We start from the raw sequence: 51,251 nt of genomic DNA on the forward strand, positions 1-51,251 counted from the left end.
ATCAGCTCCACTTCCTCCCTATAAAGGACATTTATATCACCTTATCATCGATATTTAGTTAAATATTCAATAAGACGTGATTGAAGTAAGTGAAAAATGACTGATGATTTAGTGACGTACCGTATCCTGCAGCCTTCAAACATGCCCGTGTCCACAATGTAGGGACAGACGAGAGTCGTCTTCACACCTTGAACCTCTTCAGTCAGCAGCTCATGGGCTAGAGACTCGTGAAATCCCACTGCAGCAAACTTACTGGCGCAGTAATCCTGTCCCAATCCAACAAAACACACCAGACCTTTTATTTTTAATTTTTTTTTCTCATGCAGGATCCATATTTAATAATAAACTTTTAATCATTATCTTGTCTTGACCCCCCTGTCACCCCCCCGCATACTGGTTCACCTCGACACCAGCTGTGCTGAAGAGACCGAGGACACTGGCGATGGTCACGATGTGGCCGTGATTCTGGGCCTTCATCTGGGGAAGGAAGGCCTTCACTGTCTGAGGTACACAAACACACACACACACATGCACAACATCCTGTAAAGTGTTCACATGACCTGCCGTGACTTAAATATTGCTCAATGTGTGAGGGGAGATTATGTTGCACAAGCAGCTACGCATTAAGAGGATTTCCATCAGAGTCCTATAGCACATAGTGTGAAGGGGATAAAGTTATTAACGCAGTACATTTCGCGTTTGTCACGCTTGTTACAAATAATCGACACTGTTCCACTGATGACGAAGCGTCCCAGCCACAGCAAATGCTGAGTCACTGTATGTGGAATGTTTCTATCATTATTCACAGAACTGAATCAAATTACAGTCGAACACGCGCAATTTGAGTCCTTTCTGTTTCTGTGACAGTCACAGTTTTGACAATCTATATATATATATATATATATATATGTATATGTATGTATATATGTGTATATATATATATATATATATATATACTGTATATATAATAATAATAATAATAAAGGTTAATCTCCAGACAGAGTATCAGATGCTGCCAACAGTTTTTACAGAACACACTGAACAGAACACTCTCCAGTTGCACTGTTTTATCTCATAACTGGCACAAAAACTGAAATAATTCCATTATTTTGCTATGCATTGCATACAGATCATTGAATCACATGATCCATTTATCAATTAGGCCAGTTAATCCAATATTTAAGGCCAGTATTTGACATTTTATAATAATCAGCATTTGCCAGTTACTTCAAACTTTGCATTTTTTACTCAGAAACTTGTCGCCTCACTTTATTTTTTCATAATCTTTTTATGTTTATGTCTTATTATTGAAAATACTGTATATAATCTCACTGCAGTGGAGACATAAAATGTAGATTGTAGAGACGGACGATTAGTGTTGTTCAGGAACTGCTTACCGACTTTATGCAGCATTTTTGCATTGCTCGTTATCATTAAACTGAAAAAAAAGTATTTGGGCCAAGAATTCGCTGGCTGCACTGATTTCTAAAGATCAGCATCAGTCCACATCGGTCCACATCGGTCGACCTCTACCTCCACATGTAATAAACAGATTTGAGACTTCTCACCCAGAAGTGGGCGTGACTGTTGACCTTCATGGTCCTCTCTATCAGTTCATCCGGACAGTCCAACATGCGCTCCCCCGCCACCACGCCGGCGTTGTTCACCAGTATGGTGACGTCTCGGCCCAGGTCCTTCCTCACGAGCTCAGCGTTGCGATACACGTCCTCCCGCTTGGTGACGTCCACCGTGTACGTGTGCGCCTTACCCCCCATCTCGTGCACCAGCTTGGCTGTCTGCTCGTTGCAGGTGCTGCTGATGTCCCACAGCACCACGTCTGCCCCGTGTTTGGTGAATTCCTGAGCAAACAGACGACCCAGGCCTCCTCCTGATCCGGTGATCAGCACCAGCTCGCCCTCGATTTGCTTGGTACGCGGGCGCATGATGACCCGCAAGGAGTTGCGCAGGATGAAGTAAATTACATCCAGCAGCATCATCTGGAGGTCCATTAGAAAAATCATGTTCGATAAAGTGCTGCTGATGGTCTGCACACAGCCAAGCTGGTGTTTTCCCTCCTTCGTTGACGCTCGGCCTCCATCCTCGGTTTATTTAAACTCTCACTCTCCTACAGGATTAGAGGAAATACTTTGAGCTCCTAAATACAACCACGTTTGTTGTAATCTGTGAATGAATGTGTTTTCACCATTAATGTGGGGGGATAACGTGCCGGGGTGGTGTTACAGCGAGTCAGAGAGTCTTGCAGCCCAAAGGACTTTGTTCAAGCTACCTTCAGTGTTCTCTACACATGAAACGAGTGAATAAAAGATTGATTTCATACAGATCGTACAGGCCGACCTGTCCAGGGTGTTCCCTGCCTTTCGCCTTATGTCAGCTGAGATTGGCACCAGTGACCTTCGCGTGGAGGATAAAGTGGTAGAAGATGAGTGAGTAAGTGTGTGAGATGGTACAGACAGTACAAATGAAACTGCTGGTGATGAGAGGTGAGGCTTTGGAGGGATGAAGAATCTTGGTTTTGGGGACAAAATGTCCCGAAGCACATATTTAAAAAGATGGCTGATGGCAAGATGGCAGGTTAACACAGATGATTTTATTGCTGTGGTTGTTAGAGGATAACTTTTTCAATTGACACCCCCCCAGAAAATGTATGGCCAGAAAGTTATCTTGTCTTGATGCCAATCCAAAGTGATGTGCACCACAGTTTTTGCCATTCATCCATTCAGATTCAGTACTATTCCCATCACACGCTGCTTCCTCAGCTGCCAGGAAGACGAGCACTGTACCACTGATGAGACAGTCTGTTCAATTTATATATAAAATACCTAAATCAGGCTTCATATACTCATATCTACTATAATAAGTGTAGAATCATAAGGTTTTTGCAGAGGTCTCACCGTGGTGCTGTTTACAAGCAGTCAGATTTTTCATAATTTGTATTATCCATGAAGTAAACAGTGTCCAACTTAATCAAATAAATCATTAATAGAATCACAGAAGTAGATTTGATAGGTTGTGTTGAAAAGCCTCCTGTAAGATAAAACAAATCAACCCCCATTAACTTTCAAAAAGACATGCTGGACAGAAGTCGTCACAGGCTCGTATGAAACGAGATTATGAGGAGATTATGCATATGAACTGTAAACCTCTACATTAAGTCCAAAGACGGCTGCTTGCTGCGTGTCACGTTTTGTCGTGTGTGTTTGAGGTGAACACAGTCTGCATTGTTTACGTCCAGTGGAGATAAATTAGCCCTATATTCACAGCATTCCCCTCCTTTCCCACTCTTGTTTTCCCACTTGTTTTGTAGGAATACTGTATATTTACAAACGGAATAACAGTAACGTAAAGCTTATCTATGTGTGCGTGCAGCACAACGGGGAGCAAAGCCATTGTGTAAAGGCAAATGACACTGACTGTGTATATTTGTTGGGTTGTCAACACATTGCTGTGACTTCACGGTTGAAAGAGACGGTTTTATTCCTGGCCTCTGGTGTCTGGTAAACTTTGGACACATTATACATATACGCTGCTCTGTTTTTACTTGACCCACATTACCTGTTACGTGTGCTCTGAGAGTGTGTGTGTGTGTGAGTGGGTGTGTGTCCTCTGCAGTGGAGTACAGAGTATGTAGGTTAGTTGTGATGGGTCACATTTACAAGATTAGTGTGTTTGTTCCCATTTGGACTACACCCTGTGTGACAGATCGAGTGGGAAACGGTGAAAACAACCACTAGATGGCAACATTGGCTTTTTTTTAGCTCTTTTTATCCCTCCCTCCCTCCCTCCCTCCCTCCCTCCTGCAGTGATTGGCCTCTTCAATAGCAGGTGGTGGGGAATCCTGGATGCAGGGGTGTGTGGAGGCCTGTATCTGTCCAACAGCCCATAGCTTCCTCTTCATCTGACCACCTCCCTCCTGCTGGGTGTTGCTTAAACCAGGGTCTCTCAATCCGGGTCCTGGGGACTCACTGCCCTGCATGTTTCACATGTTTCCCCTGCTTTAACACACCTGATTCAAATGGTCAGCGATTCAGCAAGCACTGCAGACGCCTGATAATGACCTATTTATGTGAATCAGGTGTGTTGGAGCAGGGGAAACATGTGAAACATGCAGGGCAGTGAGAAACCCATGTACAGAACAGCCTTCCTATTAAGACGACTTTTTAAGACTGGTCTGTAAAGCTATTTTTGGTAAGACTGATGCCTTTTTTTTGACTTAAAATGACCAAATGTAATCTGTCACCACATTAAAGTGCAACTACATGTACATCTTATAACGAAGGTGACTGGAGATTCTCATTCTCGGTGACAGTACGACTACATTTCTACACTTTGTTCCACAAAACCTTTAAAAATACACGCTCCTGTCTATTTTAATACCTCAAATTTATAATAAAATGAAAGTGGACAATTCACGGATCTGTGAATCTATTTTAGTAAAGCCTTTTAGTCGCACTGACCACATGTAATCTGTCACTTCATATAAAATTAGTCAAATGTCTGTATTTCTGCACTTTATTCCACAAAACCTTTAAAAATACACGCTTCTGTCAACTTTTATATAATAAAATGAAAGTGGACAAATACACACTGATCTGTAAATCTATTTTAGTAAAGCCTTTTAGTTGCACTGACCACATGTAATCTGTCACTTCATATAAAATTGGTCAAATGTCCGTATTTCTGCACTTTATTCCACAAAACCTTTAAAAATACACGCTCCTGTCAACTTTTATATAATAAAATGAAAGTGGACAAATACACACTGATCCGTAAATCTATTTTAGTAAAGCCTTTTAGTCATACTGACCATATGTAATCTGTAAATTCATTTAAAAATGCAACTACATTTACATTTGAAGTTGGTCAAACATCCTCATTTTTGCACTTTATTCCACAAAACCTTTATAAATACACGCTCCTGTCTACTTGAATACATCAAATTTATAATAAAATGAAAGTCAACAAACAAACACTGATGTGTAAATCTATTTTAGTCAAGCCTTTTAGTCATACTGACCAGGTGTAATTTGTCACTTCATATAAAAAATGGTCAAACATCCTCATTTCCGCACTTTATTCCACAAAAGCTTTAGAAATACACACTCCTGTCTACTTTAATACCTGGAATTTATAATAAAATGAAAGTGGACAAACAAACACTGATGTGTAAATCTATTTTAGTCAAGCCTTTTAGTCGTACTGACCACGTGTAATCTGTCACTTCATATAAAAAATGGTCAAACATCCTCATTTCCGCACTTTATTCCACAAAAGCTTTAGAAACACACATCCGTGTGAAATGAAAGTCAAACAATTCCTCGTCAAAATGTAAAGTGATCTGATTTATTTCATCTTCAGTCATCAAAGGGAAACGTTGCTTTTCTTAAGAAATAGAAATATCTTAGGACAATGAGACACTTTTCTTTTTTTTTCTCGTTTTTTTTTGTTTACATGACAAGGCTCTGGCTCTGTGTGAATCACAACCAGTCACGACGCCAAAGTTACAACATGCACAGAACAATAGAACATTGATACAGAAACGACAGCATAGAAAGTCAACAAGTAAAAATTATTATTATTTGTTTTGTTTTTTTTTTCGTTTGCTTGTTTTTACAAAACAGACAGCTTAGGACCTACAAACAACATTTTATAAGAGCTGGCTGAATTTCATTCAGTTATCTTTTATTTTTTTCTTCAGTTCCCTGGAAACAGTGTACTTTACAAAGACTGATGGCTTAGGCAAGGTTGGGGTCAATTCCACAGAGAGCTCAAAATGTAGAAAAAATAGAGTCTATGTTTTTTTAATTTGAACTAATTTGTCTCATGCTCTAATACTGTTTCCTTTCATAGTGTTTTGTGTGTTTTTTTGTTTTTTTTTTGTACATAATCAAGGCATCTTGAATCGACCCCAACCCTGTAATACAGTGTAAGATTGTGTGGAATTAGGCTACGTGCTAAAGCAGTGGTTCTCACTGGGTTTTTGGAAACTACCACATGTCCCTGTAAGGGTTCTAACAAAAACAAACAAAAACAAACAAAAAATAAAAATAAAAAGACTCTTAACAGTTAAAGCAGCTAACGCAACAACCAAATTTTGTTTTAGACTTCAGCTAAATTACTTTACTATACAGGCGGGAGTCTGGAAATGAGGAAATGTTGGAAAGTATGCGCTCTTCGTCTTAATTTGTATCAACAAATGAGTACGGAGTAAAAAGCCACTTCATCACGTGCGATGGTTTCATTGTCAAAATTTTACTACAAGGATCTGAGTGAAATTAAAAGCTCTTTTATGCTATTAACTTCCGTGGATTTGAGTGGTTCCCTTGGAAATAGAATGGTGTAAAGTGCCCTACTAAAAATGAAAATAAAGATAACTTGTAAAAAATAATTGCTTTTTTTTTTTGTAATAATGGTGGCATCATGTCACAGTTTTACAGTCCAGGTATCGAATTCAAACATCACGCCTGATGTTTCTTCACGCTACCTTGTCGAGAAGCGTAGGTGTATCAATACTCGTGACAGGATTTCAATACTTTAGCGTATACACATGGATGCACATTAGCCCACAGTGAATCTGAGTTTGTGAGCGATTGATTGTCTTCATTTTTGAGAGCTACTTCGCTGAAAAATGGTCCCTCGCTACCATGATGTAGAAATCCTAAATTATGAGACAGAAGCTCACGTGATGCGTCTGGATGATGGGTTTTTTTTTTTGTCTCACATCTCCATATTTATTTTTGCAATATCTCTTTACAGAAGATAATCTTTACGTTTAAAAATCCCTTTTACGGCTTTAGATAAGCAGCAAAATGCAGTTTAACGTGAATAAAAGAAAATATATTGGCACCATGATGCTACGTAAAAAAAGTTTTTTTTTACCAAGAGAAACCAACCACCTTCACCTAATTATTTAGAACCTGTTTAGTTTAGTTGCCACGTAATAAATAATAATAATAAATTAAATGATCTTCCCTTTCCCTCGCATTTCATCTGTAAATAAGAAACACAATAAATGTGCGCAAACGTACTCCTAGTTTCTTTTACTGTGCGTTTCAAAGCTTGCGTTATATTAAAACATTCCTCTCACTGCTGCGTGTGAAAGAGACGATGAAGAAAAGAAAGGCAGGATTACCCTGACATCCACAGATTTGTATCAGAAACACTTTATTCTTTCCCATTAAGTGGCAACCATACTACTCTAATGCCCCGGCTTTACAGCAGCGACTCACACACACACACGATCACGTTTTTCTCTCATTGTTATTCCCTCCACAGCTCAGCTCCTCGTGCTATGGGAAAGCAATATGAATTGGTTCAAGTCTGATTAAAACAGTCGATGAAATCAGGGTCTGTGATTGTGTCTTAACCACAGCAAAACAGAAATATGTCAACCGCCCTCTGTTGACACCCACGTTTATAATAGTGCAACGACTCCTTGAACAGCATCCTTCACTGTTTTGTCAGGAAATGGCTCAGGTGTGTTTGTGAATGTGTCTTGCTGGCAGTGAGGTTTTCCTCCGTTTGCTAACATTACAGGAAACTGTGATTACAGAATGCTTCTCTGAAGAATATAATATGCTCTTCTAAACACTATCGTCTCTTCTAATACCAATGTGAAAAGTTTGCCTCTTGGCGAGGGACATTTACATGTGACATATGTCTCACTCTTCACTAATATAACAATACAGACAGGAAAAAACGAACAAACAAACAAACAAGAATCCATTGTGCAATTCTGTCAACAAGCTCGAGTTAATTTATATTGTGTGGAATCAAAATGATTTATGGAACACGGCAACAAAGACATCAGACAATAACAATGTATTAGGTCCTCACGTCATAATGTTGCATTGCACAGTAGTCATGGATGTGCACAGTGTGTACAGAGGCTCTGCAAACATGTTTACAAGTACTTGTGAGGAAATTTTTTTTGTCCTTGAGAGGACGTTTTGGCTGGTCCTCACAACTTTTAAAGGGTTTTTTGAGGGTTAAGACTTGATTTTAGACATTTGGTTGCGATGGTTAAAGTGTAACTAAACCCCCCTCTTGTGCAGACAACTCCGCCGAATGCTTGATTTAGAAAAAAATGCCAAAGAAGTGGGCTGAGACCTGAGTGAGGCAGCATTGAGGGGGCGTGGCCTAGTAGTGAGTGAAATCTGACACACGGAGTTGCAACTGTGCAACGTGGTGCTCCGTGTGCTTCACGTGGCGGCGGGAGAAGTGGAACAGAGTAGAACAGCAGAACAGCTCCTGTGTTTAACCCTCTTATGACCATCGAGATAATGACGCCGCCTGGATTTATTTTGATTTTATGGCTGTAGTATTGTCAAAAAATGTTCAATGAGTGAGCGCTTCTGCCCCTTTTTCCTTTCACTTTAGATATCTGGCAGTTATTTAACCGTTTAGGAATAAGCTGACGTCACAAACGTGTGACGCGCTGGTGAATCTCGTCTGTGATTGGACGGTCTTTCCGTAGATGTCCCGACGGCTACCGTAATGACAAGTATATGGGCGCAAAGCTCTATTTCTCTGCTTTCTGCTAGATATCACAAACGTCTATGAGGTAATGAGAGGTACGCATGCCAAATCCTGTCGGCGAGAGTTAAAAAGAGGGGGAGGAGTCCGGTACAACGAGCCTCACTATAATGAGACAAGTGAGTGACGAAAGAGTGAACCAGTGATGTGAGCGTGGACTAAAATAGGCAGTGGCCAGTGTTAGACCAGAGAGAGGCAGAAGATAAGCTGATTTTTATCATAACATTCATTCACTGTCTACCATTTTTATGTACAATTTTAAATACTTTACACTAAACTGTGGAGATTTGCACCTGGATCAACAAATAACATCACGAGATATCCATATACACTAGTTTTCACCTGGCAAAAAAAGTGGTTTAGGGGTTTAGTTACTCTTTAAAGTTAAGGAATGCATTATGTCTATGAATGTCCTCACTAAGAATGCTATACAAGAATGTGTGTGTGTGTGTGTGTGTGTGTGCATGCACGCAAGCATGCAATCAGACCATATAACTCCAATTAACAAAATGTTGGTGAGCTGCTGCCAGCCATTGAGAACAGCTGCTGTCACCATGGAAACTAAGTGTGTACATATATATATATGTATGTTTGTATCCTGAAGGCTGTCTTCAATAACGGCGTGTGTCTCTTGTGACTTGTGCTCATGCATGAGTTTCATCAGTTCTGGCGTTACAACTGACCTTACACTGAAGTTAACCTGCTTGTGTATATTTAGTGCTATTAGAGTTTATTTTTCTGTCTGTGATACGCTCCCTCGTCCAGAAACCATGTGATCTCTTTGGCTGCATTCATGTCGCTGATTGCTGAAATCTAAACATGGATTTCCATTATTGTTATTATTATTATTACATACATACATACATATACATATATATATATATATATATATATATATATATATATGTATATATATATATATATATATATATATATATATATACATATACATACATATGTATATATATAAAAATAATAATTTCTTTAGATATGAAGAACAAGCCACTTGTGTTTTTCTGTATGTTGATTGGTTGGATGCAAGCATGCTTCATAAATGTGTGCTTTCAAGATTACCAACTGTTGTAATGATACCGGGATGCTAAGCACAACAATAACCACTGGTAGAGATTAGAAAGTATCATCCAAACTCACAGTGACATGACAACATAATGGGAAAGTAAAGCACGTTAATGACGGCAGATGACGTGCACTGACGCCTCTGATAACTGCAGACACTGATTGCTCTTCATGATTATGACACAGCAGACGAGCAAACCACATATCTCTATTGGACCATTCTCTTATCTACTATATAGATATATATATATATATAAAAATAAATCAGGTAGCACAATCTCGAGGGTGTGTATACATTACATCACCCATCGGCATTCGCACTCTCATACATGCGTACGCACAAACAGACACACCTCTGAAAATGTCAATGACTAAGGCTAGGTTTGGGAATGGAGGGCATAAGTGAGTAGCTTATAGGCCTCTAGGTCCTCTCCTGTGTCTCCAAGACTACAAAATGAACTGGGACTCTGTAATGGGACAGTGAGCAGCTGGGATTTTTTTTTTCCATAGAGAATATAGAGGCACACCCTATGTTGCTAAGACCACATCATTCAATTGGGTTAAACCGACGTCAACCACAAAACTATCTCTCTCTGATGACTCTGTTTCCACTGGGATCTCCGAACAAACCTGTCAGCAACATGGGAGTGCTCCTTTTGTTTTGTGGTTGTGGAATACTGCTAATAGGAATGAGCTGAAGGAGGGGCAGTGACATTCTCCCATTTGGAAATGTTTTTCTTTTTTCTCCCAGAGTATTCACCACAAGTGTTTGCTTGGAGCTTATTGCCCAACGGCATGCTCAGGTCATTTGTGAAATGTCATGGTGAGACCCTTGTTTCTCCTTCTTCCATTGTCCCGGGCCTATGAAGTGTTTTTAGTCCGTCCAATGTCCTTACCACAAACACTCTCCCCGTTAGTCTCTGCTCCTCGTACCTCAGAGGCCTTTATCCAAAGTGTTTTGTCTCCCTCTCTCAACCTTTGGTCTGTGTGTCATTTCATGACTTATGTGATTCTCATGCGCTAACCCACGAATCCCTTCAAGGGGGAACAAGCAATTCTGGCCCAGCATTTTCTGAGCTGCTTCTAAATGGTTGGCGCCCCTTTGGTAATTGATGTTGATGCTGTGTTTTGGGCTCGATCCTGCCAACAGACGATCCGAGGGACTTGCATCGGAGATGTCGCGGAGGTGCTCGTCGTCGTCTGTGTCGGCATCGATGTATTTGTTGATGGAGGAGTCGTGGAAGGTGAAGACACTGGGAGCCAGGGTGGTGCTCTCTGGTGACTTTGGTGGGGTCCTGCTGCTGGCAGTGGTGTAGATAGAAACTTCAGGACTAAGCAGAGAGTGGTCTGACAGGACCGAGCTGTCTGACAGTGGGGACCGGCCTGAGTCCCCATCACTGCGGCAGCCTACTTTAGGGATAAGGCTTTTTGAGGAGTTTCCAGAGAAGAAGAATTTCCTTGCATTCTCTGAGCACGAGGGCTTTGTGACAGACATGGGAGTCAGCATGGGCTCAAGCTCCCGAGTGGTTTGCTGGCCTGTTTTCGCACTGGCATGCTGAGACAAAGCTGTAACTGGATAGTGGGAAAGTCGTTTACTCTCCTGAAGGCTGAGGTCCATTGCTGGACTGTGAGGGAAACGTGTATTCTCCTGGAAGTCTGTAGCACAACTGATGTAGCTGTCAATGCTGGACAAGCTTTTCATATCCCCTACGCCCTCTCTGGTCCCTAGCACCGGTGGCCCACGATCCTGAATGGCGCCTAGCTCTATCTCATCCCTGTGTTTGATGACTCTGGAGCCTCTGTCTTTAGAATTAAGGTTAGGTTGTGACTGTGTCTTTGCCATCTGGTTGTACATCTCCTCTAGCTTCTGCACATTGAGCCTCTGGGGACTTGTAGCACAGGCTTTGCTGGGAGAACCTAACTCGTGGCCATTGAAGGAATGATTTGAGCTCGTCTCGGACGCAGCTCTCTTCGGCGTCCATTTCCAACGACTTGGAGATAGGTGGTTGTCATGAGGCCGCTCACTTTTTTCGATCACCACGTCCATCAGCTCTGCACTCCGAGCAAAAGCCTCTTTCAAGTTCATTGAGACAATGCTGCCGTTTCGTTTCGCTCTCTCGAGGGCCTCTCTTCTTTTAAGTGCTTTTTCCTGCCTCTTCTGCTCCTTATAGAATTCAGAGAAGTTATTTACAATAATGGGAATAGGCAGAGCAATCACCAGCACTCCCGCTATACAACATAACCCTCCAACAATCTTGCCTAATAGAGTTTTTGGGTAAATATCTCCATAGCCTACAGTGGTCATTGTAATAGTAGCCCACCAGAAGGAAGCTGGAATGCTTTTAAACTTTGTATCCTCCTCGTCCTTTTCAGCGAAAAACACCAGGCTGGAGAAAATCATGATTCCCATAGCCAGAAAGAGGATAAGCAAACCCAGCTCATTGTAACTCCTCCTCAAGGTGAAGCCCAGAGACTGAAGACCCGTGGAGTGACGTGCCAGCTTCAGAATACGCAGGATCCGCATGATGCGGAAAATCTGAACGACGCGGCGGACGTTCTGAAACTGCAGCACACTCTTGTTGGATTCTGTCAGGAATATGGTGATATAGTATGGCAGGATGGCCAGCAGATCGATGACGTTCAGTGGGCCCTTAAAGAACTTCCACTTGTTGGGGGAGGAGAGAAAGCGGAGCAGGTACTCCATGGTAAACCAGGCAATGCACACAGCCTCCACGTGGGCCAGTTGCGGGTTGTCTGTGGACTGTCCGAACTCATCTGTGCCCTGCAGCTCTGGGAGGGTGTTCAGAGACAAAGCAATCGTTGACAGCACGATAAAGAGGATGGAGATGATGGCCAGGATCTGAAAGACACATTTAGGGTAATATTAGTAATGATTTCAGAACCAGGTTAAAATCAGACATGCTTTGCATATATTCTCATTGTAATTAGACGGCTAACATTTACAAGGAGATTTGAATACACCAAGTAAGTACGGACAATCTGTGAATTCCAATAACCTTACACTGTGAGGGAGCCTTCAGTAAATGCCAGGTGACGTGTGGGATTGGCTGAGAACAAAATAGATTGGATTGACTTGAACTGCTTATTTATTCATGACTCGGTTCCATGTGAGTGACTGTGCGCTAATGGAGATTAATGTTTAGGAACCAATAATGAAAAGCAAAAACACAAAATGTACAGTATCCGTGGCTTGATTTTTCTGTATCTCAAATGGCCAAATAAGGAAAATTGGACGGATGATAGAGGGTTTTTAAAATAAATATGAATATAATTTACCAAACTGCAGTCAGGACATTATTAAATTGGCATTTTACTCTTGCTTTATAAAGATACAACCCAACAACAACATTTCACTGGAAATGATGGTGCTAGAAAAATCAAAGTTACTGCAGTGTGTCCTGCAGGGAACATGAAGTACATCCAAACCTCATGGTGGCGCTAGACAAGAAGTCAGGCGATCACCAAAGTCACTGGGGTATTTAATAAGAATACAGTATTTGTTTTTCCTCAAATCTGTTCTCACAAAACAACTGAAAGACGTTCTCAACACTTCCCTCAGCACTCCAATTAGCATTAAGTGGCTCAGATAATTAGCAATAATAATAATAAACAAGCCCTCCATTATCAGGCGGAGATGACCTTGCAATCAGGGTCACGATGAACATTATTAGTTGTCAGAGACTCTGGGGCTGTGATCATAAAAATGATGAATTATGGGATTATGAAGAAGGTTTTCCTTGTGTTGTTTCACTCAGATTTGGGGAGTGGAGGCGGTCGCTGTGTATTTCGTGCAATCCTCTATCGTTACAGCAAGTGACAGAAAAACATGCAACAGTCAGAGGAGCAGAACGTCCCTGTATCCACTTCACGACATGGTGCTTGAGAACTGGGAAGTCTGACACACACACACATTTATACACATACTGCCACACCCACAATCCACCAATCTTTCCCAATATGCAAGAGCGTAGTGTTAGACTACACCTCTTTAAAATTTTATGATATCTCCCCTCCCAAGCAGGGGAAAACAAATCCCCGCCTTTGCTTTGAAGTGTATTATTCAGGAGCTTGTTTGATCCGAACAAGCGACTCCTGCTGTAAACCACGACAAGAGATAACGGAGGGAAAGTCGCACTCTTCTCCGCTGTCCCATCAGCATGCACAGCTCAGATGAAAGACTCTTAATAATATCCAGAATTCATTTTTTTTTTCACTCCAGGTGCCAAACAGCCCCGAGCGTGGTGTAAAACGTATTTGCTGGTTTTCAGATGAACGCAGATGTAATTTTCTCATCCAGTGCCCACGTTGCTCACAATTTCACTCATAAATAAAAACACACCTTGATGGGGGAACAGTATGTGACACAGCACAGTTAACATTTGCATATCACTGGCTGTGTGTTTACTTTTTCCTCACAGGTGAAAGCCAAATGTTGGAGAACGGCTTCTGTGGTGACTGGTTTTGTTATTTGTGGCCTAATGGCCAGTAGCTAAGACTGTGGTCAAGACATGATTATTCTAGTCCTATTGTGCTATTATTATTATTATATATTATTGGCTATTTTCTTGAAATGACCTTACGTTATCTGGTCAGAAAGTGGCCTCACACTGACTTTGCAATAGGAAGCAGGCAGGGAAGAGTCCTTTTAATATCTAGTTCATCTTTAGCAATCTCAGTCAATAGTATTTTTGATGATTCTGATCTGATTTTGAACAAGTCTAGAGAAAAGTTCAAGGTTGTGTGCATGTATGAAAACAGCTTTCTTGTTTCTCTTTCACAGCCTCCCTCTGGGTAAAATAGTGTGGTTCCAGTAATAGAAACTTCGGTTTAGAGCGTAACAGCCAAAAGAGAGTGCTGCAGAGATGAAACATTTCGCCAATGACAACTTTTTCCACGGGCCACTGATGAATGTAAAACAACCTTTGAGCAAACCAAAGTTTGTGACAATAGTCTATGAACAAACAAGACCAAGGCTGCAAAACTTCATTGTCACCACCAAGTTTCCTTCCTGTAGTTTAAGGGGCAGAAAAACTTTTCTCTTTACAAAAAATAGTACAAGTTTGGACGAGTGTGAGGAGAAAAACACTCGAGCGAAGGTAGCGTAGTCTGACTAAGACGGACAATCGGACAACTTTCTGAGTCCAAATATACATGCGGAGGAGAACATCAATTTATTGGCGTGTCTGACTCCGCCTCCGTAAGTGGCGCTGTATGGCGAATGGCGAGATGGATTGTGCTGTATCATTTAGATGGAGCATGGATGGCTCTTGTGAGTCGCATTATCCTGGTATGTTAGTCCGACTAAGACTAGCTCTATTTTAGTCAGACTAACTTGTTAACATACAAGAAAAACTGAATTTTTCTCTTAGTCCGACTAAAATCGGACTTTTAACATACATGTAAACACACTGACTGAGGTTGTTTATCAGTTTTCATGTGCAGGTGTTTACTCTGCAATCTCATTTACTGACTTAAAAGGGCATTTATCTTTTACAAGACAACTTAAAGCAGAAAAACACACACAAGTGGGTTATTTACTGATGATGTATTTAAAAAACTACAAGTTTTAGGGCGAAGACTGAATGTATCAGTTCATTTTCCAGTTGTTTAGCATATGTCACGGACATTCGATGATATTTGAAAGTTACAGACTACAGCTTTAAGGCCTCATACTGTACACAAATACTTCATTTATATGTTACTTGTTTATGTTCTCCCTGAACGATTCCTGAAAAAAAAAAATCCACTTTGAGGATGAGTAGGAGGCTGTAGCTGCAACACAGCCTGTTTTGGCAATAGCCCACACAGATGAGGTTTTGCTATATGATAAAAGATATCACGTACTCGTCGAAATACTTTCCTCTCAAACTGAGTGCAGCTGAGCCTTAAGCTGCATCCTGAAAAGGCATGAGGCTTTCATAAGACACCCATGTGACAGGAGAAATGGGAAAGAAATTAATTATTTCAGTGAGATTTGGTCATCCATGAACTGGATCTACGTGGTTAAACACAGGCATCTGTGTAAACAAGCAGAGCAGAGCAGAGCAGAGCACACGATGCAGGGTTTGCAGGGTTCCCCCCTATAAGACTCCCAGAGGAAAATAAGGCGCAGAAGGAGAACAGGACAACAGGAGGTGACTGACAGCGTGGGCCTTGACAACAGCCTAATAATTTGAAATCCACTCCCAAGAGTAAAAGTGATGGCTAAAGAGGCAACCTTATCTACAACCAATCAGAGCAGGAGGACACTGTTTCCATAGCGTCAAGGCAGACATGAATAATGACCCTTTCTTTTTCTTTTTTTTTTTCCTCCCTCTGTGCTCCTCTCCTCCTGCTCTGGAGGAAATCTATTTGAATCAAACACTTCAGGAGCAAAGTGTCGGAGCAGGGGAGGGAGGGAGGGAGGGAGGGAGGGAGGGTGTTGCTGAGAACACAAAAGTGATGAAGGGAGAGGAAGGAGGAGCAGCACTGTCGAGAATGGAAAATTGTGACCAACTGTACAAAGTAAATCGCTGTATATTTATTTATTTATTTATTTATATATATATATATATATATACTGTATATATATATATATATATATATATATATATATATACATATAAAAAACCAGCCATTGTACAAGACACAATGAGTTGCTGACAAATTGCAAACTTATACAACACTGCCACAGGACTGAGGTGCTATAAAAAGATGACAAATGGAGACTGTTATTTCTGACAATGGTTATGAGGTCAGGTTCCAACATGTACATTTCCCACTGGCCTACTGTACGTCCTGGTGGCCTCTGCCGTCACTTCAACTTGCCGTGCTTGGCTTGACCCCCTTTTTTTTTCTGTTTTTCTGTTTAATGTCAATCAGCATTAATTTAATCAAACTGTTGCACTGACAGACACTGAGATTGCACATAAAGGAAGAGACAGAGACAGAGACAGAGACAAAATCATGTACAGAAGAAGGTGGGGCAGGGTAACAGACATGACAGACCGTAATGTCATGAACACATTTACAGGCTATTTATGGGATCTCTGTGGATGCAGTCGCACAGATAAAGAAACGGATGTTGATAGTGGCCACACAGACGTCGTTTTACACAAGCTTCTCTTTGACAATAATGAAATGTCAAATTTCTTTTTGCAATTAGGGGAAAAAAAAATACCTTAGTAGTAAATAACACACACTTTTTTTTTTTTTTTTACACGTGCACACACGTGTACGTTATTTACGACTGACCCTAAACAATAAAGGCTATACAGTAAACGTCTGTTGAAACCACACATTTAAGGAAGCACAGAAGGAGAGATATTTATATCGAGATGACCAATGTGTAAGAAATGGACAGAGGGAGTAAATGAGACAGGAAATGACTGTGGACACAATCAGATCACATCGGTTGTGGAGCATCATTGTGTAGCTCAGCAGACATAATCGTCACCACCATTAAATTAAACTAAAAAAAAATTAAATTAAAAAAACAAATTTTGTCTGAACTGTACTATACTAGTATAGTACTACACAGTACTAATACTGTATGAAAGACGGCAAACTTAAAAGTATTTCATATGTGGAGGAGAAATGAAGCTGTCAGACGTGACATTCATGGCACACATAGACACTTTTCTCATTCACTGTATATACAGCCAAACATCCAGCTCTCCAGAGGCGCCCGCACTTGGGATTTGGCAAGGTGGAAAGCTTGTTCCTGGGCATCTCACTGTAGTTGTACTTGGAGTTTGCAGCAGCAGCAGCCGCAGAAGCAGCAGCAGAAGCAGCAGCAGAAGCAGCAGCAGCAGCAGCAGCAGCAGCAGCAGTAGCTCTTGCTCATTTACGGTGACCTGATTTTATGTTGGCTGTGTTCCAACAGCTTTGATTAATTTTCTTTGTGGTTCATCACGGTCACGGCGATTAATCTGTTTACCCAGTGCTCGTGTCACGAGGACGAAACCTTGAACTTTGCACTAGACGGTTTTAAAAATAGATTTTCTTTTTAAAATGCGGCCGATATTTATAAATCAGACATTTGTCACCAAAAATGCGATTTTGAACATGGACCAACATGAAATTGGAGGTCACTGATCATTAGCAAACAAAGAATAAAGTAGACTTAAAGTAAACTCCATTAACCTTAGCCTTAGAAGCAACGTTAATGGATTTTCTTCGCCACTCCTCTTCAGCTCATCGGGGGAAATATTCCACTTTTTGTCTTCTAATTGAATGAATTATGTTCACCAGCCACTGGTGAACATAGTGGATTATACTGGACACAGCTAATTGCTGTGATACTGAACTGAACGGCTACAAGGACAAAATAATGAGCTGAAAGACACTAAAAAAAAGAGAAGAATAGAATAATGTGTCATTTGAGTCATTTACAAAATTCTAAATGTAATTCTCTCAAATCAGCCACTATTGCATGTGACAACTGTGGAGTTAAAATGTTGGTTTTATCGAGGCCTGTCAAAGATAACGAAAATGTTCCTTCCCCTCCCGTGTTGGTGACTAAGAGTTGAGTTGAGGCTGCAGGCCTCACGATGTGCTGGACTTAGTTAGGTGCAGATATTGACTCTCACACTGGCGGCATCCCAAGTGACTAAAGTGGAACTCCCCGACTCCCCGTGCTCCGCCTGGCACCTTCCTCATTAGCAGCGACAGGGACAGGAGCGTCGGGCAGTGGACGTTCCGGTTCCTGCGAGTCCTAACACCATTGTCCGCCGAGTCTTCCGGCTCTCGCCCGGGGAAACACGTTATATCTGCGTCACAATGTTACTTAAGTCTTCAATAAGCACGCGTTGACAAGGTTTTTTTTTTAGCAAAAATGTGCGTCGTGTGAATAAATCCTGGTCCTTTTTTTAGTCACAAGAATCCATTGACTTGCTGACTTTTTTTTTTTTTTTTTCCCCATCATCCCCTGAGCCACATCCGAGGCCACAGGGATACCATGCAACACTTTCCCAACCTCGATTGCCAGCCACTGTCACCATGACAACCCCCTTGAAGCTCGACAGGAGGTGGCTACGTGGACCTGCTTGTGAAAAGCAAGTCTGACAGTCTCCTTCTCTCCATCTTTCACACCCCCTTCTCTCTGTCTTTCCGTCTATCCCTCGTTTGAAGCTTGGAATCATCCGCACTGTTCTTGTCCTGTCTGTCTGCACGTGTCTCGCTCATTTACGTCAGAGCTTCAGTTGCATTTTGGGAACAACTTCTTTAAAGTGCCATCCTTTCGGTGCAGATGTTAACACACGTGACCACACAATAATTGATTTCCGCCTTTATCACAACGTAACGGTCGGTGGTTTGGTTGGCATGCGAGTCACGCTGTGAGCGTTAAAAAAAAATGTGCGAAAATTCACACCTCAGATGCTAATTGTAAAAGGGCTCTGCCTCTCTGCCTGAGAAAAGAGATGGGGTTTCCATGGAGACGGGAGGAGACTGTGTCTTCCAAATGATAGCTTGAAACACACACATTTGCTGGAGTGGCTCAGCTGTAATCTCCCCGCATCGCCTCCGCCTCTAACTTTGAATCGCAGATCCTCGTGTCACTCAGTCTCCTACTTCTCGGCCCTGAGATTGAAAGTGGTCACCTATGATTGTGACCTATGACCAATGTTGCTGTCTCCACATTAAACAAATCACTTCCTGTCGCAATGTCGCGATCTAAACACCACAATACAGAGAGAGTCGTGTGGAGATGACAGACGATCGGCTTAATCGTTTGTTTTCATTGAACGGTGAAGCGCCACGGCTTTAAGATGACAGATTCTTCGCCTCGGCTCTAAGTGTAATGCGCTCGTACGCCAGTATAATAATGTTGGTAATCTATCTATTTCTTAATTCAGGAACAGAGAATCTCTGTGTGGTCCATCCGTCTCTTGAATGAATCCCACCTCATCTCCTCTCCCGCTCAATTATTCATGCATTTCAGATGAAGAAGAGAATCCAGACTCAGCATCTATATTTAAACTCTGGCTGGTCTATGATGGCTGTATAAATAGAAACAGTATAGGATCTGGTTTTGGAGCACCAGAGGACGGCCTTTTGCATTTGGAGGACACCGCGTTTGTGACGTTTAGAAAGGAAATGGAACACCTTTGTCTGTGTAGAGAGGGGGGGAAAAAAGAAATATAAATCCTTATAATAACCATTTCTTTCTCCTGTTTATTCATGGCCACACACACACACACACACACACACACCCTCGCCACCCCCACAGCACAAAATAACAGTCTTGGCAAAAACAGAGGCAAGTCTGCCACATTATTACGGAGTTTAGCTTCCATATTGGTAAATAATAAATGTATGATGCGATTCACACAACAGTCTTGCAGTACGTGATAGTTTATTTATCAGAGAAAACTGGAGAATGTCAAAGTGTAACTGATACTGAAGAACACCACCCGGGCCCTGATTCCTGTGTCGTTACTGTGTGAACGGGACGTGTGAGCGATGATCATAGAGCGTCACGACATACTAAACACGCTTAATGCGCTTTGTAGTGTCAAGCGTTTCCCGAGCGCTCGTCATTTATCATTTAAAATGTACACACTGCAGACAACGGCAGCACAGAGGAGGAAAAACGAGGGGAAAAGATGGAGAAAAAGAAGCGCACACTCACAAATGTGTGCGGCTTTCCTTCCTAAACATACAGTTTATACAGAGGCTATAAGAATGTGCAACATGGAGTGTCTTATATCCTTTTTTTTTCAGCACAACCTAGAAAATGTCATTTTCACCAATGATATAAACACACCCTGAGCAAAAAGTACTCAAAATATTTAAAATTGGATTGAATTTTTCACAGTTCAACGTTCACTTGGCTCATTTTTTATGAACAAAAAGCAAAGAAAAACACTTCTATTTTGTGACCTTTGCACAATTATTGCTACTTTATATCACTATTTGCTACTATATCACCCATTAAGACTTACTCTAACCTTAACCATAATTACTACAGGCCTAATCCTAATCCTAACCCTGACCCTAACCTCAGCCTAACTTTAAAACACCCAAAAAGAAGACAAGTCCCCATAATGTGACTGTGTAAACAGGTTTAGGTCCCCACAACATTAGTAACACCTGGACACACACACACACACAGTCTCTGGCCTTGACACTTTTCACACCGTCATACGTTTACCTTTCCACACGTCTCGCTAAGTGGAGTGAAATCCCCCTTAATGAGGAAAGCTGCATCAGCTTGTTCCATGTTGTGCTCTGTACACACACATACAGGGACAGAAGTGTGCACTGTATTTACTGTAATCGTGACCTGGTCGCTCTGCTGCGTGGTAATGCCCTCGGGGTCAACGCCGCTGTGGTTGTCTATAGACTCACCTTTCAACCTAATCACGTGTTTTGTGTCCGGTAAATGACTGTGTGTGTGTGTCAGTAATGTATTAGACTGTATTTCAGGAAGATGAATGGGTTTGTGTCACGCGTGGCAAAGGTAACATTTAACTTGCAAATGATCTAATCTCATGGCTTCTGTTGTGATACCGTAACACACAAAGCCCTTAAAGCCTTTAATGGATTTATAAAAAAACCTTGGTTTTACAGTGTCATTGCATTCTATGGGATAACATTAAGGCTGGTGCAAATGGTGACTGTTTTCATTAATATATTGATCACTTTCTCCAGAATAGAATACATGTCCTCTCTCTCTGTGCACCACAAAGCCATTACAAGTGCACAAATACACTATTTTCTTTCTTTTTAATGGATTAGTGGTGTTGTCCTTGGTGCATAGATAGTGATGTGAAGAGAGACCACATCACGTCTGTGTTGCACTCTCTTCATCTTAGGATTGATTTTAAAATGTTATTGTTGTTGTTTTTTAAATCTCTTAATGCTTTGGCATCATCTTATCTCTCGGAACTTCTTTGTCTTTACGCTCCATCCCCAGCTCTGAGGTCTGATAGCGGGCTGCTTTTAGATGTTGCCAGATTCCCTGACTAAAAACTCAGGGCCTTTTCTGTAGCGGCCCCTAAACTTTGGAACGAGTTATCCATGGAAATGAAATCTGCGCCCCACCAATGAACATTTTAAATCACTTTTATAGACCAGCTCTTCTCCTTGGCCTTCAATTCAGGATAAAAATAGCCAACCTGGACACTTCTGTGTAGTTTTATACCATTTTATACCATTTTATTATTCTATAATGTCACTATTTTACTGTTTTACTTGTATTTTGATTGATTGTATGTGTTATACGCTTTGTGTGGCTCTGCCTTTGCTCATCCTTGGTTGTTTTTTTAAACATGCTCTAGAAATAAAGTTGACTTGACTTGATTAGATTACATTCAGCAGCTGAGGCATCCTCCGTTCATTTAACGCACAGGTCTCAAACTCATTTTTTCTTTTTTTTTTAAGTAATAGATTCATTTTGCATCATAAACACTGTTTTTTTTATTGTGAAATATACATCGTTCCATGTCAACACAGGCACTTTTTTTGAAATGTTTTTGAAATGTCTTAATTTGAAATTCTGTGAAATATCTATCATTGCAATATCATGATGGAATTTTGTGGTGTAATAGTTGGCCCCCGGGGCCTCATTTGAGTTTGAGGAAGTATTATATATCGGCAGTGGGCTCCAGCCTAATTAGAATATTGTTGTACTCAGACTTCCATTCACATCACAATTATCGAGACAAAAGGGAAAACTATTGTTGCCACACTAACTTTCCAAAAGAAACCCCTGCAAACACTTTAAGTTTTTCCACTTTGGACATGTATTTCACATCTGATTTATGCCTAAAACATTATTCCTCTGTCCTCAAACTCCACGGAAAAGCAGCATCAGTGTTTTACAGCAGTGATTCACAAAGACTTAGAAATAGCAAGCAGAATATGAAGTTTTATGTCATTCAGTCAGCAAACATCTTTCTAAAAGTATTTAGTTATGTGTTACAGATGTGGCTGTAAATCACAATTTGCAATGATTCATTGATCAATCTATTATTATTATTATTATTATTATTATAGTAAATTACCAGTTCTCTGATTTTTCTGCTTCTTAAATGTTAATATTTCCTGTTTTTCTTTGTTCCATATAGTTGATAACGTTGATTTCCATGTCTATTAGACACAGAATTACTGTGACGTAAATACACTGAAAAAAATGGGACTAAAAATAAAAATGAATTCCATTTTTCCCTAATAATGAAATATAATAACAACAAAATAAAGAAGGCTCTCTTCATTTTCTTGTTCTCTGGCTGAGATTCATCCTCCACGTCTCACAGTAATTAGTTTACGGTCTCTGACTCTCCAGATCTCTCCAGATCTCTCCAGATCTCTCCATCTCAGTCAATCTCTTGATCTGTCTCTGTTTTCTGCTCCTCAGGCTTCTCCCCCTCACCAGCGTCTCAGTGCTCACGAAAAACAGCTCGACTCCATAATGAACAAACAGAGCCTCTGTCTTAGCAGATGTGCAGCGCTGTACTAAACCCTGCACTATTGACGTCTGTGAAATAACCGCCTGCCTGTGACTCCGCGCTTAATTCATGTACAACACACCTGTAGATTTGAAACGCCGAGCAGTCGGAACTGCAATAGTGGAGAAACTCAGCTCAACCATTTACATCAAACTCAAATGACCTGGGGGCCAATGAGCATCTAGTCTGGTCAAGCGGGGGCCGACATAGAGGACAAAAAGTGGAAACAACTACTATTTAGTAGCCGGTGTGCAATATAAGATATTCATTATGATATTAGACAGAATTGCAAAGTAAAAGTGCTTGTTTTGATACAAAATTATTCACAATAAAAACATATTTATGATGCACAAAAACGGAGAATTAAATTGAAAATTTAGTAAATAATGACAATTGTGATTGTTGAGTGTAATACATTTAATAAAGCAATGATAACAACCGAATGTCTTATTACTATTATAAAAAATATTGCCGGCAAATACATTTAGTCTTAAATTCTGTCTCTATTCCATCACCTCGCACAGTGGTGGGCGGGCCGCATGTAATCGATTGGAGGGCCACATGTAGCCCCCGGGCCACCAGTTTGACACGTGATTTAGATAATCTGTTTACAGTATCACAAGAGCAGTGGAACCGTCATTCTTTCCATATACAGTTGCAAGAAAAGGAATGTAACCCAGGGAAATTCGTAAGCCCGGGGGTTCACGCTGCACTGTGAATGTTTACATGTTGTGTTCACATGTAAAAACACGTAAACATATAACTGTTGGTCAGGTATTAGTTCAAGAAGACTGTGTTTGCCTGTCTTTGTGACTTAGATGAAGATCAGATCACATTTTATGACCAATTTATGCACAAATCCAGGTTAATTCCAATTTCTTGCAACTGTACCAAATAACCACGGCCACTTAAACGAAAACTTCACTTTTTCCTCGTTAGGCGACGAACACGCGCGTGTTTCCTCACAAGCTCTCAGCGGCGTTCTGTGCTCGTGTAATGACCTCTCCAGCGACTTCCTTCACTCTCCAGAAGCCGCAGCCGAGCTGCAGGCGCCGCAACTTCACTCCGACACCAACGACGGGGGGTTTTAATCCAGTTAAAGTTGGACATTTAATAAGGAAAAAAGTACAAATGCTCGTGTGTCTGACGCAGCGCTCTCGCCCTCACTAACTGCACTGTACAGAGAGAAAAAATAGTTCACTAAATTAGTCACTAAAAATGAGAAATTATTAATGTGGCTCTTTCAACCGTGTGTTTGATGACATGCAACAAATCGTTGGCCTTATTTCTCAGGAAAAAGAACTGCGTACGGTTTGGAGCCGCCGTTGCCGCCACTGACCACAAATATTTAACTATTCAAATCAAAGTGTCTCGTGACCAAAGCGTTATGTTGTGTGATGCTCATTCAAAGATTAAAACAAAAAAAAGAAAGAAATCCGTCCAAAAATAGCTGCTTGTGTTCTGAGGCTTTAGACATCACAAGGATACATTTCAGCACATTGCATTAATTCATAGTTAAATAATGTGATTCGACTCATACGTGGTGGAGACATCGGCTAAAATGCTTCTCATTTACTTCTCATTTACTTCTCATACACCTGTAACGTTCAGGTGAGGCATGAGTGAAGGTCAGCCTGTCCTCAAATGTCCTCAAATGCAAATTAAGATGCAAATGACCTTTTTCTCACAATGGCCTTGTGAGAACTAGTTGTCCTCACGGACACGTGGTCATAAGCCTGATCCCAAAGAAGCAGAATCTCAACTCCTGAGGCTCGAGTTACATTTAACCCTTAGAACACGGAGCATTTCAGCTGCTTTTTTCCACGACGTTGTATAAACGTACAGTTATAAGAATGTGCAACACAGAGTGTCTTATATCCAATCTGATGAAAGAAAATCTCATTTTCACCGACTATATAAACACACAGGAAATTTGGAAATATGTCACAGTTCAAAGGTCACTTTTTATGAACAAAAAGCAAAGAAAAACCACTGTATTTTGTGACTTCTGCACGATTATTGCTACTTTAAATCACTATTATAAAATGAATCATAACTTTGACTCAACAACACATAAGAAGACGGAAAAAAAACATGCATGTTTTAAAGCCTGAATATGTGACCTATAAACACACACCCCCAGGATGTCCATATAAGGAATTGTGTATTATTCCCACAGCAAATTTACCATGGGTGCACCTGTGGCACAGATCTGTGCCGCAGGTGAGCACTAAGGGTTAATAACACATTTGTGCCGAGTCATTTCAAAGATCATAATTCTCCAACTGTGGAAGAAGAAGTGAACAGGCCAAACACGACTCAGCTAAAATGCTTTTGCTGTTTTTTATTGACATTTTTTTTTACAGCATATGCGATATATAGGACTTTTGGATTCTACATTTTTGTGTCCGATATCCGATCCAGTGATTTTGACCAGTATTGGACCGATTCCCATTCCTAGTTTAGAGTTGGAGTTAAGGTTTTGGTTAGGGTTTAGGTTTTATAGGGTTTTGGTTAGGATTAAGGTTTTATAGGGTTTTGGTTAGGGTTAGGTTAAGGTTTTATAGGGCTTTGGTTAGGGTTAAGGTTTTATAGGGTTTTGGTTAGGGTTAAGGTTAAGGTTTTATAGGGCTTTGGTTAGGGTTAAGGTTTTAAAGGGCTTGGTTAGGGTTAAGGTGAAGGTTTTATAGGGCTTTGGTTAAGGTTAAGGTTTTATAGGGCTTTGGTTAGGGTTAAGGTGAAGGTTTTATAGGGCTTTGGTTAGGGTTAAGGTGAAGATTTTATAGGGCTTTGGTTAGGGTTAAGGTGAAGATTTTATAGGGCTTTGGTTAGGGTTAAGGTTAAGGTTTTATAGGGCTTTGGTTAGGGTTAAGGTTAAGGTTTTATAGGGCTTTGGTTAGGGTTAAGGTGAAGATTTTATAGGGCTTTGGTTAGGGTTAAGGTTAAGGTTTTATAGGGCTTTGGTTAGGGTTAAGGTTAAGGTTTTATAGGGCTTTGGTTAGGGTTAAGGTTAAGGATTTATAGGGTTTTGGTTAGGGTTAAGGTTTTATAGGGTTTTGGTTAGGGTTAAGGTGAAGGTTTTATAGGGCTTTGGTTAGGGTTAAGGTTAAGGTTAAGGTTTTATAGGGTTTTGGTTACGCTCTCTGAATAAATGAAAGTCAATGCTCAAAGCTGTATTTGCATGCACACATGCAAATACAGCTTTGTGTATCAGAGATTTGTGTATCATATTTCCACATTTAACTTTTTCATAAGAATCCATTATTAACTGTGAGGATGTTGCACCATGCAAATACAGATGTGTGTGTGTCTGTGTGTGTGTGTGTGTGCTTGCGTGTAGACTCTTCATAGTGAAACAAATGCCACAGGTCAGAGCTGCTAATTCGCCCCTCAGTGTCCACAAATCTACTCTTTCGGCACAATTTAACAGACATACTGTATGGACTAACAGAACGAGGTGTAGGACTTTATTTCAACTTAAACTTTAGAGGTCGCAGAAGCGTTTTTTTTTACAGCTGCGTTTGAATGTGACTTTGAATGTGTGAGTTAGAAGAGACGTAACCACTCAGAGGCACCGCTGTCGAAGAGGAGACAGTGTGACGGGCAGAGAGAGAGCGACCGACATGAAAGCCGGCGCTGGGGCACTCGGTGGCTGAGTGCACATGATCCCCCGGTTTATACACAAACCCAGACATAATGGATCAACAACCTGGGGAACCCTGATATGATATTTCCCCTTAATCCACCATCAAGTACACATTTCTGACTTTAGTGATGTCTGGTCACACTGTCGCTGTCTGCCTGTGAGTTACTACAGAGCCTCACTGTGTTACTGTCACTGTGTTACCAGCGAATGAGGACATTTGATCCAGCACACACAACAATTCACAACCACTCAACCGTTCAAAGAATAAAAAACAAAGATAAAATCATAGACTGACATAGACCCTCGGATGTGTATTCTGGTTTTAAGTCTGTGTCAGGTCACGATCAGGGTGAACGTGACCGAGAGAGAGACACGGACAACATTTGTGTCCCCTGCTTTGTCTGCAGTGATGACAAAGACAACTGTCACGAAACAGGAAGGAGGACAGGAACAGGAACAAGAATTTGTAATGAAGTTTCGTTAGAGTCACATTAGAAATGTTTATTTCAGGAGACGATAGTTTGACTAAGCATTTAGGCAATCCTGTTTTTCTAAGTAATTCAAAAACATCTTAACCCCCTGTAGGAGAAAAAATGTCTTTATGCATAATATGGTGTTGGTCTCATGGGTAACCAGCAGTAATTTGACTTTTATTCTATCAAATCAAAAACTGTGTTTTGGGAAATATACCATTTTAGGTACTTTGTAAGTGTAATAACTGTGTTATGGAAGTGCAAAGGGGTGAAGACAAACATGGCTGGAGGTCAAAGGTCTGAAGGCTTAAGCCTTTAACACCGAGCGTAACACAGACGACGACACGTTTGCACTTTGCATTACTGTAATTACGCGATCGGAAAAATGACGACGATTTCTGAAAGGTAAGAAGTTGCACGTTAAAGCCAACGTGTGCTTCTTACAGTAATTTCACTCGTGCTGTTGCCGGACGCCTGCGATTCAGAAAGGGAAAGGGTGCCATCTTGTGTGCCCATGTTTCTCCAGCAACCGCGCAGCGTTTCACATTTGGCGGAAGCATAGCAAGCAGAAGCTCACTATGCAAATCAGGGAGAAATAGATACAAAGGCTACTGTCGTTCTCTGATGTGCTCGGGGAAAGGGAGGAGTGACCAGTGGAGTCCCTGTGACCAGTGGATGTCACTAATTCTCACACACTGGACTCCTTAATGCCAAAATGGCTTAAAATGCTGGATCCTCATTAAATGTGAAGGTCATATAAAGACGAGGGGGTCAAGTCTTCTCCGGGAATTCTCGAAGCACTGCACGCACAGTTCTTCATGGGAAGGTACAGCGGCGTCCTTGAAACTAGGACACCTGTCAGTGAATGCAGAGCGGGACGGTCCGGCGTCCAGCCGAGACACATCATTGTCATCTTTTTGTACAACTTTCCCATAGATCATTATCCCTTTGACGGGCCGTGACTTTCCAACTGTCAGACGCGGTGATGAATTCTCGTCTGCGAGTGTCGCGTCTCGGATTGCGCCGCAGACTGATTTATGAGCAGGAATTCAGCCAAACCACATTTATATGTCATCTTAAGTGTGACATGAGAGGAGGATAATTGGAATGTGTTGCCTGCTGTCTCATGCACAATGCCCACTGATGGAAAAGGAGGTGGTAAATCAAAATCTTTGGACGCATGTAGGGCGAAGAGCGGGATACATTCGTGCTCAGCCTTGATTTTCCCTGCAAACTACGCCGATGCGGAATTATATTTTGTCCGTGAAGTAACAGACGCTGTTCCAAATAAAAATAACATAAAAGGACCTATTTTGACCAACACACTTGATATGCAGGTATATTTGGGTCACTGGTGTCACATTAAAATGGTGTTTCTTGGCACCACGCGGTGGCGGTTAAGTACGCCGCTTTGTGTGACATCAGACAACCTAGTTTTATAGCGGCTCGGATTTGATTAGAGCAAAAGACAGACACAAAGGCGGCGGTTTAGGGAAGAAAAGGGAAAAAAAAGGAAGAAAAGGTAAACAGAGGGAAGCTTTCAATTGGCACTGAAGTCTGTGAGAATAATTAATGTGACATTTCCTTGACATTTTAGTCTCTGCTATAGTGGAAGAGCGCTGAAGACAGGGGGGGAGGGAGGGAGTGAGTGAGGGAGGGAGGACGCAGGGATATGAACCAGTATCTATGCAAATCATGACAACGCAGCGTGTTGCTCTTTACAAACATTAAAACACTGGAACCGAGCAGCAAGTGTGATTTCACACACACACACACACACACTTAGAGAACAGCCTACTTCAGTACCCACTCGTTCAGTGATAATAAAGCTGTATTTTTGTTGCTTGGAAACCGTTTGTTTTGTGCTCGTCTCTACCGTTCACCATCTGTTTATGGGGCTGTTACACATACTGCACATTTACATCTCTGAGCCAGGATAGGGCAGCACAGCACACACCTGGGACATTCAGCGGTCAGCGACGGGCCACTCTTCTTTCTTTTTTTAGTAGTAGTGTTTGGTCTGTGGTTTTATATTTTCCTTTGTATTGGATTAGGTACTGATTAACTCGGTTGCTCTTATTTCTGGCACGCCATTCTCTGCTGCAGGCTTGTGACACACACACACACACACACACAAAAAAAACCCAGAAAGTTGTTGGCTGCTATTTTTAATAGAAAGCACTCACCCACTCATCAACGTGACTATTGAGAGAGCTATAAATCTTCAGGAAACGATTATGCACACACGCTGTGTCTCATTGTGACAACGTGCTAGTGGACGTGAGCATGTCAACGCTGATCTTCACACACTGGAAAAAAAGGCCAAAAAAATGAATACAAGATATTTCTTGCTTGTAATAAGCAATCCAATCCAATCCAACTTTATTTTTTAAGCACTTTAAACAGACCACAGTGGACCAAAGTGCTGTACAGAATAAATAAAGTAAAAGGTTCAAAATGAGATAAAATAGCTTAAAATAAATTAAAGATCATACAAAACACAAGAAATAGCAGCCATACAATAAAAAACAATAAAATCAATTAAAATTAAAATAAATAAAAATCAAGTGTCAAAGGCCAAAGAGAAAAGGTGGGTTTTAAGGAGGGATTTAAAAACAGACAAGGACGAGGCCTGTCTTATGTGCAGAGGCAGATCATTCCAAAGTTCCAAAGCAAAAAAAATTGGAAAAAAAAGTGAAAATTCTCTTGGTATTATATGTAAGTCTTACAAGATAAGGGTGATCTTGAAATTAGTTAATTTTTAGCTATATTTTACTATTATTGTGATGTTTTGTGTCTCATAAAAAGCTTGTGATGCTCAAAAATAGTATTTTCCCCTCAAAAGTAGCATCTTTTTGTTTGTTTCAGGTATATTTAACACATTTTTAGTTCTACTGTATAATTGTGACACTGTTCTAGAGTTAAGTCCACCACCTACTTGAGACAAGGTACTTGAAGTTAGCATTCCTGACTCGTATTAGGCAGTGTAAGAAAAATATTTGCAGATTTGTGAAGTCTATTTCATGAAACAAGACGATTCATCTTTTGCAAATAACACAGCAGCTTAAAAACCTTAAGACGTGTCAAAAAAGCTTGTTTCATCTGAGATATGAGTCAAAACAAGATGTTTTCAACACTGTTCCACTTAACAAGAGTCTAAAAACAAGCCCCTTTATCTCACTTAAATCCTCCTCTTTAGGTAATTTTGTCATCTATTGAGTGTGATGAGATATTTTGACTCGAAATTAGAGAAATAAATATACTTTTTTTGATTTTGAGTTTCTGCAGTGCAGAAATGTTTGACAAGCCGCAGACACCAGGATGCAATAATGGACGCTGCAACCCTGAGTGGTCATCTCCCTTTTGTAGGCTACAGCACTTTCTTAGCTCTAACACAATAAAAATTGATTTTACATCTATTTGATTCCTATGAAGGAGATATTTCACTGACAGACTTGCAGCACTCATCTCGGCCTCTTTGTGGGTTAGCGCTGACATTTTCCCCCTCAGATCTTCTCTGCATCAGCATCAGCATCAGCATCACGATCAGTCGGCGCTAAGAATCTGCTAAACTCTATTTCCATTTTAAATTGCCGATCGCTGCGAGCCAAAACAAGGCACGGCGCTTCTTATGAAAAAGGATTGGGGGGGGGGGGGGGGAGAGAGAGGCAGCCACCTCTTTGATCCCATCCAGTCCAACCAAGAACGGTGTGATCAAAGGCAGCTCGTGTTTAACAGCACACCGGCGTGGTTTCCCAGGGTTTCAGTTGCAGGTGTGGCTCCCTGAAAAACCCCCACTAAGGGCAAGTCCTGTCTTTGTGCGCAAACTAAAGCTGGGAACGGCTGATAGAAGTCAGCAAATATGGCCTTCACAATACAGAGGACCTCACCATCTGCTGGTCTCAAAAGCACATGGCGGTCGCATGTAGCGTTACAGGCTTATCCGATGACACTGTGCACAGAAACGGAACACAAACACTCACCGAGCACTTCACTCACTTCTTTTTTTGCTTTTAATGGTTTTAACTAATAATGGACTTAAACATTAACAACTTAGCCTCAAAATGTCTGTCTGGACTTCTTTTTTTGCTTTTTTTAACCATAAAAGGACCAGAAAATGTCCTGTGAGTAAGTGCTTTTGTCCATTTTTCCAGAATAGCTTCAAATATCTGGCAGTTATTTACAATTTACTGCATGTTAAAATAGTGGTTTAACAATTTAAAATGAAGAAAAACAAAAAAGGTTTATCTAGAAGAACACTGTAGTTGTACATGAACGACACATTTTGTGTGTTCAATTTGAAATTGGAACAGTAAGAAAGATAATTATAATAACATTATAGAGTATTTGTCTCGGAATGTGCAAAAACTGGCCAAAAATTGGAAACTATGTACAGGCAGTTTTTCCTCTCTCCTCTCTGGCGCATAAAACCTCCTAAAACTTTGCATGGCGGTCAGGTCTGACAAAAAATGTGATATTGGCCCAGTTCCCAGACTAGTGTGTCATTCAAGGGCTCTGCAGCGCCCCCTAAAGTGAAAACAGAGGTGAAATTGAGTTCCACCGAATTTCCCAAAACTTGGTGGGAAGATGTTATAGACCAAGACGAATGAAAAAGTCGACCGTAACCATGGCCTCAACTCGACAGTAAGTCGTCCATTTTGGTGACTTGCGTCCTACGTAAATGATGCGGAAAGTCGTCAAAAAGGTTTCGCGCAATCGCTACGAAACAGGAAGCGCCCTATAACTTAGGCATACATTGACCAATCGCCTCCAAACTTTATATGTGACACAAGAGACCGACCCCGAACACGTCTACGGACACAAACTTGACCCAACAGGAAGTCGGCCGTTATACATTTAGCTGCCATTTCGCCACAAAACAGGAAGTGCCCTATAACTTTGGCATACATTGACCGATTGTCTCGAAACATCATACATGACATAAAAGACTGACCCTAAACATGTATACATTATCATTACTATTCCGTGGAGTAAACATAAATAGTGAAAAATAAAAAGTGAAGACAGTTGAGTGAGAGAGACAGTGAAGTCGGGGTACTGCTGCACTCCCCGATTTGCATGGGGGACACTTGTGTGGGGACACGAGGGCCCTATCATGACTGTGAGCAGTCCTAGTTCTTCTTCTTCTCGTGCAACGACGGCAGATAATGTTCCATCTTTATGTTACCCCCTATAATTAATGAAAATATTCCAGCCTTTGTGAAGCTTTAGTTGTGCCACTATGCTAAAATCAGCAGGCAAACATGCTCACAATAATAGTGCTAATAGTTTTAACCTTGTGCCTCGGGTTGCCAACCGCTCCGTGAAATGGGTGAAAAGGATTTGTTCCGTATTTGAAAGATAAAAGACACAGCGCACGCACTTTGTTCCTGATTATCAAGTCAGTGCAAGACCATGACAGAACGATTATGCTTGATTTGTATGTGGGAAAATAAAAATCCTCCTCCTCCTGCTGTCAGGCCCTCTCCATCCGTCTGTCATTCATTCATTACTATCCCACAGAAAATTGGGCACTTTTAATTGGTCGTCTGATTCACCGTGAGTCTGTATCATAGCAACAGAAATGCAGCGAGATGTACAGGTACAGCGGTGACAGGAGGATACTGCTCAGGCGAAGGTTGCAAAAATTGAAGAAAATTAGTTCAATTGATTTTTAAACTCATATTTGGTTGATAGAAAGTTATAAACCCTTTTCTAAAACGGTGAAACTGCCAGTGTGTAGTTTGTTTGGTAGTAGTGTAATGTAGCCTATGTAAAGTGCCTAATGTGTATAAAGTGCAATATGAGAGAGAAAATTCTAGCCAACTTTAAGTTTAATTACTCACATATTCTTATAACCAGACCTGGTGTTCAATATTAACAGCTATATCTTAGGATAAGACACAAACTAGGCACCTTTCATGGTTCCCTCACTTAGATATCAAGGTGTCAGGCATGTGGATACACTATCTCAAGCCTCACTAACTATATGTATCAGACCTGGCACTCTGCGATGATGCCTCACTGTTCAGATGTCTAGAATAAAATCTTCCAACTTAAGTCATCATGGACTCCACAGGTTCCATCATAGGTCGTCTCACCTGAATCCCGACAGACCCACACTGTCCTCCATAGAACGATAAAGTGTTTACATGTCACTAAGTGCAGGCCTCTGTCATCACTAGAGTGAGGATTTCCTCAACCAGTCACACATTCATCATCATCATCTCTCTCTCTCACGTAACCTCCCGTGATAAATACCTTTGCCGCGACAGACGAGCTGGGCTTTTCCAAGAGGTCCCAGAGTTTTTTCCGCTTCTCGGCACAGCACGTGTTGTCAAATTCTTCTCCCTCCCGGTCTTTCATATTGTCCGCCTCCCGTTTCAGCTCCTCGTTCATCTGCTCCTTTTTCTGGTGGTACCTCGCTTGGCAACAGGACTCCAGGTAGATCTCATCGATTCCCCAGTAGTCGAGCTCTTGGCTGAACGAGAGGGCGCACATCTCCTCCATCATGTGCAGCTTGCCCGTGCGGTAGAAGTTTAGGATGGACGTGAACGCCCCCGGGTGGCGGTCAAAAAAGTACTCGTTCTCCTCGAGGTTGTAGTCGTCGCACACCTCCATCAGAGTCTCGTGGTTGTTGCAGTCTCTTAACTTCCCCAAGCGTGTCCTCGGTAGCCTGTCTAACGTTCGCCACAGGACCTCGTGTGGAAGGCCCCCGACATTCAGCCGCACTCTGCGGAAACATGTCTTGCTTCGAATGATGTCCACTGGCTCAGGTGGCAGTGATGATGTTGAGCGGGAGCCAGCTTTGTTTAATTCTGCCAAAGATTTCTCCATGATGACTTTGTGACGTGGCAGCAGGCAGACGTCCAAGGCTACGGACTACAGTTGGTCCTGTTTTCTTTCATTACTGAAATAAGAAAATGACATGATTAGCATTTGGCAGTGGCCATGAGGCCCTCAGCTAATATGTTCAGAATACTGCACCCTTGTGATGTGGGCAAAGGGCAAGAAGAAAATGGAAAAAAGGAAAAGGAAAATGAAGAAGGAGGAGGAGGAGCCACAAAGATTGTAAACTGTAATAAAAGGCCACATTATTATGAGGGTTCACAAGCTCTAAAGACTGATAAACACTGGTGTTGATCTGGTTTCGATGGACTGACTGACTGGAGATTAGATTAGATGTTATAATTTCAGGGTATTTGCTGATGTTGTCATTCTTTCCCAGATCATTAATCTACTCTTGGAATGAAAACATATGCAACATATGACTTCAGTTAAGACAAATGTTACAGAATACAATTCCCCCATAACCATTTAAACTTCAAATGAGTCAAATGAGTTATCAGCTTATCAACATAACTCCTAAATATAGTGGTGATTTGTTTTGTGTCTGTGGAGACACAGCGATGCATTGTAAGTCATCACTGAAAAATCACTGAAAGAGAACAGTCGGAGTCGTACTTTCAGAAATCTATCCATCTATCTATCTATCTATCTATCTATCTATCTATCTATCTATCTATCTATCAGATATTGGTGCAGTTTTGCAACCTGTTCTCGATTTTAAGTTGTATTGTTTTTTATACCATCCTTTATTTGACATCCTTTGTCTCGTTTGTTTTCCTTGTTCATTTTTTTGCAGAGTGCAGGGCTGTTGTTCTGCGGGAGCAACCTCAATTTCGCTGTATACTTACACAGCACAATGACAATAAAGGCTATTCTATTCTGTTCGATTTTACTCTAATTGGCTGAACCACAGCAGCTTAAAATTGACATCAAATACAAAATAAACAAATACAGGCCTTAAAGTAAATCTACAGTTTGTGTGTACAAGGCCAGAAGATAGAGAACCCATACTGCAGTTAAAATGTATTGACTGATTAATGTTGATATGAAGTAAATTTGGGGAGGATTGTTTTGGACCCCTGGAGCTTTCAGGGGCCCCCATGGCACCTGAATCAGGCTTGATGGCATTTTATTTGTAATTATTATATTGAACAATCATAATAATAATACTAGGTAATACAAGGTGCCCTGTATCTGTGTTTATTTGTTTGTGCCTCGTGCTTGATCTTTGCTCATTTTGATGCGCGTGCAGTCAGTGGGTGTGGACGCAGGACACCACCGTGATGATGACTGTGGAGCAGAGTGAGCGCTGTCCAGGCTAATGGTGCTGAAACACCAGGAAACGCTGATCACTCCCTGAATCATGGCGCGCGGGGGGGGGGGGGGAGACACACAACACACACACACAGCTTACATTATTCTAACAAGCAGCCCAAAACCTCTCATGGACGATTTTGCGACCGTGTGAATGAGGGCAAAAATTGCACATTTTATATGCATATTTTTGTGTGTATTTTTGTGTTTTTGTGTATATCAGGGAGGCCAGTGACACCCCAGGCCTGCAGATGTGAGCACTGATCACTGATCTCACAAAGTTTCTAACACTTCGCAAAGTATTATGTCACACACATTAAGACAAACACGCGCAGATGACGGACAGACGAGGATGATGGCAGTGTTATGTCAGATGTGGGCCGAGCACACGCGAGCTGCGGAGAAGCAGTAAAAAAAAAAAAAGAAGAAAAAAAAGGAAATGTAAATTTGAGGCAGCTTCCACCCTTAAAGTCAAGGCGTCCATGAAATAATAATTTAGCATTAAAGGAACCGCACACAAAAAAACAGCATCTCCTCCTGTTTTCTCCTCCTGCAGATTCACGAGAACAACAGGCTTTGGTGGTGTTTAATCATCTAAAGCTACAATGTTGTGAATGCTCAAATCCTCCATCGTTAAGGAATCCTCGCGCAGCTCAGAGGCTCCATGTTGGTGCAGTTTGAACGCGCAGTGGAGTCTCCCATATACACACAGTATACATGCCACTGACAATCGAACACAATGCGCGGGGGGTACACACATGGAAACAAGTTAAACATGTAAATACCTGTGTGAGTTGTTGTCATCCTGCATCGCATCAAACTGGCACGTAGCGCTCTGTGAACGATCAATCAATCCGCTCACACAAGCGGAGATGGAGCAGTGGCATTTAAAAAAAAAGGAGGCGCCGTTATTGGCTTACTATTGCCACGGTCTGAGCCAATCCATTTCCCCCTCTTCTGCCTCCGACATGGCAGAGAAATCTTCAGTGTGATCTAGCGCCTATAATAAACCTCTCCGCATCGCTGCTCCGCACCACATCGCCTGCGCTCTTTGTCCCTCCGGTGATCAACAAGTACGCCGGGACTACCTGTGATTCCGCGGCGGTCAGCTCAGCTCAGCTGTGCGCGGAGGCACCGCCGCATCTCTGTGAAGCAGGATCCATGGCAGCTCTGCGCCCTCTTTCCTACAGCGGATTAACTCCTTCAGCACCGCGCCTTGATGCGACGCTGCATCACCATCATCATCATCTTCATCATCACCGCCAGAAGACTTCGTGTGAGCAAAGACAGCTTCATCCAAACACTGCGAGCATAATGCAGCGTTAGTGCATCTACTGGAAGTATATTAAGCCCTGAGAGCTGTGAGATCTCTGATGGCACAACAACACAAGCAAACATCAATCACAGTGATTTATATGATCAAAAAAAAACCTAATGTGGAACTTTAAGTGACTCTTAAGTGTTGTTGGGAAATGTAGCCTAATAATGTTTCAGATAAAGAGTCAGTGTGTCACATTTAAGTAAGTTTTTTTTTTTTTTTTTAGCTTTAAGGCCCTGGTATACTTACGACCTAACGCCCATCATGTGTGCATGACGTGATTTGCGTCATCAGAGCGCAGATTTTGGAACCCCCCCAAAATTGGGGTGCGGGTGGACAGCGCATGCGCGAACGGACTTTCTGCCCCACCAGTAGGTGGAGTATTAAGTCAAACTCACCAAGCAGAAAAAAACATGTCAACAAGAGAAGGAGTAGTCGCCAACGATAGTCATCCGAGCCTTGACCTGGCGACCCTCGACCTTTCAGCCACTCAAACCAGGCATGTGTGGTGACCTCCTCTTCTTCTTTGGTAGGAATGCGTCCTATTCCCTGCGTCCAGTGCTGCCATCCGATGATGAAGTGAGATACTACAGGAAACTGGCGCACGAGTATAGCAGGGTCCGCGATATGCGACGCAAACTTCTGGCATGTGTGCGGAAGTATACCAGGGCCTTTAAATGAAGCCTTTTTTGCAGTTTTGACAAGGGCCTTGCCATCTTTCATCGCCATGTTTGTTCAGCAGCCCAAACACTTTGCGTTTTGTCGCAGAATAAGAAAGTGTGACGGAGGATTAGGGCCAAGCAAGAAGAAAAAAAAATCTTATTTACTATGACGAGATTAAAGTTGAAATTTTGAGAATAAAGTTGAGTTATCACATGTCCATCAGAGCCAGCGGCCGTCACTGAATCCAGACTGTCAGTCTCGGATGCTTAAAAGCAGACTCAAGACCCCTAATGTCCCCTCTCTTTTCTTTTTCTTATCTTGTTTTAGATTTTCTAAAAACCTAAAATGGTGGCAGCACAGTGGGGTCCGTGCACCTCAGAGTGGTGGTGTTTGGCTCTTTGCCCAGCCTGAGGTTGGGTTGTGGCTCCTTGCCGAGTGGCTAAGGTCCTGGGGGATGGCAGCTGGGGGCGATTCTGTTTTTATTATGTAAAGCACTTTTTTGTACAGAAAGTTTGTATTGCTAAATAATATTCTATTCTATTCTATTCTATTCCATTCCATATGTTGGTCCAAGCTAGTACGGTACAATGTGAATCATCAATGTTTCTCTTTCTGTCACTGTTGTTGTTCTTTCGGTGTTTTACAGCATTTGGTATCTGTCATGTTGCATTACTGTCGTCGTCTGGATTGAATCATCAGTTTCTTCTTTGTGGCCACACGGTTGGCGTAGCAGTGAACACTCTTGCATTTGCAGCAAGAAGACCTGGGTTCGTGACCCGGTCAGAACAAGGGCCTTTCTGCCGGGAGTTTGCATGTTCTCCCCTTGTGTGTGTGGGTGTGTATTTTTCTTGCCACAGTCTCAAAACATGGTTGTTTGTCTGTTTGTGTCCCTGTGATGGATTGGTGTCCTGTCCCGGGTGTGGCCGCGCCTTTCACTCTATGTCAGCTGAGATTGGCACCAGCGCCCCCTGCGACCCTCATGTAGAGGATAAAGCAGCAGAAGATGAGTGATTGATTGATTGATTTAAGTTGATTTAACTTAAATCCATGGCAGCTACTTACTTGAATCTCAACATGATATTCTAACTTTATTCTCCAAATTTCGAGGTTTAATCTCGACATGTCAAGGTTAATCTTGTCATGGCAAAAAAATATGTTTTCTTTATTCTAATACGTCTTAGGAAAGGGAGGGTGTTGCAGTCTACAGTCTCACCACTAGATGTCACTAATTCTTAAACGTGGACCCTAAAGTATAAAAACACATCAGACCTAGGTAATCTGCTAAAAAAAAAAATATTATTTAAAGTAATAAATATTCATGGGGGTGAAGTCCAAAACAAAGAGACCTTTCGTTGTGTATCAAACATGTGAAATGTTTTTTTAATGAAAAATATTCATAAAACAAAGCAAAATTAAATATATACAGACATATCAGGAAGAACAGGGTCACACAGAGTAAACATAACAGGATAAATAGTGCTACAGTACATACAAAAAAAAAGGTTGAACAGTATTAACACATTATGTCACATCTGATATGACGTCGTCTTCAAACGGAATCGAACCCGCAGGTCTCCGTTCGGCTGGAGCATTCCGAAGCCGTAGCGCGTTGGATTTACCGGTGGCAACTTATCCTGCGGGTCACACATCTCCATGTCCAGATGAGTCAAGAGTAAGAACACAAATCTATACACACAAGAGGACAAATGAATTTAGAACAGGAAGAAAAAACAGATATCACAACACAACACAAAGCGTTTCAGCTGCTTTTTTCCATGACTATGTTTAAACATACAGTTTATTTAGAAGCTACTGTGCAATATAGAGTGTCTTATATCCTTTTTCTCAATCTAGGCAATCTGAGGAAAAAAAGAGTCATTTTCACCACGTTTATAAACACACCTGAGCAAAAAGTACTCAAAATGTTTCAAATCGGATTGAGTTTGTGAAATTTGGAAATACGTCACAGTTCAAAGTTCACTTGGCTCGTTTTTATGAACAAGAAGAAAAGAAAAACATGTCTATTTTGTGACTTCTGCACAATTATTGCTACTTTATATCACGGCTAAAAATGCGATATAAAATGAATCATAACTTCGACTCAACAACACATAAGAAGATGGAAATAAAACGCGCATTTTTTAAAAGCGTGAATATGTGACCTATAAACACACACCCCCGGGATGTCCATATAAGGAGTTGTGTCCTCTTCCCACGGCAATTCACCACGGGTGCACCTGCGGCACAGATCCGTGTCACGTGAGCACAGGGTGAATCTGACTGAAAATCACATCAAGTAAGTGAGTAAATAAATAAATAAAAATACCCTAAAGCCTTGACGTCAGTTTTCAATAATCTGGTCCCTGTTTGTGTGTGTGTATGTCATACAAGGATTGACGTTTAACCTCTGTAACTGGATATGTCTAATATTGACATGCTCTCTCTCAACGGCCTGTCCTTTATTACCCTCAGCCGCTCTCATCCAATTCATTTCAGAGTATGAGCCATTACCGTGTTACAGCTTGTTGCTAATGATGATGGAGCACATGAAAGCCAGATTGAAAAGATATATTATATTATGTAGAGATGGATTTTTGCCGGGTCTGGTTATCCGTAATCAGGGTGAAATTGCAGGGAATGCTTTGATCGTGAATGCATTTTTCTTTTTTTCTTTTTTTAATATATACTGCATGTACGCACCATCATATATGGACATATTTGGGGGACTTACTGTTTAATGGCTGTGACGGCAAATTCTTTCCCGATGCACATGTTTTTCCCGGCGCCCCAAGGCATGGTGTAGTATTTCAATATTTTTCCATCCTTGTAGAATTTGTCCTTCAGTGTATTATCTTCGTTTAAGAAGCGATCGTACTTGAAGATCTGAAAGAAAAAATAATGAATACATGATCTACATGTGTGCATTATACTGTGTTATCAGCACACGCTTGATCATACTGTAGTGTATTGTGTAGTGTTCCATATTTTGTTTAAAAAATAGTAATTGTTGAAGACAAATAAAAGGAATTCATTTTGGGAATTGATCTTAAAGATGCACAACTAATCTGTAACTATACAAGGTAGTTTTACTTTTGTTCGCAAAGTTTTTGCCACAGATTCCTTTTTTTTAGTTTTTATTAATCCCCTTAGGGAAATTATTCCTCTGCATTTGACCCATCCTAGAATTAGGAGCAGTGGGCTGCCACACTGAGTAGTGCCCAGGGAGCAATGGGGGTTGGGTACCCCCATTTAGTTTGTGGATACAAACTAAAGATATCGAGGGACATTAACTGCTGACTCTATTGTTTTAAAGGTCTGTTTGGCATAATTATCGTATAAAAGACTGTGGAACTGTGTCTGTGTCTGTGAGCAGTCAGTTTGTGTCTTGCTGCAAGAAATAAACTCTACTGCATCAAACTCTATTGATTTTTTTGTGACTATCAGAGTCTGTTCCATGTCGATGTAAGAAGCCCAGTGACACATCTGGTCCAGTTCTGACCTTCAGGGGTTCTTAAAAATGGTGTGCAAGAATTTGGAAGAAGTTCTTCTGCAGTCTCCACATTTTCTGTTGAGACTGCAGAGTGAGACAAACGGAGGACTCCTCCACTCAACTCTTCCTTTTCCAAAAGTGTCAGTTACCTATAGTGAGTGGCCTTTGCCGACCAGGAAGGTCATTTGGATAGAAAGCCTTTGCTTCAAAAAAGAGAACCACACACACTCTGCCTTGTTTGTCTGTCTAAAAGACTCATTTTAGATTTTTGGATGATTTACAGCAAGTAAAATCATAGGGAAAAGAAAGATGCAGCTCAACAAGTTTATGCCGAGGATCAAAACGAATGCTCTTGACCTAAAAAATGATCTGCCTCATCCACCGCACTCCCAATTTGAATGGCTGCTTTCAGGTGAACAGTCTGACATCCGCAAAAAAAAGTGCCTAAGTGGTCAAATGGTTAAATTAGGAAATCGTTACACTCCAAGTGCTCCCATTTATACTGTCTCTTTTTGTTTAAAATTGCTGTTTGTACTGTGGAACGGAAAGGAAAGGATCTTTGTCATTATACACAACTGAAATTGCACAGTTTTTGAGGTCAGATGGCGGGTTGAGCAGAGCCGCTGGGACAGTTGACACAAGACATTATGGACAGATAAGTGACCTAATCTTTACCTCACTTGTACAGTATATCTACATGGTACCACATTCTTATTCATTGCCGCTAACACACACAGTATACCTGTGGGTCTTGGTGTATTTCTGGGTCCATTTGAGGGCTGAGGAAGGGGAACAGACACACTATGTCCCCCTGTCTGAGGCGGTATCGCTGTCCGTTGGACATAAGCAGTGTCTTCTCCTGCACAACTTCCCTTTTGATCATTACTGCCGCTGTGAGCCGCAGGGTCTCACTCAGGACGCTATCTGCAGACATAAAGGACAGCAGAGTGGATGATCTCAGAGGGGGGTGTCACTGTTTGTTAAATCAACAGTGCCCGTGGGTGCAATTTGGAGATGCACAAACATTTGCACAAATATATGAAGAAAGCAATCATTATTTAATTGAATCAAAGGTCAGACTTTTATTGTCACTGACACTGGGTTCGGCACGCTTATCTCGTAATTTCCAACAAATCGAATGAGTCACCGTTTCCATCTCCTCTGAGCAGCTCGACCCCAAGGTGGAGGCGCACGAGGGGAGCGAGCAGCTGTTACTTACCCAACACGGGTGTGCTGTGTGATTCCAAAGGGTTGATGGTAGGATTCTCCTGGAAATGAAGACATCTGAGCTCTGATTTAATAGCCTCCATGGCCTCGGGGTGAGTGAGCAGGTAGCCCAGAAGCCAAAAGGCAGCAGGTCCGGCATTACACTGAAAATAAAGGTATGTATTTGGTATACGATTAATGCATGAAATGTGGATATGTTTGAGTGTTAGTGTTTCCATGGGTAAAGAGAAACGAGTTATTCAATCAATGCTCTGTAGACACCGCTGTCACCCTCTGAGAGACACCAGAGCACCTGTCAGATAATAATTGCTGTGGGTTGAGGGAGCTGCTCCTCTCACCTCTGCACGTGTCAGGTCAGCTCTCCGCTGACAGCCAGGGTAAATGCCCTGCAGAGCAACTAACGTTGTCATTGTGCCCTCTTCAGATGCGTCACATAATGTGACATAAATGACGCAACATAATATGTGTCTAGTTAACCATATCAGTGAGTTACAACGGGTCATTTTCTCAGAGTTAAATCTGATCCAATCCAACTTTATCAATCCAGCAAAACAAAAAACAAATAAAATAATTTTAAAATGCGCTCGTTTTTTCATACCAGTTAAAAGCTGAGCAGCGGCGCTTTGAACCAACTGTCGTCGAGCAAAGTGATGTCTGGCTAAACCCAACATAGTAGTCCCAGCAAGTTGTGATAAAAGCATGGATTATAATCTCAAAGTGATGCCGAGAAAGAAAGGGTTTAGCCTTGGTGAGTTGTCTGAGTTGAAAGAAGCATTTTCCTTTTTCATTGGCATGAAAATGGAATGCGATACAGTGTTTTCGTAAAATTGACCCAAGAGGAAATGAAGACAGGTAGAAGAGAAGTGGGCCAATAATAGAACCCTGAGGCACTCCACAAATAAAAAGACTGATTCCACTTGACTGAAAGTATGCTAAATATTTAAAGTTACTTAGCTTCTTCCCGTAAGGACAGGAGTGCCCAGACTTTTTGTTTGAAACCTGAACTTGTATTAGATTTTATAAGATGCAGGTAGTTACTGGGATCCCAGGTATCTTGATTAAATATTAACATAGTTACATATGAACGTTACATTTTATGTTTCTCTCACAAAACTTTATTTTTGTAAGGTGTCTCCATTATATCACGTCAGCATTTAAAGTGCACGTAGTTTTAAACAATCAGTACTGATGTTGACTTCTTGGTGTATATAAATGCTTTTTAAATATATACAGTATATATAGTTTAAGATACCACTGGTGGACTTCAGACACTGTAGGTTTTGTCTATGGGTAAGATCTTGTTCTCACTCTATGTTAAGCATAGAAACACAAGTGGGATTGCTTTTTATAGTCTTTATAGTCCCAATAAGCATGTTTTTCCCCAAACACTGTCAAACTATGTTCCTTTCACATATTGATTTCCTGGCAAAAGTGCCATTTACTGAGACCAGCAACGCAGAATTCACTTATGTGGAAGTAATTGACCAGCTCTACCTGCCATTATGTCCGTTTCTTGTTATGAGATGTCTTTATCTTTATATTCACACAATGCACTGAAACCACAGCACATTAGATCATCAATTCTGCTGCAAGGAAAGTGACCAATAAATCAATTTCAGTGTATTCCAGGTCGATAACGATTCAAAGAGTAAGAGGGATGGTAAGAGCCGGCTGGTGCAGGACTCATAATGAGCTTGTAGAAAAGAACCTACAACTGCATGACAGTCTGTAACACGTCTGTAAGCCATGTTCACTCACACCTAATCCCTCTATTCTCTGCAGTGGCGCCCTATTCTCTTCAGACTGAGACTGTGCTCTTCAACATCCCTGCAGCCAGAATAACGCACAAACAAATATGCTGGAAGACTCGTCTGTCCTACGTCAGCAGAGAGGCTGAAAAAGCCTGCAGTGTGTGGACAGGAAAGTGTTTTCTTCTGACTTTAACACTGTGCACTGGTATTACTGGCAGAGCTATCAGGGTTCCAGAGAGCCTGGTGGGTTTACAGTGTTACAGCTACAAGTAATAACAGCAGTGGAGATGATGATCAGACACTGACAATGAAACGGCTTGCTATCGCCCCCACCTGGCAGCACAGAGCAATGACACCATGGTGCTGTACCTGTATCGTGAAGATGTGGCTGTAATATCATTACTTTACCCTGTAACATGTATAAAATAGCAATAGTTTTACAAATACAAAGCAAAGTAACACTAGATTTTTATTTGTTTTGGTCCTTCAGAGCATCTAGTCTGGTCAGTAGGGGGCTGGTCAAGTGAAAAAGGGGTGAGAGATAACAGCTTACAGTTATGTCATGTATTGGATCATGAATTTCAAAATAAAGTGTTCATAGTTCACAATAAAACTACTTCTGATGCTAAATCAGCCTCCGAATAGAAAAAATATATATATACAGAAATAACTCATTATAACTTGATATTAGGGCCACATGAAATCAACCGGGGGGCCGCATTTGGCTCACGGGCCGCAAGTTTGAGAGCTTTGCTTTAGAGACACATTTGACTGATAATGTTTATGTGTGGCACATCACATCAGAAGCTTTTAAAAAAACTTCTGATGTGACTTTAAAAAAGATATATAGTATGACAAGTAATGTTTCTCATTGCTTTGAATAACATGACATAACATAAAGTAATATTACTACTTATGATATGTCATAAGTTACTTGTTACACAATCTGAGTCATTTGCATCTTTGTGCTCTAGATAATTAATATTTGAGCAACATTTAGACAAAACTAAGAGTGCATAATGCAGGATATTTAAACACAATATCCATTTCTATACTAAAAACACACCTTGACTGTAGGCCGTGGAGGCAGATACTGATCCAAAAAAAAAACCTGACTGACACAAGAGCCTGAAACTGTGACGTAGAGAAAACAGGAAGTAGCTCCAGCTGACTAACACATTTTTTGCCAGAAACGTAGACACGTATAATTACCAAACTTAGCTAAAATAACAAGGTGTCAGTTAGAATCTGATCCACATGATCAAAACTGGCAAAACTGCCATGTACGTGTTGGAACAGGCAACTCTGAGAATGAAGAACCCACTCTGTGTCACTTTGACGCTGTTGGCAGATGGAGCACGGTGGCGTGGAATTCAGGCATGCAGTCTGGGTGTGGAGAGTTTTGTATGTTTAAGATTCACTACTTGTGAGTGTGTGTGTGTTTGTGGTTTGTGCTGTGAATGGGAAAGAAGCAGACAATAGGTCAGCGCTCACCTGTGTGGTCCACAGCTGCAACAGCAGAGCTCTTTTCTGCATTTCTGCATCGACTCCCTGCTCCTGCAGGAAGAGGCTGTAGCTCTGCTGCCAGGAGCTCGTCTCTGACCCTCCGCTCAGCCAGCTCGGGCACAGCAGCTTCCACAGTTGCTCCCGGGATGAGTTGACTGTTTCTCTTTCCTCTAGATGAAAACCAGACACAAAATTCATACGTATCAGACTGTGCTGTAAAAAAAGAATGGTTTACTATTGTGTTGTTTACCTCGACTGAGTGAGTCGTAAGCAACTTTGTTGAGGAGGTTGTCAAACTTGCGGAATTCATTGTAGACTTCTTCGGCATTATCTCTCCTCTCAAACAAAGTAAGATATCCAGCCCTGAGAAGTTCAGTAGAGGAAAAAAAAAAGATTACATAACACTGATGTCATGTGGTTTCATGCATCCACCACCTAAGTTTAAATGCTGGCTATTACCTGAAGAGTAGGCTGTAGCAGACGCTGAAGAGCCCGTCCTGTCTCCATTCTGAGGGGCCACAGTCCTTGTGGTCACTGAGCAGCAGGCTCTGGAGGTGACCGGTCATGGAACTGCTGAGCTTGGACAGACAGGGGCCTCGGAAATGCCTGAGGAAATGCCAAATACAGAGGGTGTTTTTGCTTCATGACGCTATGACGCTTCTGCTGTCGATTACAAATCTCAATTGATTTACTGTTCCATCCATCTCCTCTGTGCTGTGGGTTCCATGCTCGGCAGCTGCAGACTGAAGATCTGGCGGAGGAGCTGCTTTTTGGTGCGGGCGAAGTCCAGACACACAGTGTCATTTGTCACCTCGTTGAACGAGTTTGGGTCCAACAGCACTGTCACGTAATGACCGGCAACACGGACCTGCAGGGACATCATTTTAGACTTCCAGCTTCAAGTCCTGTTCAGTAACTTCTGATTGCATCTGCAGTGCTACTTTCAGATAGAATGGAACAGACTAGGAAGTCTTGTTCACAGAACATGCAGACTGCTACCAGCTCACCTGAATATCAAGATCTTGTGAAATATGAGATACTTCCTCTTTTCAAAATTGCACAAAGGAAAATGCTTTATCATCAAACCTTGAGCAGCTTCTCAGTTAAAGTGTCAGTCGTTAGAACTCACAGTGAAGATGTCCCCGTGTTTTGCTTTCATGCGACTCAAAAACTTTGCCGCGTCTTTCCCAAACTCGAGAGCGTGGCCCAGCCATGGAACGAGACCATTGTCCAGGGGTGGCTCGTTTTTCCGTCTGCCATCACACATCAGGGAAAAATAATTAGGGTCGCAATAGATAAAAGAGTTGGCTTATTCATATTTCACTCATTCATTAAACTCAACCAACAGGTTTGGTGTTAATCTGAACTCACGCCAAAATAAATTCCTCTGTGTGCCTGTAAACTTACGCAGCACAGACCAAAAAAGTCTCAAAAATGACCGAGAAAGTTTCATTTTAGTTTTCATTTTCATTAAAACAAAGCTCTGTGCAGAAATAATGGAGTACACATAATGTGTACTCCATTATGTGAATGAGGTTGTATTCCATAATGTGTTAAAACACATTGTATGTATGCATTTGGTTACCACCTAACTTTAAAAAATCATACTTTTTTAAAAGCTTTATCTAAATTGCCACAATTGCAACACATGCTTTTTTTTTGCAGCATTTCCCAAATAAATAGCAACTGAATCTCATCTTAAATCAATATATCAATTCGATTTACCTCGTACGAGTGGAATAGAGGAGAACCAGAATAAGCAGTCCATTAAGCAATAGGAATATTGTCCATAACATGTTTCCGTGAAGTCTGTTGTCCCGGCTGTCACACAGACAATGTTCTCCATAACTGCTGGAAACTCCCCTTATATCTGTGAGCCTGGCTTGGGTTTAACTGCTGCCTGGGAGACGGAAAAAAAGGTGTGGCCAGTGAAACAAAAAAAAAGTGTTGCACCATACTCACACAGCTCACACTGTCAGACAGTCACACAAGCTGTAAATGACTCAAAATGACACTGAGGTATTTCCGATAATAAATACAGTGTGAGGCAAGATCATCATTTGATAACACTTCATGTGATGCCTGACAAAACAAACGAAAAACAAACAAAGCAGGTTGCCTTTGCATTTCACACCTGTGACATCACTGTGAAGGGACTCAGGTTTCAATTTCAAAGAGGGAGGCGTGAGGGCTTACTATCAAGTTCTCAGGGTTTATGCAACAACATCTAAAGCAGGGGTGTCAAACTCGTTTTAGTTCCGGGGGCCACACACAGCAACAATTTTGATCTCAAGTGGGCCGGACCAGTAAAATAATAGCATAATAACCTTGGTTTCACTTTGTTTTACATTTTAATGAAGCATCTTTTTACAAAACATATGCGCAAGTTCACCATTTCATGTTCATGACAGCATACAGATCACAGTATCTACAAAGGCACAAAAACGTTTAGTCACAGGTATCTAGAACTAAAAAGTATTGTATATCACATTATGATTAGATTCACAAATTCATCCTGCGGGCCAGGTTTTTACCTCCTGGTGACATACACACAGTCACAGGCAAAGTATTTAGTCACTAGTCACTTTAGTCACTGTACACTGAAACTGATCTTTTTTTGTCAATGTGATACAATGGTTTAACAGTATTCTTATAAATAATGGCCACTCAGGTCATGTAGGCTTTAACAAGAATTAATCGAATGCCTGTACATTATAAATGATGGTATTGCAGGAGAATTCTGACTTTAGTATCAGAAGTTAGTATCAGAATTTAGTATCAGATTGTTGAATCTCAATCTAAGAATTCCGACTTTAAACTGAGAAGTCTGACATCAATTTTTAATTTTAGAAAAAAGTCAGAATTCTGACTTTTTTCAAATCTCAGAATTCTGACTAATCTCAGAATTCTGACTTTTTGACTTCAGTCTCAGAATTCCGACTTTCTGACTTTAATCTGAGAAGTCTGACTTTAGTCTCACAATTCTGACTTTTTACTGACTTTTTACTCTCAGAATTCTGTTTTTACTGACTTTTTCCTCAAAATTCTGACTTTAGTCTCAGAATTCTGAATTTTTTCTCTCAGAATTCTGACTTTTTACTGACTTTTTTCTCTCAGAATTCTGACTTTTTACTGACTTTAGTCTCACAATTCTGACTTTTTACTGACTTTTTACTCTCAGAATTCTGTTTTTACTGACTTTTTCCTCAAAATTCTGACTTTAGTCTCAGAATTCTGAATTTTTTCTCTCAGAATTCTGACTTTTTACTGACTTTTTTCTCTCAGAATTCTGACTTTTTACTGACTTTTTACTCTCAGAATTCTGTTTTTATTGACTTTTTCTCAAAATTGTGACTTTAGTCTCAGAATTCTGACTTTTTACTGACATTTTCTCAGAATTCTGTCTTTTTACTGACATTTTCTCAGAATTCTGTCAGAATTCTGACATTTTTTTTATTCTCAGAATTCATGCTGTTTTCTTTTCTTTCTTTCTTTCAAAAATATTTTGTACATTGTGACCCTAATACTCTTCTGTACTTGTATTAAGACTGTTTTCACCAGCAGAGGGTAGTCATGTCCTTACCACAGTCTCTTCATCCAGCAGCCGAGGACAGACAGTTCAGAGGTGAACACAGTGAAGTCATGTGAATCTGTTAAATTATACATATACTGTACTTCTTGACAGCTGGACAAACACCTGAAAATGACAAGAACATACATTACTGCAGGAATACATGTTCAATAATTGACATGGGACAGTGTTTTATTCAAGAGGACACCGCATATTTATGTTACACTGCAATGGCATTGGTTGGTTTATTTTTACATTAAATATAGCTAACTTATTAAACAATAATATATATGTATATATATATATAGACATATATAAAAATGTTCACCATAATAAAAGCTTATAAGTAATGCAGTGAGAAGTATCAGTCGCCTGTAAAAGGTAACAGATCCCATGGTGATTCGAAACAAATAATGTACCCTCAGGTATTACCAAGTTTTTTTGTAAGAAGGAATTTACTGACTAATGTTTTCTATTCAAATGGACATTAGTTATTTCCCCAGGGAAGGGAAGGGACCAGCAGCACAGACGTCAGCCAATGAGAGCAGTGGCTCGGATTTAATGCTGTTATCATGTTAATGAACCTCAACAGCCTGTTTCTTAGAAGGTGGGTGTGGTGGACTGGAGATCATGACATGACAATAAAGAGAAAATAAAAAAAACCCAGCCTGGAGTAACACACACACACACACACACACACAAAATTTGGTTTGAATGAGTTTCACTGAGGACATTTTTGTGCGTAGGCGTGTTAGTGTGAGTATTTTAGTTCACGTTGTTTACAGTAGACTAAAAATAAAAAAATAAAAAATGAAAAAACACTCATAAATGCACAACCTGGCATACATGTGTAACACTATGCATGAAAAAAAGGATGAAATATTCTAGAATTCAAAAGCAAAAAACACAAAACTGTATCTAGGTGTGTTTGAGGGTTAACGTTATTTTTCATTGCACTCTCATCTTTTTTTTGCACTTCTGGTCAGATGCTAAACTGCATTTTGTTGCCCTATAACTACCAGTACTATGTGCAATGACAATAAAAGTTGAATCTAAACTAAAGACCCAAAAGTGGAGGGTGTTTTCGTCTCCATGGTTTCGTTTAACCCAGTTTTTATCACACTCCCCTCTCTGTGGCCAACGATTGGCGACTCACATTTGCTCAGGAAATCAGAAGTTGAAGTGAAGACAGCGTGATGAGAACTGCGTGGTTCCCCCTTCACATTTCTCCCGGACTCTCGCCCAGCTTTAACTGTTGTCACAGGCTGTGACAGACAGTGTATAGCCCACAGATTTGCTGAGATTTGTGTGAAAACTCTGATCCGTGTCTCTGGACACAGATTAAAAATAGATAGACTCGAGGGAAAAGGTGTCCCTGTTTGTTTACCGGTCAAGATTCCTCAGGTTATCTACATTAGTTAACATTTCTGTGAGGCAAATAAAAAAAATAAAAAAAATCCACAGATTTAATGTGCAGCTGCACTTGAGATGTCACAGAAGGTGGTTTGACAGCACTTGTCAGAAATCTGTGCTGACGTGAGGTGCACTGTGGGGGTAGAGTGACACATGGAGCCATTAGGACTGTCTCAGGATACGTCCTCCATCATCTTCAACGTGGTGTTGCCATTGCAACAGTGTAGGATGGGATTAATATCATGATTTGTCGTTCGCCAATTAGAAACAAAGCTGATAGAACCTTTAATATTGTGGCTGAAAAGTAAAATAGAAAACAGTGTTGCTTCGGTGTCGAATGCCAACATGTTGTGAAGATCATGGCTGACACACACACACCCTCTCACCATGGTAGTGTACACTAATGTGAGTGTTAAACTGGTTGGAAAGGGCTGTAATGCACTATTTATGGACGATGATCACGATCTCTGAGTCACACTTTTCTTTTCTTTCCTATGTATGTCCATGTTTGTCTGTTTAACTTTGACTCAGAAAGTAATGAATGGATTTTGATGAAATGTCGTGAAAGAAATCATTTAATTTTGGTTAACTTTCAATTTGTCTAGTGTGTGAAATCAAGGGCCACACATGGTGTTAGTGGTTAGCACTCTTGCAACCGGTCAAAACAAGGGCCTTTCTGCATGGAGTTTGCATGTTCTCCCCGTGTGTGCATGAGTTTTCAACATGCAGATTTGGGGATTAGGCAAATTGGACACTCTGAATTGACTGTAGGTGTGAGCGTGAATGGTTGTTTGTCTCTATGTTGGCCCTGTGATGGACTGGCACCCTGTCCAGGGTGTACTCCTCCTTTCACCCTATGTCAGCTGGGATTAGCACCAGCGACCCCAGCGACCCCCATGTGGAGGATAAAACTGAAGAAGACGAGTGTGAGTGTAAAATCAAATTT

The 51,251-nt window shown here is 41.1% G+C and overlaps 3 protein-coding genes across 3 annotated transcripts in view; all 3 read right to left on the bottom strand.

Annotated features, from left to right (window-relative positions):
- The window catches only part of rdh20 (retinol dehydrogenase 20), a 2,420-nt gene extending 399 nt beyond the window's left edge, over window positions 1-2,021 (bottom strand). The window contains exons 1-4 of the mRNA XM_058630997.1: window positions 1,569-2,021; window positions 403-501; window positions 121-266; window positions 1-18 (exon numbers count right to left, since the gene is read on the bottom strand). The exon at window positions 1-18 is cut by the window's left edge and continues 114 nt beyond it. Coding sequence (XP_058486980.1) covers window positions 1-18; window positions 121-266; window positions 403-501; window positions 1,569-2,021 — 716 coding nt within the window. The remainder of the gene's footprint in view (window positions 19-120; window positions 267-402; window positions 502-1,568) is intronic.
- Window positions 2,022-9,553: 7,532 nt separating this feature from the next.
- kcnb1 (potassium voltage-gated channel, Shab-related subfamily, member 1) lies at window positions 9,554-37,742 on the bottom strand. Its single transcript, XM_058630993.1, has 3 exons — window positions 36,152-37,742; window positions 33,465-34,113; window positions 9,554-12,490 (listed from the first exon to the last, which is right to left on the bottom strand). Exons 2-3 carry the CDS (start codon window positions 34,038-34,040, stop codon window positions 10,565-10,567), a joined length of 2,502 nt encoding a protein of 833 aa, XP_058486976.1. The 5' UTR covers window positions 34,041-34,113; window positions 36,152-37,742; the 3' UTR covers window positions 9,554-10,564.
- Window positions 37,743-38,696: 954 nt separating this feature from the next.
- On the bottom strand, window positions 38,697-47,249 carry ptgis (prostaglandin I2 (prostacyclin) synthase). The gene is made up of 10 exons (XM_058630621.1): window positions 47,047-47,249; window positions 46,451-46,574; window positions 46,014-46,189; window positions 45,781-45,927; window positions 45,572-45,684; window positions 45,310-45,491; window positions 42,057-42,207; window positions 41,580-41,761; window positions 40,079-40,230; window positions 38,697-39,033 (listed from the first exon to the last, which is right to left on the bottom strand). Exons 1-10 carry the CDS (start codon window positions 47,115-47,117, stop codon window positions 38,874-38,876), a joined length of 1,458 nt encoding a protein of 485 aa, XP_058486604.1. The 5' UTR covers window positions 47,118-47,249; the 3' UTR covers window positions 38,697-38,873.
- Window positions 47,250-51,251: the final 4,002 nt, after the last annotated feature.

Source organism: Solea solea, chromosome 6 (assembly GCF_958295425.1).
Source record: "Solea solea chromosome 6, fSolSol10.1, whole genome shotgun sequence".
NCBI classification, from domain to species: Eukaryota; Metazoa; Chordata; class Actinopteri; order Pleuronectiformes; family Soleidae; genus Solea; species Solea solea.

Bases quoted from the DNA above. Each gene is read 5' to 3' on its own strand.
- kcnb1 (XM_058630993.1), bottom strand. From the start codon at position 34,040: ATGGAGAAATCTTTGGCAGAATTAAACAAAGCTGGCTCCCGCTCAACA. The intron at 12,491-33,464 runs GTATTTATCACG...TGTGTCTTTCAG, and splicing joins GCTCGTCTGTCGCGGCAAAG to ATCCTGGCCATCATCTCCAT.
- ptgis (XM_058630621.1), bottom strand. From the start codon at position 47,117: ATGTTATGGACAATATTCCTATTGCTTAATGGACTGCTTATTCTGGTT. The intron at 46,575-47,046 runs GTAAATCGAATT...GTGTGATGGCAG, and splicing joins CTCTATTCCACTCGTACGAG to ACGGAAAAACGAGCCACCCC. The intron at 45,685-45,780 runs GTAATAGCCAGC...TGAACTTCTCAG, and splicing joins TGCTACAGCCTACTCTTCAG to GGCTGGATATCTTACTTTGT.